A 72,089-nucleotide genomic window follows, 5' to 3' on the forward strand; every position below is an offset into this window, starting at 1 on the left:
AACACGATGAGGTGGTAGGCCTAAAGGGTGTTGAAAAGGATCCTTGTATTTAAGCAATAATGGTTGAACTGCAGGGAAAATGTCCAATGGTAAGGAAAACTCTGATGAAACGGTAACCGTATCAACCTCTGAACTAGAAAGCTCAAAAAGAAAAGGAGAATCCTTATGGTGAACAAGAGCTTGTAAGTGATGGATAGTAATTGGACTCAGCAGAGATTTGGTTTCACCTTTAAGAGTTACCTGTTGACCCTTCCAATTAAAATCCATAGTGAGAGTTGAGTAATCATGTGATACTCGACCAAGCGATTGGAGCCAAGGGAACCCGAAAACAACATCAGGACCTTCAATCTCCAACACAAAGAGATCGACAGTGAATTCAATTCCTTGCAGAATCAAAGATGTTGAAGGACAACTATATTGACAACTCAAGAAAGCACCACTGCCCGTAGAAACTCGAAAACGAGGAATAGGTGTTACTGGAAGAGCCAATTGTGCCACCAACAAGGGTTTGATGAAATTGTGAGTGTTGTCGCTATCAATTAAGACTTGAAATTGTTTTGAGCCAAAAGATCCAAACACCCGTAAAGAGCGACCCTGAAGTTGACAAGAAAGATTGTGAAGGGTGGAAATATCACCAGAAACCTTCTCGGGTATTGTATCATGATCTCCCACTTTCTCGTTGGTAGGAGTATCATCATCCTCGTAACCAAGGAGCAATAAGTATTTGCTTTGACAATGATGATTGAGTCCAAATTTTTTATCGCAGTTGTAACAGAGACCGCTCTCTCTTATCACGCAACTCTGCTGGTGTTAAACGCCGAATCGGGGAGGTCGGCGAGGGTAAGAGAGGTGGAAGTTTGGTTGTATGTGCGGTTTGAGAATTGGGCTTGGTTCTTGGAAAATGAGAAACCTCGTTTGGGCTGATTACACTTGACAGTTGGGCTCGGCCTGTTACATGTCCAGAACGAAAGGAAGAAGGCCCACGAGGACTTCCTTTTACCGTCACAGCTGCATCATCCATTCGAGCTTCATAAGCACTAGCCATGGCAAAGGCTTCCATCAATGTTGCTGGACGATGGAATTGTAACTCACGACGAATGTCCGCTTGAAGACCGGTGATGAAAAAACTAATGAGAAGAGGTTCCGATATACCCGTAACTTTATTCAAAAATTCCTCGAATTGAGTTTGGAATTCGGCAACCGATGACGTCTGTGTGAGCTTCGAAAGATTGCCCTCATAATCCTCGTAAACATTAGGACCGAATTGGTTTTTAACCGAGGTAATGAAAGAAGCCCAATTAAAGAATAAATCATTTCTCTTGGCCCATTGAAACCAAGCCACTACACGTCCCTCCAAATGAAAGGAGACAATCTACAATCGTGTGTCGGGTGGGGTTCCATAATAATCAAAATAAGCTTCAATACGAAACAACCAATCAGCAAGATCAGAACCATCAAAACGAGAAACATCGAGTTTCATTGAGCGAGGTGTCAATGTGTGTGGACGATGATTCAAAGAATCCGCGTGAGTCTGCTGAAACTCGGTACGAAGGTTAGCCATCTTTGTCTCCACCAAAATCATGAACTGCTGCAAGGAAGCATGGATTGAATCGGAGAGAGTATCCATCTATTTTTGAGAAATAGCAGAAGAAGCGGAAGAAGACATGGCAGCCAATCTACAAAATGGAGAAGAAGAATCAATGAAAGCACCAATGTTACGGTAGGAATAGAAAGGCACCTTTCGAGCTGGTGTTTACTCCAAAAAGAAAGTTGAAGAAAGAGAGAAGCAAGAGACAATAATTCTATTATAATTTCTATTCACCTCTTTTCCAATTCCACTACAATCTTTATATGGACAACCACCGTGTGCTAACAGTACGATAATACTAGTAAAAACAAAAGAGTATTCCCATTCAGTATTATTTGTATATTAAGATTTATTTATAGAAAACTGTGGAAGAAAATATGCACAAAGTTTTGATGATGCCAAAGCATTGAAGAAAATAAAGGTCAAGTTAAAGCAAGCTGATCAAGAAGCAAGATCTCAAGTAATAACTAGATAAGTCTTGATTGCTTAGCTTAGTATGTAAAATAAACTTTTAGAATTTGCAAATTTCACTTGGCCATTAAAATAAGAATTTCAAGAAAACCTAAACTTAATATTTTTGAATATAAGAATAAGTTGTTTGAAAAGAAAGCAAAAACAGTATTTAAAAGATTAAACAAAAATATTTTTAACTGGAAAATAGAAGCTCTCTATATCTTAAGTTTTCATAAGCCAAAACAAGTGATATGTGTCTGGTAATCGATTACCACTTGCTGTAATCGATTACCAAAGAAAGAAGACCTTTTATCAAAAGTTCAAATGTTAAAATGCTCTCTGGTAGTCGATTACCAGTGATTGTAATCGATTACCAGAAGAGAAAATTTCAAAATTCGAATTTGAATTATACAACGTTTCAATCAATTTGAACTTTAATTGTTGTAATCGATTACCAAGTCTTGTAATCGATTACCAGAAGAGAAAATTTCAAAATTCGAATATGAATTATACAACGTTTCAATCATTTTGAACTTTAATTGTTGTAATCGATTACCAAGTCTTGTAATCGATTACCAGAGCCTATTTTCTGAAAAATTATAGAGAGTTACAACTCTTCATGAAAAGACATAACCCAAGAAATAATTGTCTATAAATACCTATAATTTTTCAGAGAAAGGTGACGAACTCTATTGTGAAAATAATTTACAAAAACTACTTGGCCAAAATCATTTGCATAAATCTCTAAAGAGTTCATCAAGTTCTTAGAAAATGTAATATCTACTCTTCAAAGAGAGTCATTCTGTAATACCCTATTGATCTGTTGATCTGTAAAGGAGAAAGGGTTTTTCTCCTTGTTGGTTTTTGAATCACAACACAAGGAAAGGGAGTTCCGAGGTGTTGGTGGATTCAAGTCTTGTAAGGTTTACAAGAGTAGTGGAAATCTCAAGTGGGAGACTTAAGGACTGGATGTAGGCAGGATTGGCCAAACCAGTATAAAATCAAGTTTGCAATTCTTCTTCCTATACTTTTAATTTCTTGTTATTAATTGTAATTGTGTAGTTTGCATCATCATTCGTTCTTTACATACAAATTTGTCTAAGGAATTAAATTTGATAAGAAAGTAATTGGAAAAGTTTTTATAAGAGGAAAATTTAGAAAACTTAATTCACCCCCCTCTTAAGTTAATTGAGGCTAAGGGACTAACACAAACAAAATCATTCAATTTAGTGGGCTTCTTGATGGTGCGTTTGGGCCTCCCACTTTCCACCAATTGTTCCTCTATCATCCCTTCAGCAGGAGCTTGCACAGATGTATGACCCAACTCAATATGAAGAGCTTGCTTATGAATTTCATCATTTACACATGATGAAAGGATCCAGAACAGGACATTCTAGCCACTCCTAAAATTTATAAATAGCTAACTCTTGCAGTGCTTCTAGACACACTCTCTAAAGACCAAGGAGAACCAAGAAAAGAAGATCAAGCAGATTCTGCTTTAGCTTCGTCTTCTGCTTATCCAGGTAAGGGGAAGTGAGAAACATTGCTCTAGGTGTGGGAATGTATGTTGGGAAGTGGGATTGACCCCAATCCTATGTTTGCTGTATGCTCATTTATGAGGAGGTTTTCCCAATTATATATGTTTCTTCTATTTGCTCTCACTACAAGAAAAATGCTAATTTCCGACGGAAATTTCCGACAGAAATAGGTAAATTTCTGACAGATTTTGCTTTTTTCGACGGATTTCCGACGGATTGAAAAAGTGGCGTCGGAAAAAAAAATCTGTCGGAAATAATTTTTTCGACGAAATTTTTTGACAGAAAATTCTGTCAGAAATTTCTGACGGAAAAATCTGTCAGAAATTGCTGTCAAGATTTCTGACGGAAAAATCCGTCGAAAATTGCTGTCAAATTTTCCGACAAAAAAATCCGTTAGAAATTATAATTTTTTTTAATTTTAATAAATTTATTAGTGTAACAACTTTCATATTTGGCCTCTCAAGGGTTCTATTTCACAATATTTCACTGTTTAGCGTGTTTTATTCTTACTTGTGCAATTTCTGGGAGACTTCCCAGAAGGTCACCCATCCCAGTACTACTCCAGGTCAAGCACGCTTAAATGTAAAGTTCTGATGAGTAAGCTACCGAAATGTCTACGTATGTTGTCAGTATAACTTGTACAAATTAATTCATTTAAGTCATCCTCAAATATACAATCTCATATTTGTACTATAATAATAATATATAATAATTTTATACTACGAATAATAATAATAATAATAATAATAATATATTTAATTATTCTTTATTTATATGTACTTACTTTTATAATTAACATCTACTTATTTTTATTTAAAATTATAATTTAAATTATTTAATTTTATAATTTATAATGATAATATAATTTATAAAATTATAAATATTTATTTATTACATACTTATAAATTAAATTTTAATATTTTAAATAAATTATTAATTAATTTAATATATTTATCACCTTAAATCAAACATATAAAATTTAAAAAATGTATTTATCCTTTTTTTTTCTTCTAATTATCAACTATTAATAAAATACTAACTTAAAATCTTATCTAATTATATATAATATTTTCATATCAAATTTAAAACCAGATATTAGTTATACAAAAATATTAAGATCATATAGTAAATTGTCAATAAGATTTTAGTTAAATAATTTAAAATAATTAATATTTCAATTATATTGTTAATTAGCAAATAATTTATTCCAAAACTAATTAATTTTTTATATTAATTATTAGTAAAATTTAATAACTTTTAATTTAACAATTAATTGGATCGATGAAATTCAACACACCATGAGTTATTGAGCGGAATAACTTTACCAAGAGTTATTTTGTAAGTTATCTTAAATCAAACATATAAAATTCAAATAATGTATTTATCCATGTTTTATTTTTTAATTATCAACCATTAATAAAATACTAACTTAAAATCTTATCTAATTATATCATAATATTTTCATATCAAATTTAAAACCAGTTCTTACATTTTCGACAAATATAAATTTTTCTGAAATATTCTATCAATAACTTTTCTTACAAAAATTTTCTCATCAAAAATATAAATTTTTCGACAGATTTAATTTTGTTTTATAAAAAATCATCTTCGATTAATATAACATTTTGTATATATGATTTAAGAGTAAAAGATTTTCAATTTAACGGTTGAATTTACAAAATTCACATTTAATATAAAGTTATTAAGCGGTGTAACACTTAGTAAAATTTATACCATTGTAATTATAACCCCCTCATATATATATATATATATATATATATATATATATTAAATGCGACTTTTACAATGTATTACACCGCTCAATAACTTTATATTAAATGTGAATTTGGTAAATCCAACTATTAGATTGAAAGTTCATATCTCTTATAGATTATATATACAAAACTTTATATTAATCCAAGATGATTTGATACTTCATTTTTATAAAACAAAATTGATGTAATATATTCATTTCAAAATACACTAAAATATGAACACTTGGATTATCTTCTAGTTGTTGTTCAATTTTAACAAAATTTGATATACACGTATAAAGTGATATGAACTTTCAATTTAACGGTTGGATTTACAAAATTCACATTTAATATAAAGTTATAGAGCGGCATAATACTTAGTAAAAGTTACACCGGTATAATTATAACCCCTTATATTATATATATATATATATATATATATATATACACACACACACACATACATATATATACAGCGACAACTGCACGTTTGGAATAGTGAGGCACTTGCCCTCACTACTATTTGACATATACATAATTTTTTATCTAAAAAATAATATATTTTAAAAAATAAAAATTATATTCTAATAAAATAAATATATAGATTTAGAAAAAATGTTTATTTATTTGATATCCAAATTTTTTAAGGAAATTAATTCTCATGTGATAAAAAAAATTTCTTAATAATGAATTAATTTTTAAAAAAAGTTTAATTATAATATATATATGTATATAGATATATATATATATATATATATATATATGTCTTAATATTCACATATATAATGTAATATATGAAAACAAATAATTTTTTGATAAAATAAAATTTGTAGCATGCATGTTTTTCTTTTGTGTTTTTTATTTATTGTATACGTTGATTAAAAAAATCAAAATAGTAAAATTGTATACATTGATTAAAAAAATCAAAATAAGAAAAATCATAAGATTTATATTCCATTTAGAATTGTTATTATAAGATATATTTTAAAATAAGTTATCATCTAAAAATATATATTAGATATTAAAAACATATTTATATCATAAATAAATTAAACTTTATTTTTATAAATTTAACATATAGATTTTTATATTTTTAATAGTGTTAAATTATTATAAAATAAGTCTATATGATTGTAGTTCTACTCAAATATTTAAAAATTATCTATGATAGATAAATAAGTCACACTTAAAATATATATTTTTAAAGAAAGTTAGGTTCAAACCAAGTAAATTATAATAAAATATAGTATAACCTAATTTATTTTCATCTTTAATACTAATCGTAGATATAAAAAACTTGTAATAAATAATTATAATATATATTTATACCTTTAAAAGATATATAAAATTTTTAATACTACAAATATATATAAGAAATTAAAAATAATAAATTAAAAATAAGAAATTAAAAAAAATTAAAAATATAAATTAAAAATAAGATTTCCGACGGAAAATTCCGTCAGAAATTTCTGACGGAATAATTCTGTCAGAAATTTCTGACAGAATATTCTGTTGGAAATTTTCCGGCAGAAATTTCCGACGGATTTATTTTTTTGTCGGAAATTTCTGACGGAAAATTTCTGACGAAAAATTTTGTCAAAAATTTCTGACGGAAATATAAATCCGTCGGAAATTACCGACGGATCCATATCCTTCGGAAATTTTCCGTCGGAAATTTACATTTTTCTTGTAGTGTCTTCTTATATGTAAATAACTATATGATCTGAGATCTCTAGAGGTTCCTATGGGAAACCCTAAGGGAATGCGTTGGTAATTATAAAAGGAGATTATTTGAAGAGGTAATTGTATGAGTAAATTGTACTGTTTTGAATGATTAATATTGTATGAATTAGAGTGCTCTGTGGGTTCCTGTGTGATGGAAAAAACTAGGAGGAGTGGTAGATGACTTCTCCTTAGCTTCTCCTTTGCTCGGATCTTCTTCAAGGAGATGGAAACCACAAAGATGAACACTAGATGGAGGAAGTATCACGAATGGAAGAGGCTTAAGCCTTGGATGGAAGCATCCAAGCTTAAGGTGCAAGGGAAAGCTGACTTCAAAGAGGAGGAAAACCTAGTAGGGTTCCTAAGGTGAAGCTTTCTCTCATGGTGACTCTTGAACGAAATTTGGCTGAATAAGCTCTCAAATTTCATTATTCTCAAAAGTGAATACAAAAATGTGAAGGGAGGACTTAAGTATGCACGGAAATGAAGCACATAGGCACCTAAACCAAAGCTACACAAATTGGCGCCTAAAGTTTGAATTCAAATTTGAAATTTGAATTCAAACTTTGGTGCACATGTGTAAGTCCGAAAATTTAGGTACCAAGGTGCATTTAGGTCTGATTTGAGAGTCATTTAGGGTTAATTTGAGTGTCACATGTTCAGCCACCAATGGTGCAAAACATGTGACTCAAATGTAACTTAAATGGCTTCTAAATTAAACCTAGTTTAACCTAATTAGCATACTTTTGTATTCCTTGTATTTTCCTATTCTAATGACCTAATTACATTGGTCAAACAATTACAATGGAAAGGAAAAATTACAAGAATGAAAATGAGCCCAATATTGGGTACCAAAAGCCCAAAGGCCCATGAAGCCCAAAACTAGGCCCAACTAGCCTAAAACCTAAAATGCTATTCTATGTGGTCCAAAATACAAGACCAAAATATATGATACCTATACTAACATCATGTATACAAAACATATGAAATTAGCTATAAAAAAATATGGCCCATGAAAAGTTCAACTTGGGCCTTCCCAGGCCCATTGGGCCCTGACTGGCCCAAACCTTCATGTCTAGCCAACTCCTCTTGGCTCCTTCAATATGTCACCTCTTGCCTTCCTAGGCATGATTCCATCATCCCCTCCCTCTTGAAAAGGACTTGTCCTCAAATCACGAGGATGCATGGAATAAGAATCATCACCTACATACAGAACAAACCATGTATAAGAGGTGACATGTTTATGATGAGAAAATGGATTATGGATCCTAAGAGGAGTCCTTATATCTAGCCTAAGAAAAAATAAACTATCAAAATTAGACTCCCTAAAAGTAGAAATTGGATCCTCTTCTAAGTACAACCTAGAATGAAATCCTAAAAATGTAATGACACTATGACTAAGACAATGAAAAGAATGCTTCTTAAAAATTACAACATCTTGCCTAAAGTACCCTAAATGGTAACCTAGGATTTTCCTAGAATATAAAGAAAATACCACTAGAAAACGCCCTAAACAATTTTGGATTTGATTGTTTACTAGATACTCACAATCATATAAGCTATATTTGTCTTGTAGGGAAGGAAACGTATTAAGTTCAAAAGAGTAAGAACTTCCCATAAGATCAAACATAGAATATAGATTATTACAAGTTGTATCTACTAAACAATGTAAACCGAAAATTGGGTTCTTTATTAGAACAACTAAGGTAGAAGGAGTCCTAAAGAGGGGAAGGCTTTCTTCCTTGGGCACCTCCAAGGAAGTAGCACAAGAAGTGGAACTAAATGTAGTCCACTCCTTCTTCACTGCATCTTGAAGTTGAGATTCATTTTTCTTTAGAATAATTTGTTCTTGAATCTCTACTTCATGACTAGTGATAAGATTAGGGTAAGAGTTAAGGTCTTTATTTATGAAGAGAGTATTTTGTAAATGATTTTTAGTGGTAGAACAACTCTCTTCACTCACAAGTCCTTTAGAGGAATTATTTTCCTCCTTACTCTTCCCTAAGAGCAATGCCTTTTTTCTTTCTTTTTCTCTTGTTTTTCTCAATTTTTCTTTTGCTAAAAATTTTTCTTTCTTTTGTTTAAGAATGTGAATTTCTTCCTCTAAAATTGCAAGTCGTGCTTTTCTTTCAAGTTTTTCTTTTTCTCTTTTTAACACTTCTTGCTTTGTCCAAGGTGTTAGTGATTTAAGCCTTTGAGTAGGATGTGAAAAACTTTTTGAAGAGCTTAAATCACTACCACTTGAGGAATATTTTCTCATGATTAAACAAAAGAATTTTGTTTTTATATGCTATGCAAAAAGAAAATATTTTTGTAATTTTCTAGGAACAAAAAAATAGCACTTGGAAGTCTAAGTGTACAAATTGCACTATCAAGGGAGGTGAGCTACTAAGAGCCACTTAATAACCAAGCCTTTTCAAGTGGAAATCACTAAACTCCCTTGTGGTATTTTCAATTCCACAAAAATTTTCACAAAGATTTTTATGTTGTATGCTTTTCACAATTGTTTTTGAAGCTATCTAAAACGTGAACAATTAAATGCTACACAAAGCTAGTCGAAACAAGGCAGCAAAAGTAAACAAATTAAAGATCAAACACTTAAAGGAAGCAAGATTAAGCAACTAGTCGGTTTGCCCTAAGTGGAAGCTTGAAACATATGAAATTTCCAAGCCACTTCCACTAGTACTACACGTGAGTGAGCTACCAAGGTTTAGATATACCTGACCAGCTTCTTAATACTCCCTCCAAGCTTTACAAATTGGTTTAAAAATACAAAAGAGATTGCAAAATTTAAACTAGCCTAGAAAACAATTAATGACGGCTTTTGTGACCTAATTAGTGACGGATTGGTTGATCAACTTTTCTAACACTTGTTCAAGTGTTTTAATCCGCCACTAATCCTTGAAATAAGATGCTCCTGGACCTGCACAATGAACAAAACAAAAGTGGTTAATGGAGGCTCCTCACAAGGTGAAAGGAATGGTCACTCAAGTGAAGGAAGTTTAGGAAAAGCTAGGTCACTAAATTAGGTCAAAATTTTGTAGTCTTAGTGTCCAAACTTTTCCTACTCTTTGTTGAGCAATGCTTGATCCTTAAGCAAGGATTTGAGGCCACTTCCAGCACAGGGAATTTAATGAAAGAAAACAAGACAAGCAATAAAAGCACAATTTGAAAAGCTTATACCAAAAATGAAGAGTAATATGTATATATGACAAGACTCAAAGAGGTTCAACAAGTAAAACTGAAAATTAAGACTCCAAATAAAGCTAGCACACAGTTAGGAAGGTTCCTAGATAGGTACTAGAGTAGATGAACAAAACAAAAAAAATTTGAGAACAATTGGATAAGTATAGAACAAATAGTAGTCAAAACAATATCAAGGAATCAAGTAGATTTTTCAGCTTGTACACCTCTCGGCTTTTTCCTTTTAATTTGTTTTCTATATTTTTTTTTTATTATTTATTTTTATATATTCAAATTAAGATTCTAGAGAAGGTATTTGCCTTTTGTTTCAAATTTTTTTATGATTCCAAGCTATAGAAACCGAGACTACAAGTTAGGTCAAAATTCAAGTGAAAACAAAGAAACTAGTGCACTAGTTTTTAGGTTTTGTTTTGGATTCCTTTTGTATTCTTTCTTTTTTTGAACTTTTTGAACCTTAGGCTCTGTTTTTGCCTCTGTTTTTCAGTCTCTTAACTCTTTTTTTTTTTTTTATAAAATTTGAATCCACAAGAAAAGTGCACTAGAAGTAGGTTAAACACTTGAAATTTTAGGTAACAAAATTGTTTCTTAAGATTTTTCAATGGAAAGTGATTTGAAAACTTAAGTACACAATGGAAACCTAACTCTAAAGAAATTTGCTAGGACTAATAGCAAATTATGAACACAATAAGGTAAAAGAAAAAGCACATTTAGGTAGGCACAATGAATACAAACCGAGAGCAACAAATTGATGAACAATGCACAAAAGAAAATTAGGTCAACATGCTATTCAAGGAATTTTTGAACATACAATGACTAAACAAACATCCTAAGACAAAACATGGATTAAAAACCAAAATCTAATGCAATGCATGGAGTCCAATCACGGACACATACAAGGAATGGAGAGACTCAAAGAGAAACAAAAATAAGCACAAGCTAATAGGTCCTAAACAAGTTGATTGTGGAAGAAATCAAGAACAACCAAACAATGGATCTATGGAACAAATTTGATTCAAAACAATTAGATCCGAATAGAAACTCAAAGAAGACATACAAGAGTACACAAACAGCAAAACAATCGGACAAAACAAAAGAGAACTTATCTCCAAGAAGAACCTTGCTCTTGATACCAAAAATGATGGAAAAGACTAGGAGGAGTGGTAGATGACTTCTCCTTAGCTTCTCCTTTGCTCGGATCTTCTTCAAGGAGATGGAAACCACAAAGATGAACACTAGATGGAGGAAGTATCACGGATGGAAGAGGCTTAAGCCTTGGATGGAAGCATCCAAGCTTAAGGTGCAAGGGAAAACTGACTTCAAAGAGGAGGAAAACCTAGTAGGGTTCCTAAGGTGAAGCTTTCTCTCTTGGTGACTCTTGAACGAAATTTGGCTGAATAAGCTCTCAAATTTCATTATTCTCAAAAGTGAATACAAAAATGTGAAGGGAGGACTTAAGTATGCACGGAAATGAAGCACATAGGCACCTAAACCAAAGCTACACAAATTGGCGCCTAAAGTTTGAATTCAAATTTCAAATTTGAATTCAAACTTTGGTGCACATGTGTAAGTCCGAAAATTTAGGTACCAAGGTGCATTTAGGTCTGATTTAAGAGTCATTTAGGGTTAATTTGAGTGTCACATGTTCAGACACCAATGGTGCAAAACATGTGACTCAAATGTAACTTAAATGGCTTCTAAATTAAACCTAGTTTAACCTAATTAGCATACTTTAGTATTCCTTGTATTTTCCTATTCTAATGACCTAATTACATTGGTAAAACAATTACAATGGAAAGGAAAAATTACAAGAATGAAAATGAGCCCAATATTGGGTACCAAAAGCCCAAAGGCCCATGAAGCCCAAAACTAGGCCCAACTAGCCTAAAACCTAAAATGCTATTCTATGTGGTCCAAAATACAAGACCAAAATATATGATACCTATACTAACATCATGTATACAAAACATATGAAATTAGCTATAAAAAAATATGGCCCATGAAAAGTTCAACTTGGGCCTTCCTAGGCCCATCAGGCCCATTGGGCCCTGACTGGCCCAAACCTTCATGTCTAGCCAACTCCTCTTGGCTCCTTCAATATGTCACCTCTTGCCTTCCTAGGCATGATTCCATCACTGTGGGAACCTTATGAGAAACAGGAAAAAAATTCTAATATTTTTTGTTTTACCTTCTGATTATTCTGTTGTATCTCTTGTTGAATGAGATGTACGAATATGTGTTTACTTTCACAAATAGACAAGTTTTGATATGAATTAAAGTGCTCTGTGGAGACTATGTGAATATGATGAGATAATGTGAAAAGTGAATATGAGACATGAGATATGATGTTTTATGATAATGAGACATGACAATGTGATATGATAATGAGACATGATAATGTGATATGAGAATGCATAGAGTCTTGATTGACATGCATCATTTTCATAAATGTTTTTAAGGGTACGATATGGAATACACTGCTAGGGAAGGCCCTTTATGTAAAAGCTTAGGGATTAGTCCTTGGGGATAAATCGGTTTGTAAGTTCCAGTCTCGCCCATTGTGTGCATGAGATGTATCTTGTGCGGCTTAACTATCTCAACGAGACCCTGGTAGTATGTCCTTCTAGTGAGAGTGCACAGAGGGTGTGACCCGGCATGTACTCCTAGACTATTCTCGTGTATTGCTACCGACAATATATATGCCATGTGACATGTGTTACTGGCGCCACATGTATGATAATATGTAGTTCGTGTCCATTACATGTGCATTTTAATGTTATATGTTAACTTGATATTTTTATGTCTTTGATGAGTGGAATGTAATATTGTTGTTAATCCATCTATGTTATGTACATATACATGTCTTATTTGTGTTTGACTATCTGGTGTGTATTCCTACACTATGAACCAGAGTGAGATGTTTCTCACTCCCTTTTCCTTTTTGTTGTTTTCCTTTGATCGTTATACAAGTGATTATCAGCATGAGGCTGAGGATGTTGGTGATGAAGCTTAGGCTTCTATGTTGGGCTTTGCTCTGATAGGACATGTGACATCGGGACGTAGATAAGATTAGATTAGGATGTTATTTCTATTAAATTATTTTGAAAACCTTAACCTTATTTCGTTGTAATTTTCGTTGATTATGTTATTTGTTTAAGTTATAGATGTGGTGCTCTCTATCTGAACATATTTGATATTTTAATAATGAAAGATTATGTTATTCAAATTTTATTATTTATGTGTTAGAATATACAGGGTAGAGGGTGTCATAATTTATAAAAAAACAAATACAATGATATACATGATCAACCCCCACTACCCAACTTAAAACATTTTAGAATTAATTACAGCATCTTCTAACATCTTCATGGGTTGCTGGCATCTTCATACTTTCTGTTTTAGTGTAAGATAAGTGTGCCTTCCATGATTACATATTCATAAAATCATTATCAAACATTCTATCATTTTTGTATTATTACCTTAATTTAAGGCATTTATAAGAAATATATTGCCCTAATAAAACTCGCATGATTTAAGTTTCATCAAGAAAAAAGTCATGCATGTGATCAACTCATCTATAAATACTTAGGAGTTAGGAATACACGCTGGTTTTTCACTTTCATCATTATTCCTGTATAGAATATATGGTCAATTGCTAATATTTTTTTATTCGATTTCAATAAATATATATATATATATATATATATATAGAGGCGTGTAAAAAAAGTTGAACTAGTAATAACTAACTATAATATAAAAAATGAATTATTCTTATAAAAATTAAATCGAATTATTTTCAAAGTTATTACCCCATTAAAATAATAATAATAATAATAATTTTACATATATTAAGAAAATCACTTATTTATATTAAATTTTATTAATTCTATAATATTAATTCTTTCTAAATTATCTTTATTATAAATATTAAAAGAAGTAATACAATTACTAAACATCATATATTAAAGAAAAAATATTTTTCTGAGAAAAAATAGTTAAAATTTATTTATATTTAAAAATAAAAATATTTTTTTTCTTATAATAAAAAATAAAAATAATGTGAACGATTATAATAACAGTATTCAACATCAAGTCTAAGATCATAAATCTTCCACCATTAGACTTATCTAGACATCCTGTAGTTATCATTTTAATTTGCTCCTTTCTTATTGTGAAAAACCTTTGCTATGTATGTAGTCCATTAATTTTGAAATGCTTTATGTATTAATTTTCGTTATTAAATAACACAATTATATATCTCACATCCCGAGAATTTCGTAAGAGGATACAGCTACAAACATGCATGAAGATAAAATCACTTATTAATTAAGTGCTTTCATAGAAAATTTCTTCCTTTTGGGACCGAAAGAAATGTATATATCAATATATGTATAGCCAAGTTCGTTTATCTAAAAATTCACTATACCAAAACTCTTGAATTTTTTTTAGTACTTTAACAATTATCTAAAATATATTTGTAACACCCTTACTACCCCAACACATATATTGTAACAATGTAAATAAGCTAAAAAATAAAATTTTCAACATTGGTAAAAAGGTTCACATAAAACCTTCATAATCATTCTTCAATATCCAATAAAAATTGAAAATAAAATTTGGAAAGTAAAACTTAAGAGTTTACAAATTATTTTCAAAAGAAAAGGTACAACTCCAAATACTTATAAAACTTTATATCCTAGAATCCTCTACCCCGATGTCACAATACCAGAGCACACCCACAATTCAATTGTTGACATTTTAGATGCCACTCAAAGCTGGGTCTTGCTCACCTAAAATATCCACAAATTATACGGTGAGAAAAGAAAACATCTATATGTAACAAACACACGACAATGTAATCTCATCATAACTCATTACATAATGAAATATTTACAATCATTTCTACATATCATAATTCTATCAATCATGCATCAACTTCACATCACAATTTCACAATCACACCAATCCATCACAAATCTTGCAATTAACACTATGTCAATGGTCACGCCACCTCAAGGTCGTGCCACGACATAAATGATACGTATTAATTGCCCCACTTATCCCACACAATGTCAGGGGCACGCCATCCTTGTAGCATCACTTACCCAGGGTCGTCTCATCCCTGGTCATATGTATGAGGAACCACATTCACATCACAATCACAATCATCACAAATCTTACAATTAACACTATGTCAAGGTCACGCTACCCTTGTAGCAGCCTAGGGTCATCCTCACGCCTGACATAAGACTATGCCAAGGTCACGCTACCCTTTTAGTAGCCTAGGATTGTGCTCACCCCTGACATAACACTGTGCCAAGGTCACGCTACCCTTTTAGCAGCCTAGGGTCTTGCTCACCCCTGATCATCAGTATGAGGATTCACAATCACATCTCATTCACATTTCACACATCTCATTTCATGTCAACATACTCACATCATGTTATCAATTCCATAATAAGACAATAGATATAATGTATATACGAAGGCATCACACCACATTCCATATCTAGATCATCAATTTTACCAAATAATATAACAATCACATTTATAAATTAATATAAAACTCGATGAAATCATTAATTTAGTAGAATTTTAACTCAAATAGTAAAACTCCCCAATTTTTCCAAAACCTAACTCATAGGCGTTTTTCTATAATTTCGTTCTCTCTCCCATATCATCATTTTTGCAAATTAAATATATATTTATAATCCTCAATACATACAGAATATAATGGGATCATCAATTCCTCAAACAGAAACAATTATAAAATTACCCATAATTCTAAGGGACTCTTTCTCTACTCAATGCTCTCATGTAACTCTGCATAAAAATAATCTCCTTTTCCCCCGTACCTCGATAAGGAGTAGCTGAAACTAAAGCAGGATCTGGTTGGTCTCCTCCTCTAGGTTCCCCTCGGTCTTCAAAGAATGTAGAAGGAAAAGAAGTCAGAACTGAAAGAAGTCAGAATTGAAATGTGTGCTTTTTGGGAGTGCCAGAGCGTTATATTTATAGGCATCAGGGGTCACCGAAACGGCCCGTTTCAAATCCGGAACGGCCCGTTCTGGACTCTAACGACATGTGTAAAATTCATATCCAGAATGGTTTGTTCTCAAACCAGAACAGCCCGTTCTGGTGTTGCATTTAACCCATAACATCCATATTTGGAACGGTCCGTTCCCAACTAGGGTTATAGGCCTTTTTGGTAGTTTGGAACGCCCCGTTCCTATCTAAGATTTGTAGGAAATTTTAGCATTTTGGAACAACCCGTTCTAGTTTGAGAACGGCCCATTTTGGGCTACTAAATCATTCTCGTTTTAGTAGTTTGGAACGGCCCATTCTGGGCTACTACATAACCCTTATTGGGCCTTGGGCCTTCGTACAATTTGTGAAAATCGGGCTGTTACAACATTGATAATTTGATTTGTGACTGATATGTATCAACATCATTGGAACGGTTAGGATATAAAATGGATCTGAGCTCTATGAATACTCACAAAAATATTTGAAGGTGGGACAGATAAATACATTATCAACTTATATGAGGATGGGTACAAGCGGATATAGACATGTAAAATTTAGTGGGTACGAGTTTAAGTATGGGTATTATGGTACTTAACCCATCCCGTCCCACGCCATAGTTATATATATATAGAGCTGTCAAAACGGGCCAGCCCGGCCCATGTGGGCCGGCCCACTTTGGCCCATCTTAAAAACGGGCCAACCCAACCCGGCCCACTTTTTATTTTGTCAGAATTTTTATGGCCCGGCTCGGCCCACCACGGGTTGGTGGGTCAAACGGGCCAGCCCACCAACCCACCAAAAAATTAAAAAAAAATTAAATATTCTTCCTTTTTCACCGAAAATTTCGAAATAGCATTTAGCACCTTTCCTTATCCTATATTTCTTTATCCGCATATTTCTTTATTAGCATTTAGCACCTTTCCTTATATTTCTTTATCCGCATATATGGTCTAAAAGGTAAGCGGAAAATTGGGATATGAAGATTGAAGCGGAACCTGTAGTGTAGTCGTAGAAGGGCACCTTCGTGAAGTTGAAGCCACCTGCAGAGGGACACCTTCATGAGCCGAAACCTTCGTCAAGATGAAGTAGTGAAGCTGAAGCAGTGAAGACATGAAGTGCGGCGTGGTCCGTTTCGTTTCCTTGCTAGAATAGGGTTTTCTTTTCAATTTTGACTGTTTTTGTTTTATAATTTTGACTTTAGACTTAGTGTTTCCAGTTCTACTTTATTGCTGTCTGTTCCTATTATTGGGTTAGCTGTTGCAATAAAAAAATCAAGTGGGCTGGTGGGCTGTCCGACCCACCACGGGTTCAGCTCAAGTGGGCCGGGTTTAAATTTACCCACTTATCATAAAACTGTTATTTATTTTGGCCCGGCCCGGCCCGTTTTCAAGGTGGGCCGGGTTGGCCCACGGGCCATAGCCCATTTTGACAGCTCTATATATATATATATATTAATCAGTATAACGATATTACTATTATTTTAGACATAAGATATAAGTTGAAGTTGTTAGAGTATTTTTTTCCTAAGTTTTTTGGTAGCTCATATTCAATTGAAATTAATAATATAAAAAAATTATATATGCTACTCATTATTTAAAGAGTATCAAACTAAAGCTAAGAGAATATTGAAATTTTCAACTTCACGAGCAAATGTTAATGAGTCAAACTTGAATAATCTAAATATTATAAAAAAAATAGTGATTATGATTTATTTATAAATGATACAATTGAAACACAAATAAAACCTGAAATAGAGATTTACTTGAAAGAAAAAGTTTTATCTATAAGTTCTACTTTTGACATTCTTGGATATGGTGGAAAACAAATGAGATTAAGTATCCAATTTTGTAAAAAATTGTTAAGGATTTTGGCAAATCCCAATTTCACCTGTAGCTTCAGAATCTGCATTTAACACATGAGATAGATTTTTGAGTCATCATTGTTCTAGGTTCCATGAATTTACTCTAGAGGCACTTATGTGTGCACAAAGTTGATTGAAACGCAAGCAATAAGGTAATAAAGAATTAAACTTTATTTATTTAATAAGAGATGTTTTATTTTTTATTATTTGTTTTAATTATTAATTTAAATTATCTAATCATTCATTTTCTTGTCATGCTGTTTCTATTAGTATTACTAGACCAAACTAATATATAAACTTGGAAGACAAACGTTTGCAAAAATATAGAGAAATTGATTTCGAGGATGAGGTCAAGCGTCTATATATTTGTTTTTTTTTTTTGAAATTTATAGTATATAATTTAATCTATAATTTTAATCTAACTAATTTCTGTATTTTTTTTTCACATGTATTGGAAAATATTGTTAACACATGATCATAATGTTGAAAGTTTAATTACAACTTTTATTAAGTTGATTTTTTTAAGTTTATTTACAATAATTATATTCTTTGTAATATTTATTTATAAATTTGTGTGAAATCTTATCTTTTTATTGATTTATTTACTTTATACATAAATAAATATAGGTTGCGAGTGTGGGTATGAGTACATAAGTACTTAACGGGTACAAAAATAAATATTAAAATTATTATCCACGTAGATATAAAATTGGATTCATATATTATTTTTAAACACACATATAAAATTGAGTACTATAAAATTCTATTCAAACCCTACCCATTATCATCCATAAAGTCGATGGTGGAGGCCATAATAAAAGATGGTTATAAATATAGTTAAGATGATAAGAAATTGCCGATTGGTTACTATGTTGCATTGAATTAGGTTTGCATGTTATTCCCACTCTATATTTATATAAATAAAAAGAATTAATTTCACATATATTTAACATAATTAATTAAATATATTAAATTTTCACAATTTCATATAAAATATATATTACATTATTTAAAATATTAATTATATTTATGATAAATGTTATTATTAAAAAAAAAATCAAAGTCCCACATCACTATAGAACAGACAATTAAATAGTATATAAGTAAAAAATAACTTTTATTTTATAAGTCGAGTTTACAAGATTGAATTAGGCTCAAATTTATCATCTAAAATATATATTACATTATTTAAAATATTAATTATATTGATAATAGATGTTACTCATACTATAAAAGTACTTTTAGATTAAAACATTAAATAATATTCTCCAAAATTTTTTTTTTGATTTTTTTATTATATTCAAGTTCAATCTTATCAGAACTAAAGTTGATTTTCAAATTTTAAAGTTTTAAGTTGGAATTTTAAGTTTGATAAAAAACAATCTAAACAAATATCATTACTACAGTTAACTTATTTTTCGTATAAAATTCTCAGGAATATTACTTATCATAAATCCCAAAAAATTAAATCATTTTTTATTATTTATTTGGCCTTGTGTTGTGTGTGCACAGAGCGATGAAGCAGTGGAGCTGGAATGGCTCTCCCAGTTCGTGGACGATGAGGCGATGTTGTTTCGTGACTTCCCATCCACAACGACGCCGTTTCTCGCCAATAATAACAAACATAGAAATGATAGTCTTAAGGGCATTACTACTAATCCCTCAGTAAAAGAAGAGTTTTAATATTGTAAGTGATGTATAGTTGATGTGTATCGATATGTTATTTAAAATCTACGTCACTTTTTATGTTTTTATAACTGAAGTTTATGTTTTTCATTTTTTTCGGTATCTCTCTCATGCTTGCTTCACTTTCCGGTTTTTCACTTTTTTTTTCTGTTATTTTTCTCACACTGGGTTCAGTTCCAAGAGTTCAAGGTTTTTATTTTCCAAGTCTCCCTCTATCTTTTATGGGTTTAATGAGCCATTTTTTATTTTTTGTTTTTTATTTTTAACTTTTCTTTATGTAGTATTCGTAGACTGTGGTTGATGTGATACCCTTACTACTCCAACACATAGCATAATAATGTAATTAAATTAAGGAAATAAATTTTTCAACACTAGTAAAGGGTTCACATAAAAACCTTCACAAATGTTCTTCAATATCCAAAATGATTGAAAATGAACATTGGAAAAATAAAACGTAAGAGTTTACAAATTGTTTTTAAAATAATAAGTACCACTCCAAATCCATATAAAAATTCATGTCCTAGAAATCCTCTGTCCTATGTCACAATATCCGAGCATACCCACAATTCAACCATTGACATTCTAGATGTCACTCATAGCCGGATCTTCCTCACCTAAGACATCCATAATTGCCACTAGAGGAAAAGGGGTCATTTACGTCGGATATTTTAAGGATTTTACGTTAGAAACGACTCCGACGTTAATGCGGGAGACATAAATTTACGTCGGCTGTGAAATCCAACGTAAATTTATGTTGGACATTCCCTAGAACTGACGTAAAATTGGGTTAAAATTTAAAAAAATACACGCAAGATCTGACGTAAATTTACGTCGGACATGGTGAAGTCCGATGTAAATTCTTGCATTTTTTTTAAATTTTTATTGCTTTTTGATACACCCAAAACCTGCATACAGTCCAAAATACAAAACCTAACCCAGGCAGTCCAGAATACAAATTCAAATATAATTTATATTTCAAAATTGAATGACAAAAAGAAAATAATATATAAATCTTAAAAAGCATAAATTAAGACAATGTAAATCCTATTGTCCTAAAAAAGCTATAAAACATATGTTTGTCATGCTATCAAACTAGAAACATAATATCCAACTAACTAAACTTAGAAATATAACTATTATATACTTTGAAGAAAAAAAGTTGCCTATTGTTCTCTTATCTTGATGATTTCATCTTCAGGCAATGGAGATGGATCTTGAAAGAACTGAAACATTAATTTAAGTGTCATTAATATGGAATGTTAATTATCATAAAGGTAAATATACTTAAATAAATTTTGATATGAATTACCTGCCCCCAAGAATCAGTAATACCCGCAGAAACTATGGCTCTCATCCAATACATGATGTAATAGCCACATTCAAACGAGTCTTGTTGCTTATTACACTAAAATGAGAAACAAATAACTATTATTTCCAAAGTCGATAAATTCAAATATTATTGTCTCTATTAATTAATTTGCTAACCTTAGGGTATATGAATTGCAATGTCTTTGATTTGGCTCTTCCACTTAAAATATTAGCTCTAGACACGATTCTAATTAATTGAATAGTACAAAAATGACTTTTACAATCGGGGTTTTAAAATCGGTCATAAGGCAACCGATTTTAAAAGTGATGTGGTGGCAATTTTGTAAATAATGACATTATTTTTAAAATCGGCTACCTTATGACCGATTTTAAAAGTCTGTCATTCTCTAATCTTTGGCTCATATAATCTTTTCTTTACTCTCTCGGGCTCTTATCTAAAGTCTCTAGCTTCTCATTTTCTTGGAAGAATATAATATCAAGGTAACATTCTCTTCTTATGTCTATTATTTCGTTATTGTTGGACGAATTTTGAAACCGGAACGGCCCGTTCTACAAGCAGAACAACCCGTTCTGCTTGTAGAACGGGCTGTTCTGTAAACAAAATAGCCCGTTCTGCATGCAGAACGGGCCGTGCTGCAAACAAAATAGCCCGTAAACTATGGAGTTCAAATAGTAAAGCTGTTTCAATAGCGGCCAAAATAGCAGCTTTTCGGGCGCTATTGACGGTGATTGTCTGTAAACTGTGACTTATTATATCATGAAAATCTTTAATTTTGAGGAGTTTAAAATAGTGGTCATCTCACTTCCTGCTATAGCATTTTCAGAGTTAGCCACTAAATGCTGCTATCTGGGATTGGTAACTATGATTTGAGCACAATGCAGGTGTTGTGTTGTAAGATTGTTGTGCTTGTTTTTTGGTTCGGGTTTTATGTGTCTAAACTCATTGAATTCCATGACTTGAACAACTTTGAGAGTGATCCTGAAGAGTTTGCCAGAATCTTCTACAAGGACATGGGCATTGAAGATCCTGAGGTTGGAGTAAGTAAATCCAATTATCACTAGTAACAAGTTAAAATAAAACTGGATATTTTGGAGCCGTGTCAAACTCCCTGCTCCCCAAGAAGAATTGATGACTGAAATTTTAACTTTTGCCAACTTTATGCTATTTTCCATGATCTTTCTTCTCAGGAACATAATAGGATTTAACATGTGGCAACTTTATGCTCGTTTGTATGATGACAAACTTATGTTGGTAATGGCATTTTGGTTGGGTTATAATAAGAAACAATTTTTTGTGCTAAAGTAGAAATTAAATTCTTGTTTTTATCCATGAAAGTTTCTCTCCCTCTCTCTCTTCTTAACATGCCCAAGCACAAGCACACAGACATGCTTGAACAATAAAACAGACTAAACTGTAAAATGCTTCTTTTAAGTTGCAGCCAGCTATTGGCTTTGCTATCAGAGAGCAACTTTATGAGGTAATTCATTTTATTGGTGTATCATATTCAGGAATTATAAATGCACTACAACATTTGTTATCTATGACAACAATAAAAAATCGTTGATGAAAGCCAAAAAACCGTTCCTAAAAGTTTAGGGAACGGTTTGGCAACGGTTTCTGAAGCGTGGATTTATCAACCGTTGCCTATTTCAATATGCAACGGTTTTTTGGCCTGTGCCCACGATGTCAAAAAAACCGTTACCTAAACTTCCAAGAACGGTTTTCATGATCTTCATTGGCAACGGTTTTTTTTTTATTTAAGGCAACACTATTAATTTTTAAAGAACGGTTTTAGAAATGTAGTCTATTTTTATAGGCAGCACTTTTATGACTGTTGCTAGTGACATCAGGGAACATTTTTTTAAGGTTGTTTATGAGATAATATAGGTAACAATTTAGACTAAATTTAAGCTACAATTTTGTAAATATTGTCTAAATAAACGCCCAACAGTTATTTTTATATTGACTTATAACATTGGTAATAACACACTATTATTTAAGCAATAATCTTCACCATATACTATTTTTAAATGGTTGCAAATGTAATATATATATATATGTGTATATATATATATATATATATATTAAATTTTACTTTATCCTGTGAAATCATATATATGTAATACATACCTATAATTATAATACAAATAGTATATTAAACAACTCATATTAATAAGAAGAACTATACATTATTTTGGATTGATAATCCTCTTGTACATCCTCTTCTTCAAGAAGACGTTTCTCATATGCTCAATAAAGAATTGATTTCACCCTCAAAAAATAATAAAACAAATTATAAAATGAAATCCAAACACATGTAAAATTCACTTGCATTAATTAGTTCCAAGTATATGACAATTCAAAATCATAAAAGTCTAAATAAAATCATCCAAAGGTGTCAAAGTTTACATAAAATTTCTAAATTTCAATATAAAGTGTCATCTAGTAATATTATGCATAGCTAGTCATCCATCCATGTAAGTAACATCATTCAGTCTCTTCATCATCATAAGGCTGATCTTCATTATCAAGTCTTTCCTGCACATAAATATATTTTTTCACTTAGAAAACTTTTATAATTAATCCCCCAATCAATGTCCAACAATTAACATGAGTTAAAGCTAGTTATACACAAGAAAACTTTCATAACTGGTTTGGTATATGCAAATGAAATGAATTAAAATATAATTTAGAACTTGACAAAGGCATAAATTACACCTTATCATGACCAGGACTATGGGTTGAGGCAGAAGAAGGAGGTGCTACACTATTGTCATTGCTTATAGCATTCTCCATTATATTATCCAAAGCTTGGTCATTCAATTCTGGATTGATTTCCTTTAGCAAGCATCTTATAAGACATTGTAATCCTTGAACTGTCTTAGCCATTGAACCTATCTCAACAGAATGTTGTTTCTTTAAAGCAACAATTTCTTCATTTTTCTTTAACATACTTGGTGTGATCGTTCTTCCCAGACATCGAACTCTACCGGGTTTTTCTTTGCCAAAGATTGATTGAAAAGCTTGTTCAGCAGATTCACTACTTGAGGATTGGATTGATTCTTGAAGTTTTGTCTAATTTATAAGAAAATAAACATTATAGTTAAAATACAATCAAGACATACTACTTTAAAAAATTGGTATTGAAATAGTAGACTTACAATCACAATTTGAGTATCTTTATCCACCTCTTTTCCTTTTCGACTCTGACGAGTCTCAATGAACATTTCAGCTTGAGAAACATCCTCTCCATTCTTCTTTTCTTGCTACATAAATTAGAGATTCAATAATAAGAAATGCACAAGAGGTACAAGAATTTATTGTTTTGCACATATAAACATAAATATAATACCAATTTTGCACGAATCCTTGCAAAGTTTGTAGGACCCATGCGGTGAATGTATTTCTGCTTTGCCCTATTGATAGCATTTTTCTGGCTTATATTCTGCATTGCATTGCATAGAATTTTTTTTTTAAGTTCAATAATAAAATGTAACATCAACCAAAAAATAGCAGCAAAAAAATAGTAGAAACAATGATCCAAAATAGCAGAAATACCATAATTAGTATTCAGAATCAACAACCATAAACAACTAGATACACCATTTGGAAAATTAATAACATAAAAAACTAGCATAAACAGCAACTATAAATACCAACTAGAATAGGAATCGAGACTAGTAACAGTAGCCTAGAGCAATAACAATGAAAACAGGTAGAAACAACAAAAAAAATATAAATATAATTATCTTAATTACTTGGACAATACTGTTTCTCCAATAAACCATCAAGTGTTTATACTGATTTTCAGGTATATGCTTTGGACGATGTTTCAGCCTTTCTGTCAAAGTTGAGTATTTCAAAAAATAGTTCCTCTTGATGTAGTTCTTGTAGCGTCTCCAAGCATCATTTATGCGAGCAAATATTGCTTTTTTTCCTTTCTCGGGAATAATGAATTTTTCCTGTAAAATAGAAATATAATTATCAACATTGATAAGTATTAACCATTTAGCAAATTAAATTTACTATCACTTTTCACATACATTAACAAAATCCCATATTTGTTCTCTTTCATCCATGGTCAAGCCTTTGAAGTTTGTATAAATTAAAGGGCAAAAGTTTGGATTCCTTGCCACAGTGCCTAAGAAATAACTCAAGTCGGATACTACTTTGTCTTTGGGTCCAATTGGTTCTCCATCATCATCTAAGGTAACTCCTTGACGTTCTTCGAATGATCTTGCATGTATTTTCAAACATCGTGTTGGCCCTCTTGTTTTTTTCTTACATGTACCTAGTTTATCATAATAGCCATGAAAGATAATAGCAAATATGGTTACAGATATATATAAAGAATAGCAAAATAGAATAGACTAAACAATTATATAACCATTTATCTTACTACTTTCGTCTTGTAGTGCATTTTCTTCTTCATGACCATTTTTTTCCATGAGTTCTTCATTTTCACTTGCATCTTGCTCCTCCTCTTCTGGACCAAACTCCACATTTTCTTGAAGGAACTGATCAATTAACATAGCTGGACACATCGAGACTTTTCTTGTCTTTTTTTGAGGGTTTTGGAGATTTTCACGTGAGTCATTATTTTCAGCTAGTACCATTTTCACAGACTGTCTTCCATGTGATCCACTATGTTCAGCCACTGACTTTCTTATGGGCTCATTTTCTTGCCTCTCATTACATTCAGCCATTGCCCTTTCTATGGGCTGCCTTCCATGTGACCCAGCATATTCAACTAGTTTCCTTTTGTTGGTTACCTCTATTGGAAATTTCTTTGGAACTTGAACTTGAGTTTTCTTGCCTTGTATGTTGGTTGCCTCTATTGGTAACTTCTTTGGAACTTGAATTTGTGTTTTCTTGCTTTGCATGTTGGCTACCTCTATTGATAACTTCATTGGATGTTTAATTTGTGTTTTCTTGCCTTGCACGTTGGCTGTCTCTTTTTGAAACTTTTTTTCACTTACATTCTTTCCTTCATCTTGATCACTTGTTGAATGGTTTGCAATGCTAAAAGTACCTTGATTGCGCCCTCTGATTTGGTTATCAAACCCTTTAGGTTTTGATGTAACTGCTGCAGTAGTTGGTGGCTTGTTTTTCTTGATATTAGTTCCTTGGACCTTAGTCATAACTCCTTTGCTTTGTTTAGTATTACCCAATACCTTTTCACGCTTAATTTGAAATCTCCTAAGTAATTCAGCACTTGATTTCACTTCACCTTCCAAATTGAAGATATCTTTCTCACGTTTGTCTGTAGTACTCATATTTTACTTTAAAATTCCTTCCTTCTGCGTTTTGTACCTACAAAATGAAAAATATAATTAGTGGATAGTACTCATGCTTGTTGTTCCAGATTACATGAGCTTTAGATCTCCAAATAGCATGGGGTTAATTTTGTTAGAAAGCTAAGACACTAAGCTGTTCATAATTAAAATTTGAGAATTTTATAGTTTGACATGCAGTACCAGTTTTTATTTTAAAACAAGTCAATCCTTGCTGTAACAGAGTACACATCCTCTCTTAGACACCAAAGAGTAACTATTGCATAACTTGAGCTCTAGGTCTCCAAATAGCATGGGGTTAATTTTGTTAGAAAGCTAAGACAATAAGATTTTCATAATTAAAATTTGAGAATTTTATAATTTGACATGCAGTACCAGTTTTTATTTTAAAACAAGTCAATCCTTGCTGTAACAGAGTACACATCCTCTCTTAGACACCAAAGAGTAACTATTGCATAACTTAAGCTCTAGGTCTCCAAATAGCATGGGGTTAATTTTGTTAGAAAGCTAAGACACTAAGCTTTTCATAATTAAAATTTGAGAATTTTATAGTTTGACATGCAGTACCAGTTTTTATTTTAAAACAAGTCAATCCTTGCTGTAACAGAGTACACATCCTCTCTTAGACACCAAAGAGTAACTATTGCATAACTTGAACTCTAGGTCTCCAAATAGCATGGGGTTAATTTTGTTAGAAAGCTAAGACACTAAGATTTTCATAATTAAAATTTTAGAATTTTATAGTTTGGCATGCTGTACCAGTTTTTATTTTGAAACAGATCAGTCCTTGCTGTAACAAAAGTCCATGAAGTCCAATAATTAGTCCTCTATGACTGTGTATCCATTAGTCCATGAAGTCCAACAATGTGTCATCAAAATCAGACTCTTCTTCATATTCTTCTTCTTGCATAACATGCAAAGGTTTCTCAATGATTGTTGCGGGTATATCTTCCCTAACCCAGTTAAATTCACCATCATCATTTGGTGCATTTACACCTCTTGGCTCCAACTGCTCACTCATGTTAAATACATCTCGTGGCATTGTTTTCATAACATAATGCCTATTTTCATTAAAAGGATCTTGGATATAAAAACATTGATGGACTTGAGAAGCTAGCACAAAAGGATCATCTTGATAACATCTTTTGTTGAAGTGTACACAAATAAGTCCATATTTGTCTTCTTCAACCTCAAACCAATCACACCTAAACAACACAAAATTGAAGTGGCCATAATAATCTAACTCAATGATATCAGTAATTGCTCCATAATAAGGGATAGATTCTATCTTGGGATTTTCATCCTTAGAGCTTGCAAAACTAGGAGTTAACGAAACCAATGTCACACCAGAATTTTGGGTTTTTCTTCTTGCATCTCGTTTCATAGTGTGGAATCTATATCCATTAATGAGGTAGCCTGAAAACCTCTTTGCAACAGTATTTGGTCCTCTTGACAATTCTTTGAGCTGAAATGATACATCATTTTTCATGGCCCGATTTCTAAACCATTCACTAAAATCTTGACTCTGCACTTTTGCCTTAGCCCACTTCCGTTTTTTAGTGTGACTATTAATACTATCATCATGCTCTCTACAATGACAACAATGTCATTTGTTAGTATAAAAATAAAATGAAATAATTTAGAGATAATCAATAGATGGAAAATGAGAACTTCTCGCACCGGATATAGACTTGAACTTCTTCACAATTGAATAAGATGTATCGATGGGCTTGGGCTGTAGATTGAAAGTCCAAAGCAAATGGTTCCCCATTTTTCTTCCCCCCTAAAGGACATCCAATACTTGTGAAGTAATCAGCTGCATCTACTTCACACAAATCACTGTTGTCATAATTTCGATTCTTTCTATTCAACCTTGTCTCCACATTTTTATGTAAATATCTTGAGCAAAGAGTCAATGCCTCTTCAGCCAAATACCCCTCAGCAATAGAACCTTCTGGCTGGCTTCTATTACGAACATAACTCTTGAGCTTACATAAATATCTTTCTATAGGATACATCCACCGAAATTGAACCGGGCCACCCAATTTAACCTCATTGGAAAGATGAATAGGTAAGTGAACCATTATATCAAAAAAGCTAGGAGGAAAAATCATCTCCAATTGACAAAGTATTTCTACAATCTCTGCTTGTAAGTAGTCTAGCTCATGGACTTGGATAACTTTTTGGCACAAAGAGCAAAAAAAACAACCAAGACGAATTAGAGGATGAGCCACTGCATTTGGCATTGTGCTTCTTATTGCTATCTGTAGTAAGTAATGTAGCATAAAATGTGCATCATGACTCTTATAACCAGATATTTTCCTTTCAGTAATGTGCACACATCTTGAAATGTTTGATGCACTACCATCTGGTAACTTACTGCCCTTGAAAACACCACAAAAAGTAGACTTCTCTTCTGAAGTCATTGAGAAACATGCTTTTACAAACTTTGCACGACCTCCACCAATATCAATTGGATGAAGATTCTTTCTAATGCCCATCTCTTGCAAATCATAACGAGCCTTAATATGATCCTTTGTCTTGCCCGCGATATCCAATAAAGTCCCAATAATATTATCAAAAAAGTTTTTTTCTATATGCATTACATCAAGATTATGACGTAATGGATTCTCAGCCCAATATGGCAACTCAAAAAAAATTGACTTCTTCTTCCATGGGCCATCAATTTTTTGTCTTTTGGTTTTCCCAAATAAATTGTTGAAATCTTTTAAGATTTCTAATATCTCCTCCCCTCTTAACAAACTTGGTGCAGATCTATGTTCTTGTTTTCCATTAAAAGCACTCTTATTAGCCCTCCAAACATGACCCATAGGTAGAAAGACACGATGATCCATATAACACATCTTTCGACTATGCTTCAAATAGATTGAAAAAGTGTTATAATTGCAACATGCACATGCCAACTTTCCTTTTGTGCTCCATCCAGACAACATAGCATACCCAGGGTAATCACTAATTGTCCATAAAAGAGCTGCATGCATTTGAAATGTTTGATTCCTTGAAGCATCATATGTCTCTACTCCTGATTCCCATAATTCCTTCAACTCCTCAATCAACGGTTGAAGATACACATCGATATTGTTTCCTGGAGACTAAGGTCCGGGAATCAGTAAAGACAACATCATATACTCAGATTTCATACACATCCATGGTGGAAAATTGTATACAACCATCATCACAGGCCATGTACTATGTGATAAGCTCATAGTCCTAAATGGATTAAATCCATCACTAGCCAAGCCAAGTCTTACATTACGAGTCTCGGAAGAAAACTCAGGATGAAGCTTATCAAAGTCATTCCACACCTGGCCATCAGCAGGATGTCTAAGCTTCCCATCCTTCGAGCGCTCTTCCTCATGCCACCTCATTGAGTTAGCTGTCTTTGAACACATAAACAACCTTTGAAGCCTTGGAATCAATGGAAAGTGTCTCAAAATTTTTGCTGGAACTTTGTGCTCATTTTTTCGTTGCTCAAGCTTACTGTCAACTTGGGGGAATTCTTTCCATCGTGAAGCTTCACAAAATCTACAAGAATTGTCATTCTCATAGTCTCCCCAATATAACATGCAATCATTTCGACATGCATGAATCTTTTTATAATCAAGGCCAAGGTCTCTAATCATGGACTTTGCTTTATTAAAAGTTTCAGGAATATTTAGATCAGGAATGGCTTCTTTGAGTAACTCCAAGAGAGCAGTGAATGATGCATTGCTCCACCCATGTAGACATTTCAACAAGTACATTCGAATTATGAAAGATAACGTAGAGAAATTTTTACATCCTGGGTAAAGTTCTTGTTTTGCCTCATCAATCAAATTGTAGAATTTTCTAGCATCTTTATTAAGACCTTTGTTAACTCCCTCTGTTTCTACCACATTTCTAAAAGTGTCATACAATAAGCAATCGATGTCATCACGTGAGTCCTCTTCATCTTCTATGTCTTTGTCAATTTCCATTGGCCTTGATATTCGTTCGCCATGGTGTACCCAAACATTGTAGCCTTCCACAAATCCAATAGCTATTAAATGATTATAAACCACATTTCTTTTTTCCCAACAACAATTTCCACACTTGGCACAGGGGCATAAAATCTCTTCTCCTTGAGGTCTTCCTTTACTATAGGCAAAGTCTAAGAATGACTCAACACCATTGATATAGTCTCTATTAAACCTTGGTAGTTTTGTCCACTTTTTATCCATCACTTTTAATCTAATCCAAATGATAAGTTCACATATTATAATAATCATAATGACATATTTCTTTAAGTAATTTAATTAATGTTATGCTACTGAAAGATTTAGAAAAGGGCTATATGAATTTTAAAATTAAATTCAAAATAAAAAACAACTTTCAAAGGAATAACATAAACATCACAATCAAGCCTAAAAATCATGTTTTAAAATGCAGTTTATATTCCATGGTAAAAAAAAAATACAACAAAATACTTTACAAAATTTAGCCAAATCAAATATATTACTTCTAAAATAATTAAATAACTTAAACTTACCAGGATTAAGACAAAGAACTTGACCTGATGAACAATTGTTATGTTATAATTTCCTCCGCAACACCTGTGACAAATAACAAAGCTTTTTTATTCACATATTAAATAAATATTATTCCTTCTAACTGGTATGAATAAAAAGGTTTTTAATTTTCTTTTATTTCTTATTGATAGGGAAGTAAGTATCATCCTAAGAGAGAAAACACTAATACTTTTCCATTGTTCCGATAACAGAATTTGCTTTCTTATTTTCCTATTCACTTTTAAGGTAATAATAAGGATAATAGGATTCAAATTCTATTTAAGTCTAATATGTTTTATTATTTATATTTAAATTCATAGGAAGTATATAAATGAAAAATGTGAAATATGACAACAAAACACAACCTCAAACAAGAAAGCACCAACTCAGGGTGGTTAGCAAGAAAGTTTGATCCATCTATAAAGTAAAACCACAAATTAAGCATATTTAGCAGATGAAGGAATAAAATCTTGACTTGATGACTTATTTAATATTTAAGTCTTAGCCTAATTTGAGTTAGGCTAAACTAGAGACAAGACAATTATAAAAACACACATATATAAAAGCTCAACATAGGCTCAATTACAAAACATAAAATTTGTCTAGGTATCAATCCATTTGCATATATAAAACAGCCTAATAATTATTCTACTACCATTTGTCTGTCCAATAAAATAAAAGAACCTTATAAATCTCTAATCTATCTATAAAATATGTTAAAACAGTATATTCCTAAAATTTCTTTAAAGACTATGTTAGTTGTAAAGGTTTCTTATGGTTCCGCCTTAGCCACCACCATAGTACGTGTATATCTTTTAAGGAAAAAAGCTTATGTTTAATCCAGATTTTTTTGTTTTAAGAACATCATACAAGTAGCATAGAAAAAAGACAAGAAAAAAAAATGATTACTAATTTTGTGAAAATCATAAAAGAAAATGCTCTTAATCATGGTTAGAAATCTGATGCATGGATGTTTATGTGATACAATCATGGAGCTGAATATTCAAGAACAAAACTCAAATTCATGTCACTTTTACTCAACTTATCAATTTCTATCAATTTGTCTTTCTCACTTAAATGCCATCACTAAAGAATTAATGTTATATTAGAAATTCAAAAAAAAATCTAACCACCAAACCTGTAACATATTAAAGTAAATCACCACATTGCCTACACCATTCTAATGTTAGAAATAGTCCCTAGGCCTAGTTTGATTGAACATTCAATTCTGTCTTGGTACCTTTTGACATAACAAGTTATAAACTTTATCACTGTACCTTCTTCATTCATTCATATATGTGCCAAATTGTTACATTCCTAACATAATTAATTTAAATGAAGACAATTTTTTTCTTTCATTTTACTAGCTACATCTAACAATCGAAGTATTAAAGTATTGGTAGATGGATTGTGTTTCTAAAATGATGAGAAGTGAATTGCAGGAAAATGTTGGGTTTGGAATTTAGTACTGGAAGTTCCATGGCATTGAATAAGTGCCCTATTGTGTTTGGTTTCTAATGTATAATAAGGAAGTGCATGTGTCTCATATTTGACAGATTAAGTATGCAGCAAAATCCAAATCAAACTTCCATTTGTCACAATATTAGTTCTCTCCACATCCACGTGTGTTCACGCCTTTTTCTCCATGTGCATAATGAACATACACTATTTTTCTCATGAAAGCTAACACAATAATAAATGGGGAATTTGAATTGTACAAGAAAAGGTTCGAATCGATGTGAAATCTAGAAAAGGAAGGTGTAATTGTGAGGTAGTATAATGAGACAAAAACAAATCACCTCTTCAGTGCAGCTCAAAAGGAAGGGCCCCTCACACCATAATACAAGATGTTGAATTTACTGTGATGTACATAAACAGTCAGAAATAATTAGTGATACATGAATTGCAAAAATGCTTGAAATTTGTGAAAATAGTTTTGAGGCCCTGGTTCCAATTTTTTCTTCACGCACCTACTCTAAACCCTCTCACATACCCAAACGGAACCCATAACCCATAATCGCAATGAACCCATAACCCATATAACCCATATAGCCATAGACCTATAATCTTACACACACGTACACTTGTGAACCCCATAACCCACACACTCAACGCACAACATCTACAGCCTCACGGAATGGAAGAGATAAAAATAACAGCAATCACACATGGAATGGAAGAGAATCATACCTGAGAGGTGCCCAAATAGCAAGCATAGAACAACTTGCTACACGTGATGAGAAAGATGAAGATAGGGAGCAACGTTTAGGAGACGAGAACACACAGAGAAGCAAGCATGCAAATTTTAGGGATTCTATTTTTTGGTTTTAGGAGACGAGAAATCCTTTGTTTCCCGCAAATTAATATTTTCATAATTAAAGGGACCATTTTAATAATAAAAATGGTTAATAATATATTTTGGGAACATTTTTTATTGTGTTGCATGATATAAAATAAGCAATAATTTATAAATTGTTGCCTAATATCAATTTTAAGAACGGTTTTTAAACTGTTGGGTAGAGAAGTGGCCACGATTAGAAATTTGTTGCTTGTTTCATATTTCAAGAACAGTTTTGTTAATATTGAAAAGAGAATAGTGCACGCTTTGATCAAGTGTTGCCTATATGTGCTTTTGGGAACGGTTTTATGATTGTTGTCAAACAAATTGCCAACAGTTTACAAAATTGTTGCCTATTCCATATTTCGAGAACACTTTTTTAGGCGTTGCCTAAAAACTCGTTGCCTAATATAAAAAATGTTGTAGTGATGGTACAGTTACAATAATATTTGTTTTTCAATTTCAGATTGCAATTCAAAGTGTGGTTTTAGCAAGAGAAAACAGAATGAGCAAGAAGGGTCGTCGAGAGGCTGAATATACTGAAAGTTCAATCATGTTCTAAACATGTGTAGCGGAAATAAAAAGATCTACTTTATGCTAAAACCACACATGATAATTAATAGGATATTTATGAAAGCCAATAAAGTTTACCCGGTTGAAGTCTGAAATTTAAAAAATTTCCTTCAAAACTATGAAGGTCCCACGTGTATCCACATCGAGACTAATCTTTGCTTGTCAACCTCTTGACTAAGCAATTTTCCAGCACAGGATATAAGAGAGAAAAGAACTAATTTTCTTATGGTTTCTCTGTGTGTGTTTCTCCACAGTGGAGCTGTATATTTATAAATATGTAAACATATCTATTCACTTAGCAACAGCCTCCATATCCTATCTTCTAAAAAATAGGAATTATCAAATATCCAAAAGAAATTAGCTTTTATCTTTTCTTATCAAAACCACTTTTGACTAGGTCAAAATTCAAATTGAATCTTTCAATTTGAAATTGAAAAACTGACGTGCTTTTCTATCTTAATAGAAACAAATACTATTTATATTTTGATGCTAGTCAAAATTAAATAAATAATATTTTATTTATAAGAAAAATAATTATTTGGTAAAATCAAATTCTTTAATTTAATTATCAAATAATAAATTTTCTTGAGCAAAGATTAGAACACTCGTTAGTGTGTGACCCTGTAGGTTCAAAACTAAACCGGTAGTAAATTAAATACATTAATTTACTAATCAAGGTTTGCGTCTAGCAACACTCCTTAACGTCCGGATAGTATGAAATAATATTTTCAAGAACCTTTTAGAAGATTAACATAAAATTTCCTTTATAGAGTCTGTTCAATAGTCATATCCCTATCTGCACTATTTATATGAGTAATTTAATAAATGAGATTTATTAATTTCTATCCAATAAAGACTATTACACATATATTGATCTATGTGGATTAATGATGTCCTATCTTCAATAATCCTACGATCAAGAACAATTTAGATTAAAATTAAAAAGAACTTGTTTTTCTCATTATTATAATCTCTATTATAAAAAAAGAAGTCTTTAATTTTAATCAAGGAATTTATCATATTAATTATTTCTCATAATCAATAAACATGAAAATAAAGTATAATCTTATTAATGCATATAAGATAAATTGGATCTTGGGCATACATCTTATTCTCAACATATACTCCTGTCAGGTTGTTTTTTATACATTTATGTCATGGTTCGCGTGGTGTGATAAATGCAATGTTATTAAATTCCATGTGAATATGTACGTTCCTAATCCGCTTTATTGTCAATGATATATTAACAGTAAAGGAGGCGCTGTAGCAGTGGACTTGGTTAAGTTATTTAGTCCAAAATCTAGTGTGGTCCGGTAAGTCTGTTTCATAAAATTTGAACACTCCTTTTTGCTCAAATTCAATAATTTAGTTCGGAACATTTATCATTGTCCAATCATCTTAGAGTACTGCTTAGTCATCGTGCCTTCGTAGCCCATGAAATTAAGTAATTCATAAATATTAGAATTCAGCTAGGAAAAGTGGATAAACGGTGACATAATATGACATTTTTTACCAGTTATTCACAAATTGAATCCTACTATTCAATTTGATTCGGCTACCTATCAATTTGTATCATAAGATGAATTTCAAATGACTTCGAATTTTATGGTACATGAATGAATAGGTGCAATTTCATATTATCGATATTAGTCACATGATTCAATGATTTACAATTTTTTATTTTACAAATTTAAATGCTCAATTCCCAAATTTCAGATGTCAATTTCCCAACTGCTAACAAATTTAAATGTTTTTCCTCAATCCTTAATAACTATCACCCAACTAATTCTGTGACTTCCTCTATCCTATAGAACAAGGTTTCTTTGGGCCAGGAACTAATTTGCAAGTTTTGTATTAACATCCCTGTTTAGATTATGTCACAGGCTTGGCTTATTTTTCTTGAATATAACAGGAAAAGAAAGGAGTGGGACGTATATGAACCTATTGTGGACCTACTATCCAACGAGGAAGTGCATGCCCTTGAAGCAAAAGAAGAGAGAAATTTCATATGAATTCTCACCATGGTCAGCCCCGCCTTATTGGAAAGGTATAGTTCAATGACAGCATGTATCCGAGGGTTAGAGTTCGAAATTCTTTATTACATACAATCTGTTTTGTAGGACTGGGAATCAATGATTTAGAATATTGTTATCGCTTGCTTTTAATGGTTGTAGAGTTTCTTATTTGTTCTCTGTGCCCCCAACAAAAGAAAAAAATATAGCATCATATTTGCATAATTTTCTGTAAAACTTAGATGTAGCAAGCAACAACAATCAGCCACTTCCCACTGAGTTAGAAATTTCAAAGAATATGATGTTTGGTTATGTCTATATGGGTAGTGCGTACAAGCTTAATACCTCCCTTCTTGGGCATAAAACGTAAGTTTATAGTTTTACTCATTTTGTAGTTTAGGATGCATAATAATTTGTAAGTTACTTTGATTACATATATGGTTGACATTTACCAACTCTTATCATTTGTATGTAATTTGATATATTAAAAACATATGAATTATCTAGTATTTTATTAATTTACAGGTTTTGTGCAGGGATCCTCCTAAAATAAGTCAAATATTTTAAAAAAAAATTAACTACTTTTAACATCGATCATGGCATGACCGATGTTAAAAGTTAGACTTTTAATATTGGTCAGTCTTAACTGATTTTAAAAGTGGGACTTTTAACATCGGTCAACGACCAATGTTAAAAGTCTCACTTTTTAAAATTGGCTCTTTTAAAATCGGTCGTAGAACCGATTTTAAAAGTCAAAAATGACTGATTTTAAAAGTGTTTTTTTCACTAGTGTAAATGAAAACAAATGTTAGCCAATATATATAGTTATAGTTTTAAAACATAATGAATAATTTTAGTTACCCTTGTAATTGACATTTAATTTCGTGGCTTGGTTTTCGATGTAGTGAACAAAACCACACCATGGTGTTTCCTTAGGAATGATTACCATTAACTGCCAATGGGACCTACATTGTATGACAAACAAATTAGTTATAAAATTACCATGATTAAAAATTAATTAAAAAACTAACCCGTCAATGTATGGAGCAATGTATATATCTCTTCCTGATTCACTCATCCATGTTTGCATATATTGTTGGATATGGACCTGAGTGTTTCCTGATTTTTGGATGGATTGAGGCTCAATAAATCTATATACTTGTGCTTGTGCTTGCTCCACACTCAATTTGTCCATGTAACTAACACAATTAATTATTATAAGTTAAATGTAACTATTGTAATTTTATACTCATAAAAGAAAATATCACTTACATGGCCCACGACTGTATGATAGATATATTATGGAGTTTCCCCCAACAATCTCTAATGTGTCGGACAAGGATATGTATAGTGGAACATCAGAGCTATCAACTCCAAAAACTCTAATGTCCCACAACAATTGAATTGGTTTCTTCTTCAATCGTGGTAATATGGTTAGAAGCCTAGATATGGGACCATCCTCAACTTCTGCGATATCAGCATCATCAACAATAGGTTCTCTCATGACCTCCTTACCACGATTGATAAAATCCAAAAGAAAGAATCAAGATTAGTTAAACAATAATAGAATTATAAGAATATAAAAGAGCAATAATAGAATTACCTTTGCCCGTGTTGAAAGCGGCATAACTAAACATTTTGGCCAAGCTAAGAATGTGCCGGTTGCCTGCCCCACTAGTTGAACCTCTGTATTGGGCAAAGGCACTGGAGTAGTAACATCTTGAACTTGGTCAATCACAACCCGTGTCCACTCTGGCTGTAGAGGGACACCATGGATGGTTAAGCCACCCTCAAATACTCGACTAATAGCCACTAACCATGGGAGGTTATCCTCAACATATAACTCACACTGGTTTGGTACATCAGTGTGAGTCTATTCCCTTGAGGGATCTGGAGCAGCACAACTCCCTTTAGTGCTGACTCGAACACCATCATGAGGAACTGTAGTCTGTTGCTGAGAACGATCCAAAAACTCAAATTCTATTCAAACTCTTCTCGAATGTTCTTCAATTTCTCTTCAAACTGCATCTCCATTCTCTGCATAGCCTCCTAACTGCAAGAGCCAACAATACTGCTCCCTGACGGTGGTGAACCAATGTAATATCGGTGACTCCAAGAACCACCAATACCACGCACACTCCCTGCGTGCTCTGGCCTTCCTATGGCCGTTGTGAGTATATCATCCCGATCATGGGGAACAAATAAGCCCTGGGTGGTTTGCTCAACTAAACCCTCCTGCAACATATTAACAATAAGTATACCCTAAACTACACTTATGAGTTGAATGAGTTGAAATGAAGAGTCTTAGTTTGTATATTTTTACTTACTATTTTATCATAAATGACCCTTGCAGACTCAGAAGTCATTTGCCCATCTGATTTTGTTCGAGCTGCTATCCACATCTCATAGCGGGGAGGTGGCTCCACACGGTCAGTAGACTCAACCCCTGATGCCTCTGCCCTAGCCTTCATCATTTTCTTTTTTTTTTAATTCATATCCCCCTCTTGACAATAGATGGGGTGCATCATTCTTGCTCTGTCATTCTTGGGCAGCTACTCTTTTGGCCTGCAATAATACAAATAAGAAAATGAGATTAATTAAAATATACCTTAAGTATTTGTGTCAATGTAAGAATTATCAATAACTAACCTGCCAAGAAGGGTCCAATCGAGTGGCACAAAATTGCATCCACTCCTCGTCAGTAATCTGGTACTACAGGGAGTCTCATTTTGTCGCTCTCCAAATACATACTCCCGTGTCAAGAAAGTCTTGAAGTCTCTCCACCTGGTGGCAAAGGCAGATAACATCTTCCTCCTCATGAGCTCGGTGTTGGGAATATCAAAATTTTGCTACCAAAATAACAACAAATAATAAATAACATATTTAAGTTATATAATATTGAAGGGATGTGCAAGTATATATCTGAATATCCTGCCACATGAGATTCTTGTTAGCCTCCTCAACATCATCTCATGATGTAATGATAATAGAAACATGACGTCGAGCTAGGACTCCCAAATAGCTCCTAAACTTTGCAGCATTTGGGCTTGACGCCTTGCTAGAACGAGGATCCACCTCAACCAGTGTCCTCTCCTTCGCAATGCGTCCAACTGTCAACCCAGACAATCGAGTGGCAGATCTCCCTTCCCTCTTTCCACTACCAGACCCCAAATCTGCCATAATCCTAAAAAAATTAAACTAAATTAAATTCTCCTTCTTTAATGCATCTGGAACGGCCCATTCTGCAACCAGAATGGGCCGTTCCAGATTAACAATTAACAAACATTAAATTCAAGTAGAATGGCCCGTTCTGGTTGTAGAACGGGTCGTTCCAGATGAACAATTAACGCAAAAGCTAAATGTAAGTCACGATTATTGAAACTAACCTCAAACGTCCAACCCTTGTAGACACCCAATTTCGTCCGGGGGCACACAAACAAGGAAATTTTTTCGTAGATAACGTTTAATTATCTACGGAATATTATCTACGGAATTTATTCCGTAGATAATGTTCAGTTATCTATGGAAATTTCCGTAGATAAATTCTGTAGGTAAAACATATTTTTATTATCTTTTCATTTTTATTTATTAGAAAATAATTAGAATATTTAATTTAACATCATTAAAAAAATAATCATTATAAAATTTATTCTTTTTTAGTATAATTATTTATTATAATACTTTTTAGTTACTGTATTGACCAAAAAATTATTTTTAATTAAAAATGTATTTTAGAATTTGTTAATTCATTATCATTCACTCACTTTATTAAAAAGTGATAAAATATAATTAATTTTTAATAAATTTAATAAAATAAAAATTTTAAAATATATATATCTAAAATCTGTAACAATTTCTTAAATACAAATATTTAATTAATTAATTTTAATATATACTAAATTTAATATTAGATAATTTATAAATATTTTAGTTATAATTTTTATTATCTTTTGATTTAATATTGGATTTCTTTTGATTATGAAAGATAGTAAATAAAATCTAAAATGTGTATGAGTTTGTTTGATAAAAATGTTTAATTAATTTTAATATATAATAAATTTAATATCAAAATATTTACCTGGATTTGAGTTATGATTTTTATAATCTTTTGATTTAATATTGGATTTTATTTATTATAAAACATAATAAATAAAATCTAAAATCTCTAGCAATTTCTTTGATATAAATATGTAATTAATTTTAACATATAATAAATTTAATATCAGAATATTTATTATAATTTTAATTATGATTTATATAATCTTTTGATTAAATATTAAATTTCTTTTGATTATAATATTTTCATTTTAATTTATTATAAAATTAATTAGAATATTTAATTTAGCATTATGAAAAAAAATAACCATTATAAGATTTAATTTATTTAATTTCATTATTTATTATGATACTTTTTAGTCACTATATTGACCAAAAAATTATTTTTAATAAAAATATATTTTAAAATTTTAATTAATTCATTATCATTCACTCACTTTATTAAAAAGTGATAAAATATAATTAATTTTCAATTAATTTAATAAAATAAAAACTTTAAAATATATGTCTAAAATCTGTAATAATTTCTTAAATACAAATATTTAATTAATTTTAATATATACTAAATTTAATATTATAAAATTTATTATGATTTAATATCAATAATAACATGTTTTATTCAAATTAAATTTTAAAATAAATGTTTATTTATTTATTTATTTTAAATAAACTGAGCAGAAACTAAAATTAAAAATAATGCTCATAAAGAATTAATTTATTTTTATTTTTATAACTTAGTCTTGTGATACACAAAATTTGTTTTGAACCTTCCTCTTACCCTAGCAGACCTCCTTCTCTTCTCTGTTAAACGGTTCAAACACTCCCTCGCCGGCCACCACACCTCCTTCTCCAATAAACCTTTCCAACAGTCCCTTGCCGGCCACCACACCTCCTTTTGTGTTAAATCATTCCAACAGTCCCTCGCCGGCCACCAACCTCCTTCTATTAGGTATTTTATGGCTTCTCTGCTCTATTTCTCGCTTTCATTCTTGCAATTCCTCAGTTTTTATACTTTTATTTATTTAAGCTTTCATTATGCTCTGTAAAAATAAGCTTCGTTCAACATTTGTAAAAATACCAGTTGCAGTGACCTTGCTATTCTCTCGTAGATCACCAATTATTTTGACATTTATTACTTTAGGGGGTGCTGAAAATGAAACAAGCATCATAGCCGAACATTTCTTGGTTACGGGAAAACAGGGATTCCGCGTCTGTATTCTCTTTTTTGCACTTTACTAAAGGTCATGGAAGCATCAAGTTAAAATATAAATTCCTTTATTCTAGACTTTTGATTTGTGCTTTTGCAAATTAGAATTGCATCTTTTACAGTGCTTTGTGGATGCTTCCTGCTTTTGTTTTGTTTAAAAATTTAATTTTTTTCCATCCCTCATTGCACTTACTAAGCTCTTTACTCTTGTTTCATTGTGGAAAATCTATGCAGAAGCTTTTTGTTAGTGTCAGCAGGTACATTTGAGTATACCTTGACCAAAGAGGACGTTGGTTGTTGTTTGGCTTTTGTGTACATTCCCATTAATTTTGAAAGATTAGCATCCAGACTTCCATCAGTGTATCTTTTCCAAATACTTGTGACTTGTTTCTATAATATATTCATTTGTATCTTTCAGGTCAGGAAGGAAAATCTATGTCAGTAATGTCTCCTGTTGTGAAACAAGGTACCTTGATGAGTATTAACAATATCTTCTGTTCTTTGGTTCTGTTTTCTGTCAGTTCCATTATATAATATTTTACTAGTATCTAGTGCCATTTTTTTGTATGTGGCACCGACATATTTTTATCATTATAATCTTTGAATGGTATTTGTTTTTGTCACATACCAATTTCTCATTCTTAGAGGTATAAGCCCATTCCTAGGCCTCCACCAAACAACCAAAGCTTTAAAGATAATTGACCTTTGACATTGTATGAAAGCTTGTCTACAGTTGTCAGGAGTTTGATCTTTGTTGATATTTAAGATTGAGTCAACATTATCATATCAAGGACAAATAACTTTCACATGAAGGTGCATGTGTATTGAATTTATAAAACCATCCTGAGACTCTACATAATATTTCAAGCCACTGGGAGAGTTTGAGTTATTCATCTTGCTTTGATCTCAGAGTATTGATACGCTTAATCATTCTATTATAAGGGATTTGTCTGTATTTTTCTCTTCCCTGCTCTTTGTGATTTATATTGACTGTTCTCAGTTCCATATCTCCCTTTCTGGAATTTTCTAATTTCATCCTATAAAAGAAGACTTCCATCTTTCACACTTTAAATTCTGAAAATAGTTTTTTATATATTTGATGCATCAGCATTCATTCTTCTAAGAATTTATATATACTTGCCTCACCTCTGCCTCATCTATTTATATATACTTGCAATAATTTATATACATTGTTCCTACAATTTATTAAGTTTTACTTTCAGGTGTAATGTGTTGATGAAGTTATACTGTGCATTCATGTTGATAAGTAACATAGGAGGGAGCCAATATTCAACAAAAATATATTGCTGAGAAGGTTTCTGATTTACTCAAGGTATTTATAGCCTTTTTATCATTGAGTTTTTATAATTGTTACTGTTAGAGTTTTACTATATGAGAACATATGAATATAATATGTTGGACAATAGTAATGAGTTATTATAATTGAGTTTTTATAATTGTTATTGAATATGAGTTCTAGGATTGAGCTGCCTTCACCTTGAATCATGGCTACTGGAAGAAAATTATTGTGATGCTTTGCTAGAGTTTACTGACTTGTTGAAGGAAAAAAATGTGAACCAAATTTTACGTAATTTCTTGATGAATATTTTGTTAATAATTTCTTTTTCACTGCCCGGAACTTCCTTACACTGTCTTCCAAAAGCAAGCCTTGGAGTTGTGTGCTAGGGTGAGTCTTTTTATCATTGCTCACATAAGTTTAATTTTGAAAAATAATGCTAGGCTGTGCTACTTTTTTTCATTCTCAGGTAAAATGCATTAAGTTCCATTTTGTTGTTTTATGTTTTAAATAAATAAACTAATGACAGTAGGAGCATAAGAAAGTGCTATTTTGCAACCCATCTTGAAATAATATACATGTAAAGGCTAATTGGCATTCCACCTTGCAGAAAGTTGTTGCAGCTTCTGGAGACATGAGGAATGCTCTATGTATATGCAGGTCAGTCATTTATTATTATTATTATGATTATTATTATTATTATTATCATCATAATAATAATAATTATTATTATTATTATTACTTATTGCACTTTATGCTCATGATAAAATAGTGCATTCAAGCTTAGTTGTCTTACGTGTTCATTTTATCTTATTTCATTCTATTGATAGAAAGGGTTGAAATGAAACTTTACTACAAGTACATAACCCTTGTTTTTGTTGAATGTAAAATTTAAGAGAGAATATTTAAACTTCAATTCGGAACCTATTAAGCCTCTTGCAGGGGGTTAGAACCTAGTGAGTTAGTCAAAATAATAACTACCCAATACAATTAAATGTATTTGATGAGAGGAAATGAATTAGGAAAAGATAAGTTAGTTAAGGGGTGTGATTGGATCAAGGTTTTGATTAGAGGAGAGTTCCCATGTATCGTGAATACTGGGTTACACTTTCTTTACATTCTTCATCGTTATCATTGTTCTTGCATTTTTTTTATACTTAGCTAGGGATTGAGAAAGTGCCAGTAGTAAGCTTCCTATTTCATTTCCCTAAATTGTATCATTCGTATTAGATTGTTGTCACAATTTGCTTTGTCAATTTAGCCAGCTTAAAATCCAGAAAAAAACAAGTTTAATAGTCTATTTCCTTTGCAAGAGTGCAATAGAGATGCTTGAAGTAGAAATTAGAGAATCTGCGTGCAATTTGAATACTTCATTGGAAGAGAAATCTCCTAATCTTGCTGCAGCTCCTGATTTTATCAAGAAACGAGAATTTGATGTTGTAAGTGTTCAAAAATCTGTTGCCCTGAAGATGATTATAATTTTTTGTGCGCACCTGCAGATAATTATAAAGTATTGCCCTGAAGTAAAATTGTGAACAATTTAAGGAAAGTTCCGTAGATAAGTTATCTATGGAAATTTCTGTAAATAACTTACCTACGAAAATTTCCGTAGATAGGCCTAAAGGCCAAATAAGGTGGTTTTAGTAGCCTGGAACGGGCTGTTCCAAAATCGAAACGGGCCATTCCGAACCTGGTACGGGCCGTTCCAATATCAGAACGGGCCGTTCCAACGTGACTAAAACACCTAAAGAATCCTAGGCTGGAACGGGTCATTCCAATACTAGAACTGGTATTTATTATTCTCAACTTTCTCTTCATTCTGCATTGTATTCATTTAGAACATATCCTTCTTGAAAAAAAGAATAAACGAGAATAAAAAGAGAAATCAACCTATATGCATTAGCCAGAAGTAATGGAAAGTGAGCCATGTATAAAGAGTTTAGGAAAAAGAAATCCACAATCATCAAGATCCTAACTCTTGCCCTAAAAGGATAAAGCCGTGTCATACAACCGTGAAATCCAAGCGGAATAGAACTTGAGGAGGAAGAATCCCTCAAACACTTAGTCAAAATGAATAGAGCTTTCTTGAAAGATGATTTTAACAAGAGAGAAGCATTGCTTGTTAAGAAGCTGCTAGAATGAAAACTCACAAAGGGAATTCTAGGCAAAAAAAAAAAATCAGTTAAGTCTCTTTAGGCTTATTATTAGTTTCACTTTCCAATAGAGGTTGATCCAGCAAATCAGTTAAGTCTTCAATTTCAGTTTTCCTTGTCTCTTGTTTGTTAGACTCATCAAATACCACATGGACAGATTCTTCTACAACTAGAGTTCTCTTATTATAAATTCTATAAGCTTTGCTATTTGTAGAGTATCCTAGAAAGATTGCCTCATCAGCCTTTGCATCAAATTTTCCAAGTTGCTCTTTCCCATTATTCAGCACAAAGCACTTACACCCAAACACTCTAAAATATAAAATGTTAGGCTTCCTTCCATTGTAAATTTCATAGGGTGTTTTCTTTAATATAGGTCGGATCAGAACTTTGTTTAACACATGACAAGCTGTGTCCTAGGTGCTGAGAAATTATGGTTTATACCATGTTCCTCATAGAATTTTTGAAACATTATGTTTTGAAATTCACCTCCATGGTCACTTCTTATAGAGGTAATGTTTGAACACTTTTCATTTTGAACAAGCTTGGCAAATTTTCTAAAGGCATTAAAAGCATCATTTTTGTTTGCAAGAAACATAACCCATGTGTATCTTGAGTAGTCATCAACAATCACTAAACCATAGTAGTTTCCACCTAAGCTCATGGTTCTTGAAGGACCAAACAAATCCATGTGAATTAATTGCAAAGGTCTAGTTGTGGAAATCTGATTTTTGCTTTTAAAGCTAGCCTTCACTTGCTTGCCCTTTTGACAAGCATCACATAGTTTGTCCTTACTAAACTTGAGATTAGGTAAACCAACCACTAATTCTTTCCTACTCAGTTTATTCAAATAATCCATATGAATATGTGCAGCTCTCCTATGCCAAAGCCATATGTTTTCTTCTTGAGTTATTAAACACTTAGTGTTTGAAATTGCTATAGAGTGTTCTAAGTCAAGCATGTATATATTGTCAATCCTTTTTCCTATGAATCTGATTTCTTTAGTCTTTTTATCACATATAAAGTAACATGTATTATCAAATTCAATTTTAAAGCCTTTGTCACTTAGTTGACTTATACTCAGCAAATTATGTTTCAATCCATCAACAAGCAGTACATTCTCAATCAATGTTTGAGAGGAGGTGTTACCAACATTTCCATGGCCAAGAATTCTCCCTTTGTTGTTGTCACCATAGGTAACATACCCTTCATTCTTCAATTTCAGACTTGAGAACTTTGAAGGATCCCCAGTCATATGCCTTGAGCAGCCACTATCAAGATACCAAAGTAAGTTCTTGGCCCTCAAGCATTCCTACAACAAAGATTCAGAGAAAAAATTTAGGTACCCATGTGAAGGGTCCTTGTAGGTTAGTTCTCAGCCTTTGACTTTTCTTAATCCAAACCATTTCTCCATTTGGAACTCCATACTTCCTAGAGTAGCAGTTCTTTATTGTGTGACCTTTTTTACAACAATAGAAACAAGTTGTTTGTCTAGAGAAATTCCTTTTAAATTTTCTAAAATTTTGGTTTTTCTAAAAAGGTTCTTTCTTTGACTTAAATGGAATGCTCATGCTTTGATTAAAACCAAGTCCAATCCTATAAAAAGTGTTTCTTTGTTTTCCCAAAAAGAATATTTAAATTTGCATTTCCATTAGTGAACTTTGCAAGAGTGAATTTTAAATCAGCATTTTCTTTTTCAAAAGTCTTGCAATTTTCACAAACATCTTTTGAGGAGGTGGAGTTCTCACAATGAGCTTCACTAAAGTTAAACATAGTTTGAAGATTTTCATGCTCATGTTTCAAATTCTCAAGCTCTTGTTCAGCTTTAATTAAAGCATTTTCATACCATTTCAGCTTGTTTTTCAGCTTTGAATTCAAGGCATCTAAATTCACAGCCTCTTCATGAATTTGTATAAAAGCTTCTTGGAGTTGATCATAGTCCGGATTAAATTCAAGGTCAGAATCACTTACAATTGTGTCTTGGTCAGCTCCAGCCATCAAACATAAATTGTTCTCCTCACATTCGAATTCATCACTTGTTGTGCTTGAGTCATTATCTTCCCAAGCAATGTAGGCTCTCTTCCCTTTTCCATTTCTCTTGCTTTTCTTCTCTTCTTGTTGCTTCTTCAAGAGGTTTGGATACTCAGCTTTCATGTGCCCCGGTTTTCCACATTCAAAGCAATTGAAGGAGGATGTACTTGCTTCCTCTTTCTTGTTTGTCTTTCTATTGAATTTTTAGGGGGAATTTTTCTTTCTCCTTATGAATTTTCTGAACTTCTTCACCAGCAAATTGAAGTTCTCAGTTTCGGAATCATCGGAGCTTGATTCTTCACACACCTCTTTTCCTTTGGCAGATTTCAAGGCTTTCAATGACACTCCTTTTCCTTTCTTGTCCTGCTGTTCATTTTCTTCAAATATGTGCAGCTTTTGCTCATGCTCTCTTAGTTTCCCAAAGAGAGTAGCAAGTGTCAAAGAGGGCAAATCCTTTGATTCTTCTATGGCTGTCACCTTTGCTTGCCATGATCTGTCCAAGCATTGCAGCACTTTCAAATTCAGCTCTTCTTTTTCAAATTTCCTGCCAAGGTCAACAAGGTGATTTATCAAGTGTGTAAATCTTTTTTGAAAATCAGAAATAGATTCACCATTTTGCATTCTAAACAGCTCATATTCTCTAATGAGAGTATGCTTTCTTGATCTCTTTACATCACTTGTTCCTTCATGAGTGACTTGCAAAGTATCCCACATTTCTTTAGCAGATATGCATTGTGAAATTCTAAAAAATTCATCAATTGACAATGCAGATGTTATGATGTTTTTGGCTCTCTTGTCATGTTGGGCTCTTTTCTTTTCCTCATCACTCCACTCACTCCAATTTTTTTCTTTAATCTCATCACCATCTTTTTTCATAGGGATATAGGGTCCATTTTCTATTACATCCCATACACTAATATCAATAGTTTCAATGAAAATTCTCATCCTAATTTTCCAGTAGACATAGTTTTCACCATTGAAAACAGGAAGTCTATGAATAGACACACCCTCACCATAGGGTAGGTTGTTGTTGGCCATTTTTGAAATCTTGAATAACTCTCAAGAACCTTGCACTAGATACCAATTGTTAGAAAAGACTGGCACAATCCAAGAGGGGGGGTGAATTGGATTCTATGACCCTTTAAAAAATTTCAGAGTATTTAGGATCTTTATTTCACTTAAACTTTTCTAAGAATGAATTTTCAAATGAAGCTTCTTTAAAGACTTGTTATGGAAGAATGAATTCTATATGCTTTCTTGATTACAAAAACTAATGAGGTTCAAATGTAATGCTTTAATTCAGATTAAACCATCAATATTCACACACACATGTTAATCAAGAATTATCTTCTTTAATGTTCAACCAAGATATTACTCAAAGTAAAAGATAAAGGTAGAAGAAGATTGCACAAGTCTTTTATATTGGTTCAGCCACTCCACATGTGACCTACATCCAGTCCTCAATCAGCACCTGATCAAGATTTGTTCCACTATCTTAATGAAGAAGGTTTACAAGCATACCACACATGCATATACTTCAACACTAAAGATAACCACTTTCTTGACCCCAAGAAAGCACCCCTTGTAGAAACCCACTACAAGAATCCTTACCACTTGAGAAACCCTTCTCAAGATTTTTACAAATATTCACAAAGAATCAAGGAACGAATTCACCTGGAATTCAGAAGCAAGTCTTAATCTTCCCCTTTCAAGAATATGATGATGATGATGATCTCTTTCAAGGTTTTTCACAAACGTTTTTCTTCTTGAATTCACAAAGAAATCTCTCCAAGATTGTCACAAAGACTCCACAAAAATGCTTTTCTAAATTTGATTATCAATTCTAACTCTTATCTGAAGTTTCTAAAAGTTCAAACTATTTATAAAAGTTTCAAAACCAGATAATTGATTATTTTAAAGAATAATCGATTATTTTGTTCTTCAGGTTTTCTGGAAACCAACCAAGAACAATATAATCGATTATTTTTCTGGATAATCGATTATTCCAGAGAGTTATTTCTGGGATAATCGATTATTTGGAAAATAATCGATTATTGCAGCAAGGCATCTCATTCTGCCTGTTGCTGGAATAATCGATTATATTTAATGATAATCGATTATTTTGAGTTAGTTTTCAAAACTTCGTTTTAAGTCTCAAAATAACTTTTTAGTCTTTTTAACTCATCATCATACACTCTCTAATTAGTTTAGATATAGATTTTGCTTATGCACACAGCACACATAACATATAAACTCATTCAAAACAATTTATATACTAATCCCTATTACATAGCACTTTCTTTGACTTTGTTTTTGTCTTCTAAGTTGTTGTTTGTTGTTGTCCTTGACACACATTTTGTGATCATCAAAACTCCTTTAAGTTTTAGAGATAATCTTGACCTCATCAAGTTCAGGCTCCTCTAAGCTCAACAATTTTGTCATCAAATCTCTTTCCAAAAACGTCTCTCGAAAGAATGGCAAGAAGAAACAAAGGTAATCGGTCAACAAACAAATCAACTAAGATACAATCAATTGCTCGAAAGGAGATGAAGAAAATAACAAAACGGTTTCAAGAAATCGTTTATATTTCTTCTAGGTTTTTTCATTTAAAACCCATTATTTAATTTCATTATTTTATGTAATTTTTAATTAAATTCTCTAATATATATTTTTTATAATTACAGTACAAGTGCTCATCAAATATCTCAACCAAAAAATGACAGAGAAAAATACTATAATATCTCGGATGCGTCATCACCCATAAAAGTTGTTGAAAGTAGGATTGATAAGGATGTGGAACAAGCTAGTGGGATGGATCCATAATAGTCACTTTCAATAGCTTAGCCAGAATGATAGTGGATAAATATCCTAAATTGAAGTTCGCACTTTCTCCATCAGGACTTTCAATACTTATTGATAATAACCAACAAACTTCTTCAACTAATTCGCATCAAATTCCTTCAAGAGTGGACAGTCAAAGTGAAAGTAGAAGGATATTGCTTGATCATTATGAAGCATATAATAAATATTATATAAATTATCAACCCATGTCTCCGTATATAATTGATGGAACTTACTTTTGGTATTTGAACATAGACAATTCTTCCATCAATTATATATATACTGAGACATGGGTTGATAATTTATATAATATTTATTATCTGCTTCATAATGATCAAGCATTATCCTTCTACTTTTACTTTGACTGTCCACTCTTGAAGGAATTTGATGCGAATTAGTTGAACAAGTTTGTTGGTTATTATCAATAAGTATTGGAAGTCCTGATGGAAAAAGTGCGAACTTCAATTTAGGATATTTATCCACTATCATTCTGGATAAACTATTGAAAGTGACTATTAATGGATCCATCCCACTAGCTTGTTCCACATCCTTATCAATCCTACTTTCAACAACTTTTATGGGAGATGATGCACTCGAGATATTATAGTATTTTTCTCTGTCATTTTTTGGCTGAGATATTTGATGAACACTTATACTGTAATTAAAAAAAATATTAGAGAATTTAATTAAAAATCACATAAAATAATGAAATTAAATAATGGGTTTTAAATGAAAGAACCTAGAAGAAATATAAACGATTTCTTGAAACCATTTTGTTATTTTCTTCATCTCCTTCCAAGCAATTGGTTGTATCCTAGCTAGTTGATTTATTTGTTGACTAATTACCTTTATTTCTTCTTGCCATTCTTTTGAGAGATGTTTTTTGAAAGGGATTTGATGACAAAATGTGTTTTATATAGAAACATAAGATAGTTATAATTAGAGTCAGAACACATAATTAAATGATAAACATTGAACCAGATAATTACAATCATAAATTATACCTTTGATGTAAATGGAATAATAACGAACATTAGCCCCTTCTCATATGCCTACAACATGGAAAACAATTTGATAAGAAAATGACCAATTTAAGGGCCATCTGCTCCTGAAATATATTCAATTTGGAAATTACCTCTATAATCAAAGACTTTGGGTCTATTTCACGAGCCATCAAAACCTTATTACGACCAATTGTTAACTTCCCAAGCCAGCTCCCCAAATTTTTAAGCAAAGAGCGTTCTTCTAAACTTGATTTTAAGAGCTCTGATCCTAAAAGAGCCTGAAAAATATTCAAACACCAAGTATGATTTCATATTATCAACACAACTTGTCAATTCAATCAAGCAGGGAACAGAAACAAGGCTCAAACCTTGCAATTTTCATAAATTGCCTGCACAATCTCTTTGTTTAAAGCCTTTGAATTAACCTTATCCATGAATTTCAAGTACAAGTCATGGAAATTTGGCTCAATGCTTGCTCTAGAAATAAATAACAAATGGTATAAATGAAGGTACCAATATATATAGCATGCCCCATATCTCTACATGGATGCAACTGTTTTAAGCAATTACATGATACATGACTTGACTTATGAATCATGCTAACCTTTTCATAACCATATACTGTGCAAACCATAGTACTGCTCTTTCAAAATTTCAGCAAACACTTTTGCTTTGTCTTCAATATTAGCAGCAAAAACATTATTAATTATAAATGATATCTTTTCTTGAACATCTGAGTCCGGAGCCTGTTAACATAATAAAAAATTAGGGTTAAATTACTCCAAGTAAAGGAAATCAAAATTTAGATTTGTATAAGATACTAAATTAAAACTAGTATTTTAGTTCATGCATTGTACCAGTTAAATAATTTTAGGATCACAATTATTTATTTTGAAAAGTGAAAAATTATTAATATCATATAATTAGAGTAAATATCTATCATATGACCTTGACAAAATTTAATAAATTTGTATACAGAATAATATCAAATATACTTAATAAGATCATTGTCAACATAATAATTAAAATTCAATAATAATTTCATTTATCGATGACAATAAAGTGTAAGAAAATTAAATAGAGAGAATACTTTGTTATCCTCATAATTAGGAGAAAGAATAATCATAAGCCATTTTAAATCAAAGAAATTTAAACCGGTATGAAAGTTAAAAGAAATAAGGATAGTCTATCCCCAAGAAATCAGAGAAAATCTCCATGAAATAATAGATGAGGGACCTGTTACTTTAAATAAGGACAGAGATGAAAGAATCAGGAGATAAGGGATAAAGAAGACATTTATAGGAGAGAGATTTTTGAAACCACGAATACTTGCATATAGAGAGTGTGTGTAGTTCATCTCTACTTAATTAGAAAATTTAAACAAAATCAAATGTGAGGGAAAGTGTAGCTCTCATAAGCTAGATGTTTTTTTTTGGTAAACAAAGATATCCCTTAGGTGAAACATGAAACTCTTCAAAATTATTTATAAGTAGATAAGTAAAATCATTGATAATATAAACAACTGAACAAATCAATTATCAAAACTGAAGAAAAGCAGCCAGTCTGATTAATCTTTTGTACAAGGCTAGAGAGTACCTCAATAGGACTTTCTATTTTCGTAGCAGCAGCAACCAAAGTTTCAGTGTTCAAGGAAGATCCAAACCCTACGCCAGATGCACATATCAAAGGAGCACAACATATTTTCAGAAATAGAAAGCATAAATTTATGTCTTTATGCAAAGCAACAGGCTATGTAACTGTAGAAACACAAGTGATAGAAATATACCAGTAGAAATAGATCCACGGGAAGGACCAACAAAACCAGGATTAGAAGAAAGCCTTGACGAGGTTCTGTCTGTACTATGTAACTGCAATTGTAGCAACAAAAAGTTAGTTTGTAAAAAAAATTAGACTCTAAATCTGTGAAGTTAGTTTGTAAAAAAAATTAGGATCCAAAGAACGAGGAAAGGTATTATTGTTACCACAAAAAGGATGTCCTTGCTTCTAGTTAAGTTTCTATTCAACCACCTCTCGAGGTTAATGAATTTTTTTCTTGATGCCACTGCTGCTAACCTTATACTATAATAAGAGGGCATAATTTCCACTACGGATGATAGAATCTATAAACCACCAAGAAGCATGAGTTAAAAATGGCAAAAGATTGTAAAAAAGAAAAGAGATTGGCATTTGTGAATCGTGAAGACAAACTTGAAGGCTTCTTGCAACTAAGGGCTCAATGAAAGTGAGATTCGCTTATTATTAAAACATATTAAGAAAGCAAATTGAGTCTAGATCAATATATAAGGTGAGGATTGCTATCTCTTTATATACTTTGCTAATGCCTTATTTCTATTTTGGCCACATCCACTAGTGATATATACTTTATATACTTTGCTAATGCCTTATTTCTATTTTGGCCACATCCACTAGTGATATATCTATATATAAGTGAGAAACAATTCTTATCTTACAAGGAGATTTTTTATTATGAACCTAACTTAATCTTATAAAACTGGTTTATAAGATAAAAATTACTCTTTACTTATATATTCTATTAATGCATTATTTCTATTTTAATCATATCAATAGTCAATTGTAATCCTCAAATATAACAAAATCAAGAAAACCATAACAACTTAGTGCAATCTATCTATGTATCAGGAAAATGATTGAAATGAATAAAAGTAAAAAAACACACTTAAAAAGAGAACAACCTTTAACTCCCGACAGATGTCCACAATTCTTATAATGCTGCCCGCATCATTGTTTTGAGAATCCATAAACCCTCTCAAGACCAGATTGGGATTAACATGCCAAAGGTGTAGAATCATCCCACTGCCTACAGCACTTTTTACTATCTTGGGAAAAACAATCAGAGATACTTCCCGTTGCAAGAGATAATAGGCAGTCTGCAAGAACAACAAATGTAAACTACATATGAATCAAGAAAAGACATAGAATAGGTAATTGTTGAGAACCAACAAATATGAATCCATTAGATTGTACATTAATATGTGCCATCCCAAGAAGCAACACTTCAGGACAGTGTTTAAGAGGGTAATCAAGGATTGATCGAACATTATTGGCATGAGCCTTCTCGGCTAGCTGGCAGAGGACGTCTAAAAGGTCAAGACACAACCATGCATGATTTGCATGGCCATTTTGAAGCTTGTGGCCATTAATTGCATCAACATATGCCTGCACAGCAATTTGTTGTCATAAGAATTTGGCGATAGGAACAAGAAACAATAATGGTCAACATAGATAAACTTCTCCAGAAATACTTTTAAGAGAGAAAAATATAAAAAAAAAAAAAAAAAAAGTTTTTCATGAGTTAAAATTAGCTTAAATATAAGTTAATTTGTAGAAATTTTCTTTTTCATCAATTTTTCAAAAATCTTATTTTTAACTCATGTATAATTTAGTTTTAGTTCATTAATAAGTTTATTTTAATTTTTTTCTTCCTATAAGTGCTTTTGGAATAATTTATCCAAACAGGTCTAAATGTACAAACAGATCATCATACCAGCAATCTTCCCGAGTGTGCAAAGGTAAATATTTCTGGTGGTGCTAATACAGCGTATTTAAGGAAAGACAGCTGACCCTCAGTATTCTACTATTCTTCCATACAGATCCACATATGGCATGGAGAGGAAATGGTTCCTGCTAGGTATATTTTCATACATTCAGAATTTTATGCCAGAGTTTGCATATAAAAGCCTATTTAGATACAAGATTAAAAATGGCTTTGATAACTTTTCTTCTAGAAAAAATTCTTTATTTTTCAGCAAAGAAGCTCTAAAAATTATTTCTAACTTGTATCAAAACTGATTTTAAATCAGCTAAGCTACGGGAAAAGCATATCTAAGGTTCTGATATCATACCTTAGAGGCATGTTTATACACACACATGAGAAAAAGGAATGCTTCTTCACAAGGAAGGAAAAACCCTTCATGATCAAGATTTTCCATGACACATATCCAGTTGGTTTGAGGTGCCTGTATCAGAAAACACATAAAAATGAAATGATTTACTTTCTTATTCAAAAGGCAATAAAAAAATGAGAGGAACTTTAAGTCCTATTGAATAAAACTCACAAGATGGTTAACTGTATCTACCAAGACATCAATATTCCAAGAGTTAAGAGGTGGCAACTCAGACACGTTGGATCCATTGGCTGCAGGGAATGTTAAGTATGTGTTCTGGTTTTCCTCCACCCCAGTACGACTATAAGCAATTGCACCAAGTAATTTAGATAGCATATTATCAGTTAGAGATGAGAATGGAGAAAATATCTCCTTGCACTTTGAGACATCAACCGTGCATCCATAGCCTTGTTCCTTCACAATATCTCCCATTTTTATTTCCTTCTGCATGTCTTCCAAAATATATCATCAAAATCATTTTCTCCACACTTGTGGAACAACTCCATCTTCCTGTAAAATGATGGATAACTAATTAAACATCATAACTGAATTAATTACTATTGATAACTAATAATATACAACAAATATATGATTGTATTGAAAAATGGTTGCCAGTTTTATGTTAACCACTTATTTCAGTAGTTAAATCAAATAAGTTTTCAATATCATTGACCCAATGATGAGTAGTTAACTTAATAAAATGGTAGTAAGGATTACTAAATACATTACCACCTTAAATCAGCCTCATGCATCTCTTCAGGAAGCAATGGTGTCAAGGCAAAAGTTGGCTTGTCTTTGAACTTCACAAGTGATAATATCTGCATAATGGAAACCTTGATAATTTTGTGAATTTGCTCATTGCAACTCCAAGAACCAGGATTGGCAAACAATTCCTCAATCCGAGCCATGCAAAAAGATTTGCCTATACACCAGCAATATTTCAGGTCAAATATACTATATATAAACGGCAAAATAATATTGACACAGTATAGATGATATAGAAATGACCATGAACATTATTAGTCAAGTAAAATGTAACTTCATACTTACCACTCAGCCTGGCATCAGGATTCTCAGAATCAGATAAAACAAGACTGATAATAATTTTTTCCAATAAAGATAGCTTTAATCCGTTGCTTAAACTTTCTAAAATAAATCATCAATAAATAATTATTTTGTGTTATATATAAATTATTTATTATAAATCTAAAATACAATCTATATATTTAAACATATTTATTTATTTATTTAAATTTTAAATATAATTTATATATTAAATATAATATTTATTTATATATTATAAACATTTACCACATGTATTTGAAAATACTAATATACAAGTCATTAAATAATTTTTGTATATAATTTGAATCTGTATACACACAGTTTTAGTCTGATTAAAGAGAAAATCTTAATCTGTAACAACAACAAACAGTAAAGTCTCTAAAGTATTGTTCATTGTTACAACTTTTAAAAAAAAAATTGTTTTTTTTTCCTATAATTTGTATGTTGTGTGTGAGATAAAGAGGCGGTAGGGTTAAAATACTAAGTATCTTGAATTCAAAATATATAATTATAATATTATATGTATAATTTTAATAATATATTATACATTAGGGTTGAATTGAATTAAGTTAAATTTAAAAATCAAAATTTATTATCCAACATCCGTTTGAACAAGTTGATTTAGATTTAATCCAAATACTAAAAGTAATCGAGACAAAATGATTAAGTCAGTTAGATTAATTTGGATTCACGCCTAATTAACATTTTATTCAAAAGAAAATCAACAGATAAAAAGTGAATTTGTGAAAACAAGACCAACAAAAACCCTAAAAGCATTCAACTACACAAATCCACAAAATATCCCGCATGGTAGCAAAATTAAAGCATTGAAAGCACAGAAACAAACAAGAATGTCGAATGCATTTAAACTCAACTCCAATATCCTATTAAAAAATTGAATCAAACAAAAACTCTGATCATCTCCCCAAACACGGAGAGTTGATGGAAAACGGAGTGAAAGTTGAATTCATTAAAGAAAGCTAATCTGGTTGGATGAGAATAAGTGGGTCATGGCGTGCAAAGAAGAAGAGAAAAAGATGAAATTGGTGGAGAAGATGATGCATAAAAAAGCACGTGCATGTGGCGTAACTCCCATGTAGCATGTTGAAGGTATGAATTGCTGACCAGTCAGAGCAGGTCTCAGAGTAAGCCTCTCACGCAATCCAATTCACTTCTTTCTTTGTATCATATGAGCCTACTCCTTACAGCCAATTTATAGATATCAAATTCTATAACATATAATATATTATATATTATATTATACGAATGTGTATTCAATATTTTATTAAAGATTGTGCACAAAATTATATTGATTTAAGAATCTATCTAATGACGCTGAATTATAATATTTTTATATCATATCAATTTAATTTATCTTACAATCAACCTTTATACATTTAAATACAAACCAGTATCATTTATCTTTTATCTATTTATTTATTCTCTTTTTTCTATTTCAATGACATTTAGTTTTCAAACCTCTTATATTTTAAATAACTACCCACTATTGTTTTTTTTTTTAAATACAGAGGCACAGAAGTGCCTATTTTTCCTAATTAGAAATTAGGTTAGTTCTTTTGATCGAGTATCTTACTAAATTAAAGATTAAATTATATTTAGTCTTTTATCTTATTGTTTTTATATTTATTTTGGACTTTTATCTTTTAAAATATTCATTTTAGTTTTTTATCTCCTAAATTTGGATCTATTTGATCCTTTTGAAATGATAATTATATTAATACTGAGAGACAATTTTGAATATTTGATTAACAAATTCAAAATTTAAAACTTGTCTAATTAGATACACTTATATGAAAATTATTAAACACACTTGAAGTTTAAAAAAATAAAAAAGTGTTTTAAACATGATGAAAGTTCTATATAAATAAATCCAAAAAGTGACGAAAACAATTCTAAAACTTTAATTTCATGTTATTTTGTAATTGCTCATAAAACATAATTTTTCACATGATTTTCTCTATGTTTATAATTTTTTTTATTCAAATGTTAATTGAATTTCATAGTTTTCATATAGGTGAATCTAATTAGATAAGTTTTAAGTTTTGAATTTGTCAATTAAATATTTAAAATTGTCTCTCAAAATTAAAAATAATCATTTCAAAAGGATCAAATAAATCCAAATTTATAAGATAGAAGACTAAAATGAACATTTTAAAAGATAAAAGATTAAAATGAATCTACAAAACTAAGATAAAGGACCAAAATTATAATTTAACCAAATTAAAATTAGTATGTGTAATTTATAAATAATTTTTTTATATAACTAAATTTTAAATATACAAATTAAATTTTAGATTAGTGAGAAATAATCTATTATTTATCATTTATCAATCTTTATACATTAAATACGAACTCAGATTCTGAGAATATCTTTAAGAAGTTTTCTTTCAAGAGAGTTTGTAGAAATTTTTTTAACTTCTTATTTAACTTAGTTTTTATTTATCATAATTATTATGAATTTAATATTAATGTTTAAAAATAAATTATTAATAAATAAAAATATTTTTTTATTATAATATAAATCATTTATCATAACTCTAAAATATAATTTATATGTTTAAAAATATTTATTTATATAAATTTTCATATAATTTATATACTCAAACATAGTACTTATATATATAATTTATTATAAATTTTAAATATATATATATATATATATATATATATATATTAAACCTCACTCCTTTTTTACTTTATAAAACTATTTTATTAAGGAGGATCGAGATAACATGCACAAAATCTTAAGTTTAAACCTTGTTATGATTTGATTATGGATAAAAAATAGTAATTAAGTTATCTACAAGAAATATATATTATAATTATTAAATTCTTCAATTAAATCTTTAGTTGATTTTGTTTTTACATAAAAAGATAGACGATATTTTTTTTTTGGTAAAGTTCCTTTTTTTGATAAAGAGATAGACGATATTTTAAAATTTATAGAATGTTATTTATAATTTAAAATTGCGATTTTTTTTTATAAATAACGTTTTTGCTATAACTCGTTTTATTATTCTAAAAATACTATTGATTTCGTGTTAATAGTTTCATTTATAATAATTATGGTAATTTTATCATTGTAAAAATACTATTGTAGTGAAAGAAAATCAATATTACCTTAAATACCAATCTATTACTATACCAAAAATACCAATCTATTACGTGTTTCTGTAAAAAAACAAAAAAAAAATGATCACGTGTTAATTGATTACATATTCATTTTTTTTTATCCGCCAATAAATATTTACATAGATATATATAAAGGTACAAGGGGTATCAAAACCCATATACATAAAATAACTAGGAGATTGTATTACCCTTGATTAAAACTAATTTGAATTTATGTAATATCAAATTATATATGTTGTAATTAGAGATTCCAAAAAATAGATACCAGTTTAGATGCAAGTAATCACCCAATACCATCTAATAATCCACTGTTTATGTAACACCCCAATGCCCAATAAAGGTAATTTAGTAGTCCAGAACGGATCGTTCCGAAACTGGAACGAGCTATTCCAAACTACTAAAAAGACCTATTTTTGATAGCCCAGAACGGGCCATTCTGGTTTAAGAACGGGCTGTTCTAAACGTGGTCGTTGTGAGTTAATCTCAACCCCAGAACGGGCCATTCTGGTTTGAGAATGGACCGTTCTAGATGCGAATTTTACTAGTAAAAACAAAAGAGTATTCCCATCAGTATTATTTGTATATTAAGATTTATTTATCGCAAACAAAATCATTCAATTTAGTGGGCTTCTTGATGGTGCATTTGGGCCTCCCACTTTCCACCAATTGTTCCTCTATCATCCCTTCAGCAGGAGCTTGCACAGATGTATGACCCAACTCAATAGGAAGAGCTTGCTTATGAATTGTATCATTTTCCTCTCCTTCAAAATTCACCTTGTCCTCAAGGTGAAGGGCTGGATAAGCAGAACAGAATTCTGCAAATGGCTCCCAAGTGGCTTCCTCTGGCGTATGTCCTTCCCACTGAACCAACACTTGTTTTTGGGGAACACCATGGTTCAACACATTGCGAGCTGAACAAATTGCTACAGGAATTTCCACAGGCTTGCTGTCAAAACTATCAGCTGGCAAGTCGCACGTTTGTGAAACCAACTGACCGCGAAACAACTTAAGGACAGAAATATGAAAAACAGGATGAATATGACTTCCCGCGGGTAAGCCCACACGATATGCAACCTGGCCCACACGCTCCAAAACAGGAAATGGTCCATAAAAGAGTTTGCAAAGCTTGTGATGACGACCTTGTGAAACCGACGATTGTCTATAGGGCTGTAAATGAACCAACACCATGTCGCCAACCTCAAGGATCACTTCACGACGATGACAATTAGCTTTCATTTGCATGCGGTTCTGTGCAGCCAGCAAATTGGTTTTCAAGGTGCGCAACAGTTCATCTCGAGTAGTAAGGCTTTCATCTAAAGCCTGAATTACAGTCATGCCTCTAGTGTATTGTGGAATCGTGGGAGGAATGCGGCCATATAGAGCCTGAAATGGCTACATGTTGAGACTTATATGGAAGCTAGTATTGTAATGAAATTCTACCCAACTCAGTAGGGAGACCCAGTCTGTTGGTTCATCTTGTGTAAAAGCACGCAAATACTGCTCTAATCCCCTGTTGACAACTTCACTTTGGCTGTCAGTTTGTGGATGATAGTCACTACTCATGGCCAACTTTGTACCACTTAGTGCAAATAGTTGCTGCCAAAAGGAACTCATAAAAATTGGGTCGCGATCAGAGACAATCGAGTGAGGAAACCCATGATGACGAACAATTAGATCAACGAAAAGAGTGGCTACTTTGTTGGCTGTAAAATGAGAAGGTAAAGGACCAAAATGAGCAGATTTCGAACAATCTACCACCACCATAATGACAGAAAATCCTTTTGATGGAGGAAGCCCAGTAATAAAATCCATAGTAATATCCTCCCACACAGCTTTAGGAATAGGCAGAGGTTGCAATAAACCTGCCGGTGCTTGAGTGGAATACTTCACCTGTTGACATAAAAGACACTGAGCAATATGGTTATCAATAGCTTGCCGCATTTTGGGACAATAAAAATTAGCAGATAACCGAGCAAGAGTATGTTTGATGCCTGCATGTCCGCCACTAGGAGTATCATGAAATTCATTGATGAGCACTTTGCATAAGGATGAGGTAGGACTAATTACATATCGACCCTGGAACATCAACAACCCCTGCCTTACGGAATAAGGAAAAAATAGATTTCCATGTTGATGTTTGAAATGGAATGATTGGAGAAAAGGGTCAGTGAGATTATCTTGCTTCAACTGGTTAATAAGTTGGAAGACGGGCCCGGAAACTAAGGCAAGAAAAACTGAAGGTAGAGTAGTGGCATTATCGTCCTGGGTAGTAGGAACCCTCGAAAAAGCATCTGCAACACAATTAGAGCTACCTGATTTGTACTCAATGCGAAAAGTGAAACCCATAAGTTTTCTCACATAAGATTATTGATCCGGGGTTTGAATCACTTGTTGCAAAAGTTCTTTTATACTTTTGTGATCAGTGCGAATCACAAATAAGGAACCTAACAAATATTGTCGCCACTTAGGCACAGCTTCAACGATTGCATGTAATTCCTTGACGTAAACAGAGGAGGCTTGAAGACGAGGACTCAATTTCTTGCTAAAATAAGCAATGGGATGACCTTTTTGCATTAAAACAGCCCCAACTCCAGCATTAGAAGCATCAGTCTCAATAATAAATTCTTGAGAAAAATCAGGAAGTTGTAAAATAGGGGCTTCAACCATGGCTTGTTTGAGAGCTGCAAAAGCAGAATCCGCAGTAGCACTCCATTCCAAGGCATCCTTACGCAAAAGGTCTGTGAGAGGAGAAACAATTAAAGCATATTTAGCCACAAATCGACGATAATATCCTGTGAGTCCTGAAAAACCACGTAGCTGTTTAATGTTTTTGGGAAGAGGCCACTACACCATGGCTTCAATCTTCTTAGGATCAACATGAACACCTATAGAAGAGACAATGTGGCCCAAGTATTCGATGGAATGCTTGCAAAAAAAACACTTAGAGAGCTTAGCATAGAATTTATGTGAGTATAAACCACTACTAGAAAAATTCATATTTGTGACGAATTTTGTGACGGAAAAAATAGCATCGCTAATAGTGACGGATTTTGTGAGGGAATTTTAAGTTTTGTGACGGACTAGAATTTATTGACTTTTGTGACGGATTTTGTGACGGAATATATTCCGTCTCTAAAAATCCGTCACAAATTTCGTCACTGAATAAATAAAAAAAAATTTGTGACGGATTTTGTGACGGAAAAATTTTCGTCTCTAAAAATCCGTCACAAATTTCATCGCTAAATAAAAAAAAATGTTTGTGACGGATTTTGTGACGGAATGAACTTCGTCTCTAAAAAATCCGTCACAAAGTTCGTCACTAAAATGAAAAAATTTAGTGACGGATTTTTCCCTCTCAAAATTCCGTCACAAATAGGTTAAAATATTTTGTGAAAAATTTGTGACAAATTGTTTCCTCTCAAAATATTAAATTTTATTTATGAAACTTTTATATTTAAGAATTATGCATAATTAAAGAAAATATGTTAAATTTTTTTTAAAAAAATAATAAAATTAAAATATTTTATTTCATTAAAGGACTGAAAAAATTATGAAATTCATTTAATTAAATAAAAAATTGTCAATTTTGAACATAAGAAACTAAGACATTCATTAAAAATATTTAAAAAAAAACTTGTGAAATTAAGAAAAAAAGAATATTAATTTAATTTTAGCTTAATTACATTTTTGATCCCTCAAGTATTGTAATTGTGCAATTTTGATCCCTAAGATTTTAATTGGATAATTTTAGTCCCTAAAGGATTGTAATTGTGCAATTTTAGTCGTTTAATTTTTAATTGAACAATTATAGTCCCTCAAAAATCATAATTGTGCAATTTGAATCTCTCCCATTAAAAATTTAATAATTTTAAAATTTTAATATATATATATATAATAATAATAATAATAATAATTTAAAATTATACAATTATTTGCTTATTTAAGTTAACATATACTATAATTTTTATTAATGTAACAAATGATATATATTTATTATTACTAAATAAATAAAATTTATATATTATTAATAATTTAATATTGCTAATAAATTAATATCAATAATATTTTTAGTATATTTATAGATAAATTGATAATTTGATAAATATAAGTTAGTATATATTAATATACTTTTACAAAAATATAAATATAGTAGATATATAAGATATGTATATTTATATTTTTGTAAAAGTATATTAATATATAATAAGTTATATTTATCAAATTATTAGTTTATGTATAAATATACAACAGAACAATCAAAAAGCAAAATATAAACTTACATAGTTTATTTGTTTCTCTCAGGTTCTCTTAAGAACCCACAGAGTACTCTAATCCATACAATAAACATCTTACTCATATAATTGTCTCTTACAATTGCATTCCTTTATGGTGTGTTTGGATGAGTAATTTTACAAATTCAAGGAATTTGAAATTCTTGATATTTGAATTACTTTGATTTCAATTTCTATCATTGTTAAAATATTTTGTTTGGATAAGTCAATTCAATTTTTTTTAAATTTTAAATTGTTAATTTGGATATGATAATATGATTCTATCATGATAAAATTGCTTTTAAAAGGATATTTATATGTTGAGATTTTTAAATAAAATTTTATAAAAAAAATGTTAACTAATTTTTAAATATTTAATAATTTTAAAAATTAATTTAGTTAATATTTAATAATTTTTAAAGTATTTTTGAATATTCAATAATTAAAAATATGAAGATATAAGATAAAATATATAAGTGAAATAAGGGAAAAAAATATCAGGAATTTCAAATTCTTACATTTTTGGGAGAATTTGAAATTCTACTATTTCAAAGAATTTCACAAATGCTTGGAATTCAAATCAAAAGATTAAATTTTTATTTGGGTTTTCTTTCATGAGGAAGAAGACGAACTGCACGAATATAAGTGCAGATGCGCCGAGTAATCGATTACATTAATATGGTAATCGATTACCCCTTTTCAGATTCTGTGCATTTTGCCCCTGGTAATCGATTACACTACTCTGTAATCGATTACATATATCAGAACAAGCAAACACGCACTGGTAATCGATTACATGACCATGGTAGGCCACTAAACTAAAAGCAGCTGATAGTCAGGGCGCAACTGTTTTTACTTAAGAGCGTAGAAGCCCAAGTTTGAGAACGGCCCGTTTTGGGCTACTTAAAAATCAAAATATTACAAAAATTAATTTTCATAAATATTCATTATTAAAATACTAATAATTATTAAAAACCTTTAAAACATTCTATAAAAGTCATTAAAATAACTATAAGAAGATAATGTCCACAAATATAAAATAAATAATAATTAACTAATTTATTTATTTATTAAAAAATATCTTTCTAATTTCATAATTTTTAATTTTATATATTTCAAAAGTATTAATTTAGTTATTTATTGAAAAATATAAAATAAATAATATATATATATATATATATATATATATATATATATATATTTCAAAAGTTGAAATGAAATAAGAGATCAAACATGTTTAATTCAAATCAAAACTCATCTATTTGTGAAATTAAATAGATATTCATACATCTCATGCAACAAGGAATACAACAGAACAATCAAAAAGCAAAATATAAACTTGTATAGTTTGTTTGTTTCTCTCATGGTTCTCTTAAGAACCCACAGAGCACTTTAATCCATACAATAAACATCTGACTCATATAATTGTCTCTTACAATTACAAATGCATTCCCTTAGGTTTCTCATAGGAACCATAGAGATATTAAAATTATACATTTATATTTAAATATAAGAAAAATAACAAAAGAAGCATGTATATCCAGAACGGCCCGTTCTGGAATCACATTTTAAGGTACAACAGCCATGTCTGGAACAAGTTTAATATTGATTAAAAGATAAATAAAAGTATACAAATTTTTAGACTTATAAATTTCACTTTATTATATAAATCAACAAGTTTAATATTTAAAAAGATAAATAAAAGTATATATAATTTCAATATATTATTGTAAATTTAATATCTATACTAATATATAAAGGGAATATAATTTTCAGTAACTACTTTGGTCTCCATTTTTTTTTGGACTATTATACCCTTTTATGTTAAAAAGTTAGAAAAAAATTTTTTAATCAAATTTAAGAATTTGAAACTAATAAATCATTTTTACAATAATTACTTTTACTTTTTATTTTTACATGAATTATTTTATCCTTTATTTATCTTTTAATAACTACTTTTTTATGAGTAATTTTTTATTTTTTTTCTTTTAATTTTTTTTAATACAATGCAGACACGAAGTGCCTTTTTCTTGCTAGTAATTATAATAATAATTATTTTATTATCTTTATATTTAATTTATTGTAAAATAATTAAATTATTTTATTATCTTTATATTTGATTACTTTGTACGTTTATTAATTTTTGTATGTGAGTAGAGTAAATTACATTATTTTTAAAAAAATATTGTGTTTTTTGTTATATATTTATGTTAAGATAATTCTATAAGATATAGTTTAGATATACTAGTTTATCCTCTCCTAATTTCTAGTTTAGTTTTCTTAGTACTTGAATCTGAATGATTTTCATGTTATTGAATTGATGGATACAATAAAATAAATAGACATAAAACATAATCAATCCCTAAAGTTTAGGAATTTAGATAAAACTGACTAAGGAAACTAAACAATAAATTAAGAGAGTATAAACTAGTATATCTAAACTATATCTTATAGAATTATCTTAACAATTTATATTGTTTATAATATAAATATATTTAAACAAAGAATTTAATTGTTTCGGTAATAAAAAATTCATACGTAAAAATTAAATTCAATATATAATTTAAATAAAATTAGGTATATACATATAAATCAATTATTCATCTTTCGATATAATACTTGATTTCTTTTGGTTATGATATTTTAATATATTTTATTTAAAATATCAATTAACATATTTTATTATTATTATTATTTAATTTATTGTAAAATAATTAAAATATTTAATTTAACATCATTAAAAAAATAACCATTATAAAATTTATTTTTTTAGTTTAATTATTTATTATAATACTTTTTAGTTACTGTATTAACCAAAAAAATATTTTTAATTAAAATGTATTTTTGAATTTTAGTTAATTCATTATCATTCACTCACTTTATTAAAAAGTGATAAAATTTAATTAATTTAATAAAATAAAAACTTTAAAATAAATATCTAAAATCTTTAACAATTTCTTAAATACAAATATTTAATTAATTAATTTTAATATATACTAAATTTAATATTAGAAAATTTATAAATATTTTAGTTATAATTTTTATTATCTTTTGAATTAATATTGGATTTCTTTTGATTATGAAAGATAGTAAATAAAATTTAAAATCTGAATGAGTTTGTTTGATAAAAATATTTAATTAATTTTAATATAATAAATTTAATATCAAAATATTTACCTAGATTTGAGTTATGATTTTTATAATCTTTTGATTTAATATTGGATTTTATTTATTATAAAACATAATAAATAAAATCTAAAATCTGTTAAACGAATCCACACTCTCTCTTGCCCTAGCAGACCTCTTTCTCTTCTCTGTTAAACGAATCCACACTCCCTCGCCGGCCACCACAGCTCCTTCTCGGTTTAACCATTCTAACAGTCCCTCACCCGGCCACCACACCTCTTTTTGTGTTAAATGTGACACCCTCTACCCCAACATAAATACAATAGATATAAACCATCTATATATAAATTCTTTCTTAGTCTAATATAAAATAATTATCTCAAGTATCATTGGGTAAAAGATGCACATTCATAATTTTCAACTATAAGTATCAAATTGTCAAGAAATAATAAAATAAAGATTATAGATTAATCCCAGTAAAGGTGGCAGGGCCTCCTAGTTAGAAATTAACTTATAATCTTTTAGAAAAATTATAATATGACAAAAATACACACTTTCAACATAAATAACATAAAAATTACAAAAGAAAAATAATAATAATTTAACAATAAGTCTAGCTAATCCCGATGTCACATCCTATCAGAGCGAAACCCAAACAGAAGCCTAAGCTTCACCACCAACATCCTCAGCCTCATGCTAATTATCTGCATCATAATTTAAATATACACAAAAATGACAAGGGAGTGAGAAACTTCTCACTCAGTTGCAGATATAGAAATAAAAGTTAATTAGCACACACACACGCAATATAATTCACATATATAATCAATCTCACATATATGCTTATGTATAATGATTTTCTTGACTTGACTCACTATTGTATGCATGTGGCGCCATACGGAAGTTTCAGAATTTATCACTGGTGACCCAAAGGTACACCTATCACTGGTGTTCACACACCTCGTTAGCATGTTACATCACTGGTGTCCCGAAGGCACACCTATCACTGGTGATCATACACCTTGTTAGCATCACTGGTATGCGGCCTCAGCGGCACACCTGGAGTAGTATGTGCATATGATGCATGTCATACATTCACAGACTCAACCTTTAGCATGTTACACATATCATATTCATATTTCATAATTAAGAATTATTTCAATAATCCAATTTAATAGTCCAATAGTCCAACAGTCCAAACAGTCCAACAGTCCAACAGTCCAACAATCCAACAGTCCAACAATCCAACAGTCCAGAGGTTGCTTAGGTATCATATTTTTCAATAATAATATATTAAGATCTTTTAAGTAAAGTAGGAAGCTTAAAAGGTAATATAAGATAATAAGGAGGCTCAGCCTTCCATTTAAATAATAGATTACAAATTTATAAATACTTAGGAGGCTTAGCCTTCCATTCAAATAACAGATTCTAATATGTAAATAAATAAGATATAAAACAAAACACATCAATAATACATATTCAAAGAAATAAACAACAGGCAAGGGATCGGGAGCCAATCCAACAAACAAACTATTTAACAATTATTCCCACACCCCCAAGCGAGGTTTCCCACTCCCCCCTTACCTGGGTTTACAGAAATTTGGGCAGAATCTCCTCCTCTCTATCTTTCCTTAAAAGGAATCGGAATTAGGGCAGAATCTCTTCCTCTTTCTCCTTAAACAAGACACTAGAGCAGAACCTCCTTTTCTTTCTCCTTCTCTCTCTCTTACTTTCTCTCTCTATTTCTCCAGAATTTCCTTCTCTCTAGAATTCTAAATTTTCAAAACCTTAAGTCCCTATTTATAGAATTTTTTGAAGTTACTATGCACTATGCACTATTCATTAAAATAATATTATAAAATACTATGCACTATGCACTATTCATTAAAATAATATTATAAATTACTATGCACTATTCATTATTATATTCAAATTTATTATAAAATTTGAACCCGCGTCCCTCGTGCAGCCGCCCTTCACTGTGCAATTGCATAGTGAAATACTATTCATACATACGTATACGTAAATAGTAAAATACGTATACATAAATAGTAAAATACGTATACATAAATAGTAAAAATACGTATACGTAAATAGTAAAATACATAAATAAAATACTTATTCACATAATAAATACATAAAAAAATATTTCTTTTCATTGAATAAAATTTGGGATGTTACAATTCTCCCCTCCTTTTAGAAATTTCGTCCCCGAAATTTTTGCAATGGTGAACTCTTCGCATTCTTACTTCTAATTCTTATGCAACATCACTACCTTGTTGATGTACAACTTTTATCAATTTCCTCAAAGGATTTGCTTAGGGAAAGATCTTGACGAATTTATCCACTTAAACACAAACAAAATCAATTTCTTAAGCGTCTTAGACAAATCTTCCACTAGGGTCTATCTATTCACCATCTTACTTCCAAAATGGAGCATCTAAGTGCTACAAGATTCTTAAAAACTTCTAGTATGCTAACCATAAATATACAATTGCTTTACTCCTCTCTTCATCTTAGGTCACAAAATATCTTCTTAAGATTTTGGTACATCTTAGTAGTTTCTGAATGGATACTAAAGATACTCTTATGACCTTCTTCTAGGATTGCTTTATTAAATTCTAGCACACTAGGAATGCACAACTTATCCTTAAATCTCAAAACTCCATCCACTCCAAATTTAAACTCACTCTCCATATCTTGATTCAAGTTCTCTACTTCTTTTTCCATATTAGACCATCACGCTTCCCCTGCGCCACTCTGATACATTTTAGTAACTCCTAAATAAATGTTAAGAGTACTCTTATGTCCTTTCAAGTTTTATAACTAAACATCCAACTGTGTCCTTTCTAATCTCTTGCTTATTTGGGTCACTAATAAAGGATCTAACTACTAGTTCCTCTAATCTCATCTATTAATCTGATAGTTACTTCCAACATAAATAATTCAATGCTACTAGGGTAATCTTACACATCAAGCATAAGTTTCTAAATTCTGCAATCAAATTCAATCCTTAAATCATCAAAATAATAATTTGGTTATCATTGTAATCCAGATATTTGCCACAACATCAACACCTAAGCATTAGATACACATATCAGATCACTAATTTTACTACTCTATCTACAACCAATTCAAACTCTTCTATGATCAATTCTAAAGATCAGGTACCTAAGCATAATGTACACTCGGTATCCATATCAGTTCTCTAGTTTCACCATTTCATCTTCACCCAAGTCATAATCATATCCATCACCTTAACCTATAGCCTTATAACTTGTTACCAAAATAAATCAACTAATTATGCTCCTATAATTTTCTTCAACAATCCATTCGTTATTCATACTTAATCTCACAATACTAGAAGTAACCTTATAATCCAAACTTAAATTTCTAATTTGAGCCAAAAAGATTCATCTCTCTAATCATAATGAAAGATAAAGATTTCCTCAAAACATCAATCACCACAATGGCTTTAGCCAAATAATAAGATCAAAATTTTACTCCTTAAGAAATTTCAACTATTTCTTTTATCTCGTATTCAACCCCTTTGGTCAAAAGATATTTAAGGTTCTTATGATCACTAAATACCTCAACCATAGAATCATATAGTTAGTGTCTCCAAATCTTAGTATAAATGACAAAGTCGCTAACAAGGTTATGGGTAAGGTAATTTCCCTCATGAATTTTCAATTTCTTAGAAACATAAGCTACTATCTTTTCTTCTTGCCACAATATTCTTCCTAAACCTATTTTCAGAGACATATTTATATATCACAATAATCTTACTAAAATCTAGTAATATTAACACTAGTCAATCTTTCCTTAAGAGTTTGAAAACTACTTCCTCAATTGTTATCCCATACTAATGTAACTCCTTTCTAGTCAATTCAGTCAAAGGTAATAGTAAGTAATTCAAAGAAGTAAGCAACGAAATGATTTGGGTAGTTAAAAATATACATAGGTTCAAGAATTCCTGATATAGATTATCCTTACGGTTGATTCCAAGGGTAGGCAAGAAACAACCTAGTGAACTGAAACATCTTAATAACCAAAGAAACGAAGGCAAAAGCAATTTTTATAGTGAGAGCAGTTTAAACCATGAACAGCTGTTAAAAAAAAAATTACTCACTGAATTTTCATATAAACTATCAAACAAGACTCCTGATTTTACTAATTGACTCAAGTATCTCTCACTTAAGCACAACTTAGGTAAATCTTCCTCCGCAAGAAATTTCATGGTCTAAAATACTCACCTCATACAATCCAAATTCATACTTAGACAATCTAGTTTAAATCTATACTCTAATATGATCATCTCACATCCTAAGGTCAAAAACATTTTATTATCGCAACCCTCCACTGATTGATCCATAAAGTCATCTATTCTTATTTCTACATACATGTATATCAAATCATATTAGAATACCTTTTTCATAAATATCATTCCTAAGCATGTATGAATTGATCATTGCTTACATCCTATAGCATGTACAAGAACCAACTTTTACTACTCTGCATTATATCATTTTAATAGACCTATCAAATACAAAACCTCAAAATATCATATTTAAATCTATTTTTATACCTAACAACTCAAAATATCATGATAGCATATATCTGCCTGACACACAGAGTTGTATTCATCCAAGTGATTTCAAACTTATCTCAAACGAAAGTTAAGTGAATAAGCTACAACTCTTTATGAAGACATAAGATTTCCAAGAGATCATCTCTTTAGCTAAAGATTCAAATATCACCACTAATAAATTCAGTGCTTACTAAATTTCTAATCACCAAGGCAGTCATAACTTGAAGTTCTAGATTTTTGTTTCATCTTATCCTAGTTCTATTGAAAAGATAATATCTAAAGCCATATTCTTCATAAAGACCTCAAAATATAAATTTTGTCGATATAATACTCATACTATCATAACAAACTATAATGAAAATATTTTCGACACCAAATAGCAATAATGTATCAATATATCTAATGCCACAAAATACCTCAACTTTTTCCAAATTCACTACTTAATTTCTCATTCAAGTCTCTCCTTACTTTTCTCAATCAAAACAACTCTCATGCTACCTAAACCATAAATAATTAACATACCAATAATAACACTTAAGGGAATTACCATCATTTCGATCTCTCACCAAAGAGACAACCACCTTTAGATTCAACCTGCTACAACTATAGATGTCAGAAACTTCACCAATCATAAACTCTTAGTACACTCAATATATCACCTCCCATCCAAGGTTCTAATAATTCGAGTTGGCTAACACTATCATGATTATCATTCCTCTGATTACAAACTAACTTAACAATCTCAAACTCAACAATATCAACACAGGACGAACATCATCATCATAATACACAACAAACAAGACATAGTCAGAGTACACAACAGAGTCATGATAAGCACATAACACACACGGTTGATAAAATCGACTTGCTCTGATACCACTAAATGTGACACCCTCTACCCCAACATAAATACAATAGATATAAACCATCTATATATAAATTCTTTCTTAGTCTAATATAAAATAATTATCTCAAGTATCATTGGGTAAAAGATGCACATTCATAATTTTCAACTATAAGTATCAAATTGTCAAGAAATAATAAAATAAAGATTATAGATTAATCCCAGTAAAGGTGGCAGGGCCTCCTAGTTATAAATTAACTTATAATCTTTTAGAAAAATTATAATATGACAAAAATACACACTTTCAACATAAATAACATAAAAATTACAAAAGAAAAATAATAATAATTTAACAATAAGTCTAGCTAATCCCGATGTCACATCCTATCAGAGCGAAACCCAAACAGAAGCCTAAGCTTCACCACCAACATCCTCAGCCTCATGCTAATTATCTGCATCATAATTTAAATATACACAAAAATGACAAGGGAGTGAGAAACTTCTCACTCAGTTGCAGATATAGAAATAAAAGTTAATTAGCACACACACACACGCAATATAATTCACATATATAATCAATCTCACATATATGCTTATGTATAATGA

The 72,089-nt window shown here is 31.0% G+C and overlaps 2 protein-coding genes and 2 long non-coding RNA genes across 6 annotated transcripts in view; 1 reads left to right on the top strand and 3 right to left on the bottom strand.

Moving 5' to 3' along the window:
• Positions 1-22,024: 22,024 nt before the first annotated feature.
• On the top strand, positions 22,025-36,445 carry LOC145955622 (uncharacterized). The gene is made up of 3 exons (XR_014432285.1): positions 22,025-22,194; positions 35,160-35,222; positions 35,822-36,445. It is a non-coding gene; the product is annotated as an uncharacterized LOC145955622 (long non-coding RNA).
• Positions 23,474-34,488, bottom strand: LOC109789891 (uncharacterized). 3 transcript variants are annotated; one of them, XM_083070591.1, is made up of 10 exons: positions 33,189-33,359; positions 32,798-32,857; positions 30,980-31,043; positions 25,560-26,470; positions 25,201-25,448; positions 24,916-25,119; positions 24,510-24,602; positions 24,319-24,423; positions 23,876-24,232; positions 23,474-23,695 (listed from the first exon to the last, which is right to left on the bottom strand). In XM_083070591.1, exons 4-10 carry the CDS (start codon positions 26,431-26,433, stop codon positions 23,645-23,647), a joined length of 1,932 nt encoding a protein of 643 aa, XP_082926717.1. In that variant the 5' UTR covers positions 26,434-26,470; positions 30,980-31,043; positions 32,798-32,857; positions 33,189-33,359; the 3' UTR covers positions 23,474-23,644. The 3 variants fall into 3 exon arrangements, with proteins under 3 accessions (XP_082926717.1, XP_082926716.1, XP_082926715.1); XM_083070590.1 differs by having other exon boundaries at positions 25,557-26,470; positions 33,189-33,355; XM_083070589.1 differs by lacking the exons at positions 23,474-23,695; positions 23,876-24,232; positions 24,319-24,423; ... (2 more) ...; positions 25,201-25,448; positions 25,560-26,470 and adding exons at positions 26,479-28,040; positions 28,132-30,681 and having other exon boundaries at positions 33,189-34,488.
• A 12,535-nt stretch (positions 36,446-48,980) lies between the features above and the next one.
• LOC114916854 (uncharacterized) lies at positions 48,981-51,249 on the bottom strand. The gene is made up of 3 exons (XM_083070592.1): positions 51,112-51,249; positions 50,876-50,984; positions 48,981-50,785 (listed from the first exon to the last, which is right to left on the bottom strand). Exons 1-3 carry the CDS (start codon positions 51,123-51,125, stop codon positions 50,537-50,539), a joined length of 372 nt encoding a protein of 123 aa, XP_082926718.1. The 5' UTR covers positions 51,126-51,249; the 3' UTR covers positions 48,981-50,536.
• A 15,185-nt stretch (positions 51,250-66,434) lies between these two features.
• The window catches only part of LOC145955626 (uncharacterized), an 8,053-nt gene continuing 2,398 nt past the window's right edge, over positions 66,435-72,089 (bottom strand). Inside the window, exons 1-2 of the long non-coding RNA XR_014432288.1 lie at positions 67,633-72,089; positions 66,435-66,752 (exon numbers count right to left, since the gene is read on the bottom strand). The exon at positions 67,633-72,089 is cut by the window's right edge and continues 2,398 nt beyond it. This is a non-coding gene — a long non-coding RNA (uncharacterized LOC145955626). The remainder of the gene's footprint in view (positions 66,753-67,632) is intronic.

The sequence above is a fragment of the Cajanus cajan genome, chromosome 3 (genome assembly GCF_000230855.2).
Source record: "Cajanus cajan strain Asha chromosome 3, NIPB_CcT2T_4, whole genome shotgun sequence".
NCBI lineage: Eukaryota > Viridiplantae > Streptophyta > Magnoliopsida > Fabales > Fabaceae > Cajanus > Cajanus cajan.

What these genes read in the sequence shown, in the direction of transcription:
- LOC109789891 (XM_083070589.1), bottom strand. Translation starts at nt 29,453, where the DNA reads ATGCATGCAGCTCTTTTATGGACAATTAGTGATTACCCTGGGTATGCT. An exon ending in GAAGTTCAAGTCTATATCCG is followed by an intron (nt 28,041 to 28,131) that starts GTGCGAGAAGTT and finishes TTGTCATTGTAG; the next exon opens with AGAGCATGATGATAGTATTA.
- LOC114916854 (XM_083070592.1), bottom strand. An exon ending in CAATTTATGAAAATTGCAAG is followed by an intron (nt 50,786 to 50,875) that starts GTTTGAGCCTTG and finishes AATATTTTTCAG; the next exon opens with GCTCTTTTAGGATCAGAGCT.